We start from the raw sequence: 70737 nt of genomic DNA on the forward strand, positions 1-70737 counted from the left end.
AGAGAATTGAAGGGGAATAGAGAGGGTTGGAAGGGATTAAATCGCTAACCAGTCAAAATCACCCTAGATTCTTTCTATTCTCCTTAGATCCTCTTTGGAGGGTGAACGACTAACCGGATAAAGTCTTAGGCTTGTCTTAGTGGGGAGTATCATCGCACATTTACTAAAATTATAAACTAGGTAACCAAATCGGACGCACTCCTTTCATATCTCATGATACTCCTTATTCTCTCTCTTCTACCATATCAGTAAATTTTAAATACTCATAACACTCTCGTAACACTTTCATTGATTAACCTTATTAGGGTGTGTATGTGCGCGCATTGTTCTTTGAGCTGGGGGGGGGGGGATCTTAAACAGGAAGTACTTTTTTTAACCAAAAGAACAGGTTGGTTGTACTTGGCTAGTGTAATTTTTACTGAAGTGTAGTAAAGTCGACCGACCCAATTCTGAATTTAGTACGGGCCGGGGCTGTTATTCTTGTTCCAAATCCTCAGGGTCGTACTACGTACTGCCGTCTCCTGAGCAAGACGCCAATCAATCGAATGAGTAACGTGACGATGCAGTGCACAGGGGACAGGGCTGCTAGCTATACGTGAATGCGCTCAGATCTAGCAGAAACAAGTTGCACCTGAGTGGCCAATCCGCCATTTCTTCAAATAAAAAAAAGGTGGCCTATCCGCCTATGGACGACGATTCGTACGATGTACGTATACTAGGCAGTCAGTAATATTAGTGTCCTGGTACTTGGCTTCGATCAGTGGAGTGGAGTGACGATGAAAAATCCAAAGGAGCGCGCAGCAGCCGACAGGGATCGAATTCATGATTGAAAGCATGCATTGCATGCATGCGAGCATACGATGTTGCTTGTAACACGGCCGGACGGGGGATCGGAGCAGTGCGTGCGTGGGCCGGGCTCCTGGTCGATCGCCGCCGGCGTCTGCGTGCCTGCCCACTGCCGCCGTGGAAGGACGGTCGCCGGCCGGCAGCCACGCCGGGCAGCAGCAGGGAGATTCGGCGCGCGGCATGCACCAGGATGCAGGGCGGCGACCACCAAGCGTCCCCGCCTACGAGCGAGACAAACATCTCTGGGCCTGGGGTGGGTTTCAGGCAAGCAGAAATGCTCACTGCTTCGGTTCTCAGCCCGGACGACGGCGGCGGCTGGGCTGCTCAAGGCCGAACAAAACGCGAACAGGCTCTCAAGCAGGCCTGCATATGTTGGGCCGGCCGTAAGGTGAGCTGAATAGGTGAGCTCAACCTGGTTGGGCCTTACAACAACAAATTCCCACAATTCCCTAATCACTTTTCAAAGCACAAGCACAAGCTCACGGCAGCAAGGAGATGATGTATTAGCAGCTTCGGTTGACAGTTCGACAACGGCAACTGAGCAGCATGCATCGACGATGACAACGTTCGACAATACAAGAAGCATGCGGCGTGATGTATATGAGGTGAGCAACGGTGCGGACGGGGAGGCATGGCCATGGAGCGGTGGGAAGGCATGCGGCAAGCCAGACGTCGCCTGTCAGAGGCCCTGGGGAAGAACACAATGCATTATGGCAAAAACAGTCATGTTCGCAGTGGTATCATATTTCAAACATACTTTTATAATTATATACTCATACATACCATTATACACTATCTTATACATACTATTTATTTATTTTTATAATTATATACTTTTTTATGTTTCGAATATTTTGTCTATTTTTACCACAATTGAGACCTCGTTGTTTGTTTTAACCATATATAGTTTCTCAAAAATATTTATTGCAACTAAATTTTAATGTGATTATTTTTTTCGCAACATTGTTCTTCAGACTCATGCGATGCCGCACGTGCATCATACTAGTAGTATATATAGAGATATTAAAATAAAGTTTATAGCTAATAACTATAATTATTTAGGGAATATATTAGGTGCAAACCAACTTCTCCGTACAAACCGTGTAAACTTCAATCTAGATCATCGGATCAACATCCAAGAGGCATGAGGGGTTGAATAATTTTACAATTAACCGCCTGCTCTTGGATTGGGTAATCATACTTTTACAAATTTTTTCACCCATTCCCTTGAGCTCATCCTTGAATGCTGATCCTATGGCCCAAATTGTGGCTGTGACAACACCGTACCGTCATGGGTTCGCGAGGCCGGAGGTGAAGGCCCGCTGTCACGTCCGCGTGACCGCGTCCCACCTCGGGTCGTATTCCCTGCCTGGTTGCTGCCGTTCGGACGGCGGCGGCGCCTCCAACTCGTCAGGGGCGGCGCACCGCGCACCCCTGATAATGGCCATCGCAGCAGCGAACCGCCGAAACGCACCATATGGCAGCGGACGGGTTCGCCGCGGTACCTGTGAACCCTGGCTTCTACTGTAGCTGCCAAGCAGCAGCACGAACACAGCCTCTTCTCAGTTGTCACTCATCACGCTGCCTAGCTCATCGCGCGCCTCATCGGAGACAGGAGATGGGCTCCGTACACACAACGGCCAGGCCGCACACCCCCGCACAGTCGTGTCAGGGTACCCAAACACACGGTATTCAAAGCGAACGACTCACGCAAGCCGGTCATATCCAAGTAGAAACATATTGGTGGCAAATGTTACAATTCTGTAATATACTAATCCCTTGCATCACGTACGTACTAATTTATTATATGCTATATAGCTAGACTATACAATAGGCGTAAAGTAAAAACTGCTTTTTTCAGATAATAGGTTCCGGCAGTAAAAATAGCTAGGCATCCAAGTAGCTAGATTGCTTCAATCATCGCCGCAAACACAATCTGGATGATCTTTTGGTCTTGAAACAACCAAGACAAGACTCCCCTTTAGGACTGTCGCCCTGCTCGAAGACAAGGTGGAGCGTGGTTCCGTCGTGGATGTTGCTGTAGCCCCGGATAGATCTGCCGTCCTCAAGCTCAAGGTTGCCGAGGGAGAGCCGCTGCGAGGCCACCGGGATGTGCGTGCTCGTCTTGATCTGTTCCTTGATGTCCCGGACCTTGTCATGGTACTCCATCTGGAGGTTGATCAGCTCCGCGCCGTAGATGATCTGCAAGTTCACCATTGTCCAAACCCGGGGTGTAGTCCCTGCCTCTCGCTAAATCGCTCTGCGAGCAACTCCAACAGATTAAGTAAAATTTCTAACTAAATAATTAGGTAAAAGAATAGATAAACAAATAAAAAACTAAACAAAGAGTCGGAGAACCAACAGCTTAGTTAAATCCCACTCTTCATCTATTCTCCGTACCGTGGGCCTTGGATGTCAGTGTACCATCCTCCACGTCATCTCCTCCGTCCTCCCCTCCCCACCCTCGTCGTCCCTCTCGCACAGCCACCCTCCTCCTGATTCCCGCCGCCGCCGCCGCATAGCCAGGCGCGTGGAACAGGGTGCCGCCGCCGAGGGGGAGCTCGCGCCGGAGGTCCCCGCGCGGGAGGAGCTGTGCGGCCTCGAATCGGCCGCCACCGCCGCCGCCGCCGAATCGGCCGCCCCCGCCATGAGGAGCTACGCGGCCTCGAATCGGCCGCCGCCCCCGCGCAGCATCCACCCGCCGCGTCCTCCACCGGAGTCTGCAATCCGTCGCGGGATCCCGACGCCCGCCGTGTCCTCCTGCTGCTCGCCGCCCGGATCCCGCCGCCCGCTGGAGGGATAGAGGAGGGGTGGGAGGCAGAGGCGGATGGAGCGAGGAGTGTGGGGGTGGGGGAGGCAGCGACGGCGTAGGAGCAGTGTCGGAGCTCGGACTGAAGGGCGAGGAGCGAGGCGCGAGACAGATACCGAACGGAGCGAGTGATGTATTTTTACCTTCCGAGAGACCGGGAATGGATAGTGGAATAGTTAACGGGGATGTTTGCCTAAGAGCATATTCAAGCTCTTGTATCTATGAGTAGCTAAAATCCTAATTTAGCTATTATGTAAAACAAAATAGCTAACAAGAAACCTATGCAATCCAACAGCTTATCTAAAACCAAACACTAGCACTAGCAAGGATGAGCCGCCATCAACGACCGCGCGTGGCTCCGGCCGCAGCTGCCACCCGAGTACTTCGGCAACACCATCTACGCCATCTCCACGGAGGCGGTGCGTGCAGGGGAGCTGCTGGAGCGCGGCCACGGGAGAGCGGCGACGGCCGTGGGGCGCGCGGTGGTGGCGCACACGGACGCGGACATCCGGGCGCGCGTCGCGGTGTGGACGGCTGTAACATCCCAAAAATTCACCTAAAGAAATTACTCAAAATCATTTCAAAAATTTGGTTCGTCGTTGAGCTCCCCAAATCCCCCGGAACCCTTTCCATCAAATCTCTGTCCCGACATCCGAATCCAATCGCTGTCCCGTCTCCCTGTTCTCCCTCGTTCCGCGCGTCACGCCCGACCGACGCGCGTGCGCATTCAGTCGCGATCACCGCGCGCTCGACGCCGGCCGCCCCCTGCCACCCCGCCTCGCTGAACCGCCGTGCCGCTCGCCTGCCTCGACGCCAAGCCCCCTCGCCGCCTCGACGCGCACCCCTGCCCACGCGACCGCGCCGCTCGCCGCGCCACCCGCCGTCTAGTACCGCCACCGCCTTCCTGTGCCCCGCCTCGCCGCCGAGCCGCATTGCTCGCGCACAGCGGCCGGCCCTCTCCCACGTGCGCCTGCCCGAGCCGTCTTGTCGTCCAGAGCCGGCCTCACCACCCGCGCGCCGCCCCCGCGACACTCGCAAGCGGCCTAATGCAATTAAAGGCACCCGCGAAGCTCGGCGGCCGACCACCCCGCGGCCACCGGCCCACCGCTCTCCCCACCACCTTACTCGGCCTATAAAGAGGCCCCCGCGCCGCTCCCCCAGCTCCACAACCACCTCCACCGCCGCGCGCCCTCCTCCTCCGAGCAGCAGCGCCGCCGCCGCGAGCCTGCTCCGCCCGCCGCGCCTGCTTCCCGTTGCCGGCCCGCTCCGCCGCCTCCCTACTCGAGCCAAGGGCCGAGGTAGGTGCCCTGGCCCTCCCTCTCCCTTTTCCCCACGGGCACTCGCCCCTGGCCGCCCCTGCTCGCGCAGCCCATGGCCGCCGCCCGCCCGCCACGGCCATGGCCGTCGCACCCCTCCCTGCGGGCCCCCTCCTCTGAAATTGGGGAGGGGAATCGACTCCTCGCGTCATCCTGCCCCTTTTCCCCTCCTCCCGAGCGCCGCCTCGCCCTAGCTCGCCGGCGACGAGCGCTGCCGTACGCCCCCTCCTCTGTTTTGTTCGGGAGGGAGGTAGGAGAAGGGCAAAATTGCCCAAACCCCCTGCCCTTCTCCCTATTCCTTTAAGAGCCCCACCCCTTTATAACCCTTTTTCCAAAAGAGACCCTTCCCATTTTCCTTTTTGCAAACTAACCCTTCCATTAAATGAAAATAATTCTAAATAGATCCCTGCTCTTTCCAAGAGTGACCCGGACATTTTTGAATATTATAAACAAGCCCCAGTCATCCCAAAACTATTTACAAATAGGCCCATGAACCCCGGTTTAACCCCTAAACCTCCCTGTAATCTATCATTTCATGCGCCAAACAATCTCTGATCGACCTGAAACTTTACCACGCCATTCCTAACATAGTTTTGGCCATGCCATTAGAAAACCACCCAAAAATATTACTCCTATCCTCATATCTTAATTGTTTCCGAATCGAGCTCAGTGATAAAACCTTTATTTCTTTTCCTTGATTGTGTGCTTGCTTGTGTGCGTCGTAGATCACGGTGTGAACGAGGGAGAACCTGTCGACGAGCAGTACTGCGAGCAAGTGAACGAGGACCAGTTCCGCGACCCCGAACCCGAAGGACAGTACCTCGATCATGATTTCCTGGAAGGCTTTGAAGACGGCAAGTTCAATCTCATCCTTTGATGCATGTTTTGTCCCAGTTTTATAACACACAACCTACTGGCCTGTTTTATAAAACTGCATATGTTTTGCCTGTTGAAAACATGGTTGGATAGCCACCCCTTGATTTGTTATAACCATTCCTTGACCACCTAGATTAATGTCTGAATGTGATTTGTTTGGACGTTAATCGCTGTTAGAACGCTTAGGACCTTATACACGATACAACTTGTTTTATAAAGGGAAAATGTGTGAGTGTGTGGGAAGGAAAAAATGTGGAATTTTCAAAAGATAAGTTTAGATGGGATGGATGGCACTTCTGTGTGATTTGCCGAATGATGTGCTCGAACCTGTGTGGTTGAGCAAGGAAGGGAGATATCCATCTTGTCACAATTAAGGACCGAGTTGGTGTGTCATCTTGCCTAACTCCACTATCGTGCAAACCACTCGACCGCTGTATGGGCAACGGCTTAGCATAAACCCCACTAGTTAGTCTGATAGCCATCAGGAGAGCTGAGAGCAACGGGTGACCAAGAAAAAGGGATAAGCTCTGTGTGACTGATGCCCCGGTTAAACCTCGGTGATAGGTCGATGACCCCTTGATGGATCCCGTGGTGGCTAGTCAGGTCTAGCTAAGGTGGGTAATGACTTTGTTTGGATCTGCACCGACACTAAGGTGATCGTGCTGTGGTACCCCGCTTGTGGGTAAAGTTGCACACCTCTGCAGAGTGAAAAAATCTATTCGAATAGCCGTGCCCACGGTACTAGACGAGTTACGGTTTGGTCGCACAACTAGTGTTTCTTCTGGGAAAGGATGTGTTGGCGTGAGTTGTTTTGGAAAAGTGTCCGGCAGCTGTGCCGTGTGCTACGGCGGATGAGGAGTCCGGTAGTAACTTAAAACGGGGATCCTGTGTGGATCAACCCTACGTGTTACTCAGTGCAAGATAATGGCTTTTGAAAACCCCTTTCTTTCAAATAAACTCCTGCATAAAAATTAGCTTTCCGCAAATTAAATCATAGCCTTATCCTTGGTTTATCCTGTGCATTATATTCTGTTTATACCCCCTCCGTGGGTGTGGTTGGACTTGCTGAGTACGTTTGTGCTCACTCCATTCTTAATTTTTACAGAGGAAGATCCAGACTTCGTTCCCGAAGACGTTGAGTAGAGGTTCCGTCCTGCACCCAACCTTGCCTGTGGATAGGGTCACCCGCAGGAAGTTCCGTATGGCGCAAGACTCTGATGACCCCCTCTTCGTAGTTAATATCGTTGTGTGGGTGTTAGTTGTTATCCTCGCGATAGTGGCGCTTCACTGCCCACTTCCGCGTAGAGTTGTAAGGTGATGTACCATCTGATGTAATAAAAAGCTTTATCAGCCTCCTGGGACTGATATTGTATCACTTTTAAGTCTTCTCTCATGAGGGGACGCTTCAACGGCCAAGCCCGTCGTCTACACGCTGCGCTACTTCGACCGTAGCGGCGTGATGCTGGGGAGCTCGCCGCGATTCGACATGTATGGCTGCGACTTCGGGTGGGGGATGGCGCTGGCGGCGCGCAGCGACAGGGCCAACAAGTTCGACGGCAAGGCGTCGCTGTACCCGAGGAGGTTGGGCGGCGGCAGCATCGACGCGGAGCTCGTGCTGACGCCGGAGCACATGGCGCAGCTGGAGCAGGACAAAGAGTTCTGGGCGGCCATGACGCCGGACAAGCTGTGTCCTCCTCCTCTGGCGGTGGCAGCCAATGCAAGGGAAAGAATTGATTGACCGACGCGGGAGGGAGGGAGGGGGGGGGATAGCGGACGGATGGGGGCGAGGCAAATTTGCCCAGCGTGGAGGATGGTTTAAGTGACGGGATACAATAGAGAGTATGATACCTATACTGTTGGATCTAGTTTTTGGGTGAGTTTCTATTTTTTTAGATAACCAAACTAGGATACAAGAACTCTTGGAGATGCTCTAAGCTGTTGGATTCAGTTTTTGTAGGTTTTTCTATGTTTTTACCTAACCAAGTTCATTTACGTTACTCTTGGAGTTGCTCTTATATTGGAAGGTGAATCAAAGCGTGAAAATTAAGGAATAATAAGTTAAACACGCAACTATGCCTTATATATATGTATATGTACACACACGCGGATGGAAATATAGCTGCCGTCTAGCTAGAGCCGGTGCAACCATACTATATATAAACAATAAACATACTATGTTGATAGAATATATATCGATATATATGGATATGGAAATCTAGAACATTTCTATATATATGAAAGCTCCCACCCACTGCGGCCTCCAAGGCCATCGTTGCACTTACCACAACAAATTCCCACAATTCCCTAATCACTTTTCAAAGCACAAGCACAAGCTCACGGCAGCAAGGAGATGACGTATTAGCAGCTTCGGTTGACAGTTGGAGAAGCCGCAGACCAGGAGAAGAGTGCATGGATGGACAGAAGCAAATACCAGATCAGCCAAACGAAATGGCGTGCAGGTGCAGCCGTGAAACACAAACGACGATTATTATTCACTCGAATGTACCGGGCGCGGTAGAAGCGATTGTAAGCCAAAAAAAAATGCACAAACTATGAAAGCCGTGATAAGAAGCTAAACAAAATAGGTGAAACAAGCTAGTATCAACAGTCGCACCTTCATCAGATACACTAGGCAATCAACCTTTGCATGGAAAAGATCAGGTCACAACGAACCATGCGCAGTGGCTATGCAGTATGTACTTGTACAGGACAATCTTTCACAGAGATACATGGACAAGACAAGCAATTGAGGGATTATGTCATATGCGAACCAAGAGCTCATGAGGTATCGAGTGATTACAATTGAACCAAAAACATTATCAGCAAGAACCAGCATTTGATGATGCATAAGCATTATGCATGTACAATGTTACCGCACTAGATATGCAACAAGCATATCAGGTACACATAAGCAGAGCAGTATTAGGCTTTCACATCGTCTACAAGATCTTACACGAATAAGGCTAATCAAAGAGTATGAATTGTTGCAAACAGAGTAGACTACCCTAAACAAAAACATATTTTCAGATAAAAATCTTACTCTTCTACCAAGAGGGAATCACCATTCAACCTAAACAACATTCCCCGATGCAGAACATAACACTACAATCAAAGCGTACTGTTTTCAACAGAAAACGCATAATTCGTGCTAAACCAACATGCTACATGATAAACTACAAGCATGATACTGACAAACAAATGATGATGCAGGTTATCATGGAGTCGCGCAAATCAACCATTTAGAAGATAAGATCAACGAAGTGAAATGATTAACCATGTAACGAGTACTTCATATCTCAAATCTCAGACACATAAAATCCACATAATCATAGATAGCAAAACTAGAGCGAGCGATAAGGAGGGAAAGGCAGCACGACCACCATCAGATCCCCGCCGCGCAGCGCCTAGTCGATCTCCTGGAGGGAGGCACCGGTGGCGCCGGCCCCACCAGCAGCGGCGGCGACGTCGTCGGCGGTGAACTTGCCCTTGGCCTTGTCGGCGGCGCGGCCGCGTACCTTGCGGTCGAGGAGCGCCTTGCGGTCCTTGTCGAGCTTCAGCTTGGTGACGATGACCTTGGAGGGGTGGATGCCCACGTTGACGGTGGAGCCGTTCACCTTCTCGCGGGTGATCCGCTCGACGTGGATGACCCAGCGGCGGCGGTACACCTGCACCACCTTCCCCTCGCGGCCCTTGAAGGTGCCGCGCACAACCTGCACCTCGTCGTCCTTGCGGATCGGGATGGAGCGCACGTTGTACTTGTGGCGGAGCTCCGTCGACAGCGCCGCGGACATGAGCACGCGGCGGACGGAGGACGGGGCCGTGAAGTGCGCCTTGCGGCACTTCCGGCGGGAGCTCGTGACGCGGGGGTTGCGCTTCATGGCGGCGGCGGCGGCGGCGGCGGGGTACGCTCCTGCTTCCTTACCCTACCTGGGATGCCGCTGCGGCGGCGGCTAGGGTTCTAGGGGGCGAAATGGGTTGTTGGGCTGGGCTACTGGGCCAAGGCTCTTTTCGTTTTGTTGGGCTAGTTTGTGACCTCTACTGGTCAGTGCTCTTTATTGTCTAGTATGTTCTGTGGGCCGTAAAGGCTGCACAAATCGGTCCATTTACCAATTCGCCTTGCCGTTCTCTGTGGACTGTCTCGCTTATTTCCCTGTTCCCACCTCGAGATCAGGCTGCAGCCCAATCGCCAGTCAGACCAAATGAGTCTCAGCAGTCAGCACTCACTTTAGAAATCACTGTCAAATTTCAAATACAGTTCATTAAAAAACACTGTAGACATGCCATAATTAGAGATGGGATGCAGTTTTTGAGATATGGGACACAGGAACAGAGTCTAAACAGCATGGGTCTGAGCACATTTACAGTCTCCGGGTTTACCATTAAAGCAGTAACACTGCATTTGCTGGAAGCCAGGAACGGATACTTATTACTATTATTCACATCTCAACTTCTCAAGGGAAGGAATGACCCAAAATGCTGTAGCTGCACAATTCCACTCCAATGCAAATGCGATCCGACCGGTCTCCAAACGGCACCAGCTGAGCTTCAGTTTATGACAGGCCCATGACCTTCCCGGTGGCAGTGTCGACGTCGATCTCATAAAAGCAGGGCCTTGTGGGAAGGCCGGGCATTGTGCTCATGGTGCCCACGAGCGGGTAGATGAACCCAGCTCCGATGCTGGCCCTCACGTCCCTTATCGGTAGAACAAAGCCGGTTGGGGCGCCCTTCATGGAGGGAACATGTGAGAATGAGTACTGGGTTTTTGCCATGCAGATTGGGAGGTTGGAGAAGCCTTGCTTGGTGTACATCTCAATCTGCTTCTCAGCCTGTGTCAAAGTCAGAGAGAAGTCAACAGAGAAGGGTATGAATGAATCAAATCTCAAACACAAAGGAGGTACCTGTTCAGAATATTCGACACCACTAGCACCATAGAACTTAGCTATGGATTCAATCTTCTCCTTTATGCTAGATTCCAAAGGATACAGAAACTTCAGAGGCTCTGATTGGCTTTCACATGCTCGTTGAACTGCGAGTCCAAGTTCAACCTGAAAAGAAGTTAAATGGAACAATCTAATTATACGATTAAATTAATTCCCACGGTTCTGACATCCATACCACTCTAGGCAACAATGGACCCGTGAACTCTTTCATACCAGCGTGGAAAGTTGAAAATAATGAATATTGTTTCGACAATGGAGCAGATTTACAATTCAGAGTTTCCAGCTAAACAGGGCTAGCTATCTATATTTCATAGAATTAAAAATGTATGGAAAGGAAACTAACCGCTCCTTTACCACCATGGGCATGGTGTGTGCAGACGACAGCATCAAAGGCTCCAGCAACCATAGATGCATTCCGCACTGCGTTCATTTCTGCTTCAGTATCTGATGCAAATTTGTTGATTGCGACTACAACATTAACTCCATAACTCCTTGTGTTTGCTATATGTTTAGCAAGGTTGATACATCCAGCTTCAACAAGGGCCACATTTTCACTCACATATGCATGATCCAGAGGCTTCCCGGCCACAACATCTGGCCCCCCACCATGCATTTTAAGAGCTCTAATTGTGGCCACAATAATAGCACACTGTGGTACCAATCCACTGTATCTACACTTTATATCCATGAACTTCTCAGTTCCAATATCAGCACCAAAACCTGCCTCAGTAACAACAAAACCACCCTTCCCAACCAACTTTAAAGCTATCTTATCAGCAACTATCGAGGAGTTTCCATGAGCAATGTTAGCAAATGGTCCAGCATGTACCAAAACTGGTGTGCCTTCAAGAGTTTGCATGAGGGTGGGATGAATTGCATCTTTCATTAGGACAGTTAAGGCACCTCCAACACCAAGATCATCAGCAGTAATTGGCTCTCCTGACTTGCTGTTCCCTATCACCATTCTTCCAAGCCTTTCTCTCATGTCGGCAAGGGAAGTTGTAAGAGCTAACACAGCCATTATCTCACTAGCCACTGATATGTCAAAGCCTGTTTCTCTCACCATTCCTTTTTCTTCAGGGCCCTGTCCAATAGTGATTTTCCTCAGGAAACGATCGTTGACATCCATCACCCGTCGCCATGTAATGGACTCAGGGTCAATGTCAAGCCTTGCAAAACGTCTAACTTCATCTGGTGTAAGCTCATTGGGATCTGTCTTCGAAATGCCAAGCTTTGTCAGACGTTTGAGCATTACGTTAGCAAAGCGCCTCTTGCCTTCTTTGTTTGCTGGACATAATCTGTTGAACAGTGCCTTATCTGACTGAGAATTTTCATGGAAGATCCTTGTATCAATAGCAGCAGCCAAGAGATTGTTTGCAGCTGTAATTGCATGGATATCGCCTGTCAGATGAAGGTTGAACTCATCCATGGGTATAACTTGGCTGTAGCCACCTCCAGCTGCACCTCCCTTGATTCCAAAGGTAGGCCCTTGCGATGGTTGACGAAGGCAAGTGACAACCTATAATAAGGACAATAAATCAATATATAAAATGATTTCCAAATTCTCTGTCAGTATGCAACGTATGCTTGTCTTTGATACTGACAGTAATTTAGCAACACAAACAATGGTGCAGCCACTCATAAGAACCCAAAGCTTTACACAAACCATAAGATCAAAAAACAGAATTGAATGAACAGTAAAAATGAAACTGATTTTAAGGCATTGATAGCTGGAAGTTACACAGAATAAAGATCAACACCAATTAATGGTTCCATATGTTTCAACAAAGTTTACTCAGACCTACATATTTAACTTAACCATAAATCCAGATTGCCTTTGAGAAAAAAGGCTGCAAGTATAACCAATGTATGCACAGCTATTCACTACCAAAGTGGCAGAAACAAGATTCCACCTTAAAGCCGAATTCATCAACTGTCCCATCGACGATCGGACTATAGAATATGTATAAAGCAAAATTAGCAGTAGGAAGCCCACCTTTTTGTCAAGGAACGCGCCCAGAGCCTGACACAGGCCGACGGTGGTGGTAGACTTGCCCTCCCCGAGCGGCGTCGGCGTGATGCCACCCACTACGACGTAGTACCCGTCCTGCTGCGCCTTGAGGTCATCAAGAACCGACAGCAACACCTGCAACCAGCAAACGAGAAGCGGCGGGTCAAGATCCGATCAAACTGCAGGAGACACTGACACCACCTAGGACCAAATCAAGAACGCACCTTGGCCTTGTACTTGCCGTAGAGGTCGTAGTGCTCGGGCCCGAGGCCGAGCTCTGCCGCGATGTCAACGATCGGGAGCGGCTCGACAGAATTGGCGATGTCGATGTCCGCCGGCACCGGCGATGCCACGTCCAGCCTCCGGATCGTCAGGCTCGGCATCTCCAGCAGCAGCGGCGGCGGCGGTTGTGCGAGGACAGCGCTGAATCTCGCGACAACTTGGTCGTGGCCGGGTCAAAATTGAAGCACTGGAAGTGGATCAAATCTGAAAGGAACAAAGCACATAGGGAAAAACATTCAGTGTATTAGGCATCAATTGATACACATGTTACCATATCTGTGCATTTCATAACCTGGTAGTTCATTACAGATTAGTACAGAACGCAACTACAAAGCCCGAGTTGGAGCCAAAAAGAGGTTCAGGTTACAGTATCATGCATATAGTATGGTATAAAGAAAACTCGAGTAAGCAATGATCCAAGGCTGAATCTTTATATTAGCTACTTACAAATTCTTCTGAATTTACAATAGTTACATTTTCCGTTATTGTTGTCCAACCTTTGTGCTATTATTAACACTTTCAGTTCTTTTGCTGATACTGCATGCTATACACACTATTGTTTTCAAAGATTTAAACGCAGCTATGCTATACACACTATTGTTTTCAAAGATTTAAACGCAGCTAACTCTTGTTCTATCATATTTAAGTGCAATTCAAGTTCAGACTGCTCTTAGTTTCTGAGTATGAATTGGTCAAGGGAATAGCATTGCAATCCCTAAACGTGTTCTGCACCTTTAAGTATATGAGTTAGCAAGAGGTCATAGTATTGGAAAATAGTACTAGTAATGTAATTCATTGTGCTGTTTTGGCATATTCTTGTCTTGGCAACATGCAAGATAATTCATATGCTAAGTCATATGCTGTTAGATCATTGTTGATATTTATTCAGTCCTAGGGGTTCATATATGTCCTCTTTTTTTTTGAAAATTGACTGTCAATACAGAAAGCTCAGAACACTTGACTAAAAGTTACAAATCTCATAGCATCTCCACATCCTTTCGCAATAATTGATTATCAATACAAATTAATTGAATCAAGATGCAGCTTGGCTTATTCCCAGGGACTACATAGCTTCATAGGTTTACAGACTGATGCTAGATATGGTCTTGCATCTCCATCTCCATCTCAGAAATCCTAGATGTTTCATATTTTGAAAAGGCTACTTCTGCTTTTCGTTTCTTTCTACCAACATGAAAGGCATATGACATGTTTGAGGTCCCTGTGTTTGATCGCTGCAGGCTGACCCATTAGTAGCTGGTAGTTTCCTGGGGCCATTCACATTCAGATGTCACTTTCCTAGTATTGTTAGGCTTCAGTCACCTCGCAAGGTCACTCATTTAGTAGCATCGTAGTTCTTATTTGGTCACTAATCAATACTTTTTTTTTCAAAAACCATGTTTCTAAGTTCTTACATCATTTTTTTTACAAATTCAACATGTGTATATGCTTTAGCAATCACTCCTATACTTGTATACCATCTCATTTCCTAATAGAAATGAGTTAGTACCTGCAGACGTTCTCTGTCCATTCCCCAGCTGAAACAAATAGAGTGTGCACTAGCTTATCACTAGTATTCCCTATGACCATCATGGTGTTCAAACAGAGGTAGCTGGTTCAACTAATACACTAGCTTTTCTGTATATCTAGTTTTTGTTTGGAGTTGACATGTCACTAAGTTCTAGATGATTTCAGATTTACTGATTCAATGTTCTGTTATCATTTCAGGAAGTGTGCAGTGCTTGAATTTGTATAGTGCGCCTTCTCGTCTTTGGCTCTTGCAATAAAAAAAGGGCGTACCCAGTGCCGTAGGCTTCCCGCACAAGCTCAAAACTAGTCAGCTGGGAAGGCTTCAGAAGCTGTCAGGACACCAGGCACTGAGAATGCTACTTCCGAACTTGTCCAGCTTTACTTTATTGCATGATATTGGGCGCGCTTAGAATACGCTGAACTTGCTGTAACAGAATTTGCTACACTCGGTGCTTTGTTTCATCGAAATAAAGTGGGGAAACCTTGTTTCTAAAAAAAATATTTGCAAGCTCTAAACTAGTGGTGTTCATCAACAGCAATCAGTGCTTATGTGTTGAACCACAATCTAGCTCTTGCAATGCCATCTATTGAGCCTAAGAACACGTGATCATACCCTCATTGACACCGATTTGTTTTGTACATCTTAATTTGTACACATGGATCCAAGCACCAATCACAGCAAGGGGAGAGCTCTCCGCATAGGGACTTACCTGCAGTGGGTTGGGGGGGGGGGGGGGGGGAGACGACGCGGCCGCCGCCGTCGCACCTCGGCTGCCAGGCGGGGGGAGGGGGCGGTGGGTCTTGCCGGCTACGGGTGCAGCGGTGCCTCCGACCGCCGCCAGCACGAGCTGCTGCAGCGGGGGCGGGGGCGGAGGTAGGCCGACGCCGACGGCGGGTAAGACGGCGGGGCTGAGTGGCCGAAGGCGAGGGCGAGCGCGACCGGGAGTGGGCGAGGGCGCCGTGCGGATCGGAGCGGATGGGAGTGCGAGCGTGGTAGGAGGGACACGATCACCAGGTGGTTGACCAGCCGTTCGGCTGGGCTGGTGCTGCCGAACGCCTGGGCTGCGGGTGGGCTGATCATCCCAGCCAATCTTGCGAGTTAGATAAGGTGAGGTCATTGCAAACTAACCTTATTATATACTCCCTCCATACTCAAAAAACCTGACGTTTAGGACAGCGACACGGTCTCCAAAACACAACTTTGACTGTTTATTCCTCTAAAAATATTTATCAAAAAGTGATATATGTATACTTTCATAAAAGTATTTTTCAAAACAAATCTATTCATATAATTTTTACATTTTCAAACTCAACAACTTGAGAGTTATTCATGATTTATATTCTTAAGGTTTGACTCAAATCTTGTCCTAAACGTCAATTTTTTTGAGTATGGAGGGAGTATTCTTTTGCAGTTTGCAATAGATATGTTAAGTAACGATAGTTGCAGCTAAGGTAGGTCATTGCAAACTCAGATACTGTACTTCTATCGTTACTTAACATATCTATTCTTTTGTTCACTCCAACCTTTTATTTTTACTGCAGTGGGAAAGGTAAACCAAAGCCAAAATCAAAGGAATCAGGTTCATGGCTTGATGGTGGCAGAAAAGCCATGATCCAACTAGCTGGGTAACTTTTCCGCAAAAGATTATACAGCTTCTCTTGATGCATTTATTACCCAGTTGCCGATGCAACAGCATGTTGACTTGAAGTTCCTTCTCTTCCCTCTAGACTTCACTTAATATTACAGCCGTCTTTCCTCTAGCAAATGAAAATTTACTCTTAATGTGGAAGGATTAGAAGTTAGATTTAGCTTTAGGATTTTTACACCTTATCCCCACTGATTGACACTTGGGCGATTAATTGGCATGGTCACTCCAAGTGCCCCGCACCTCCTTATGAAGGCAATCTTAATACCTTGTTACCAAGGATTCCCAATGCGAGAATCTGTAATGATTCTGTCGCTGTTCTTCTCCGGGTGCTTATCTGCTAATGCCACGGGGCTGGGGCCATGCGTTCCATACTACTTTAGTGTACAAAGTTGATGTAAGTTTGTTTTGGTCTTGATTGCTCTCTTATGGATGTACTTGGTGTAAATTTCATGTAATTTGTTCCAGTCTTATTCCTTATTTTTTCTTCCTTGAGAAATTAGATTGCTTTGGAGTTTTCTCCTTACCAGTTTCACAGTTTGTATTATTCAATTTTACAGGAGCAACTGTCTCATTTCGCTTGTTGCTATTCTTTCTCCGATTACTGAAACTTTTATATAAGCTGAACTATATCTGGATAGCATGTTATGCCAATACTAATTGTAATGGTAACTCTTGATAAGATAACATCTACAGAAATGCTATTAAAAGAAGGATAAGTGTAGAACAACGGGGTTGTGATTCATAGTGATTTCACTTCCCTTTATAAAATCGGTTTCACCTGTTGAAAGAACCTAACTTTGCTATCAAGATATGAAGTTAACGGAAGATGTCCAAGTCGATGAATTACTGGCAAGATTCACCTGAATCAGCGTGCACCGCCCAGCGCTAGGGATGGCAACGGGTATATACCCGTCGGGTAGTGGCCACCCATACCCGTACCCATAAGGATTAAATTTTACTCGTCGGGTTACCCGTACCCGCATACGGGTAAGAAAATGATTCCATACCCGTACCCGTCAAGTAATTTTTACCCGTCGGGTAACCCACACCCGAAATCATACCCGAGTATTATATATAAATATTAGACATTCACATGAAAAATAAATCATTACAAGCTTCATTTCAACAAGTTAATGGCTCATATGGGTTAACATGAGTTAGAGAGGTTTCAACAATATATATACTAGGTGGGTTTAATTGGATTTGAGCTAAATTCATAGATCATATGGGCTAAAATGAGTTAGATAGTTAGGCTCGTTTGTTTTTCCTGCGGGTATTTCTTACCCACGGGTACGCGGGTATGGGTAGTATAAACACACACCCGTACCCGTCATACCCAATGGGTATAGGATTTTGTCCAATAATGTACCCACGGGTAGAAAAATCATTCCATACCCACCTTGTCGGGTAAAACCCGTCGGGTACTCGGATTTCGGGTACCCATTGTCTTCCCTACCCAGCGCTGGCTGCAAACTCGCCAGCCGAACAGCATGAACTAGTAGCCTGCACTCGGGCGTTCATAGGCCAAGCAAGACATGATCCAGCTATCTACCTGCGAGCTAATTAATGATTCTATTGTTCATTGTCAGGTTTTCTTTATACAAAAACGAATACTCCATCCCCACAACCCAGCCTTTTACATGATTCGCTCAGTGCACAGGCCTAAGCTACACAGGAGGCTCCTCCAGCAAAGAGTTAGCATCCACAAAAACAATTGCTGAGCTACAGAAGCTACAACGACGGCCTCATATTACACATGCATATATGTACGTTTCGAATAGCCCAACTGTGAGTGTAACTGCCAAGGAGGGAGCTGACGAAAGCTGTATGGACGGTGGTGACACATGCAAAATTGATCCAGAACCAAGATCCTTGTGTCACGCCAGCAACAGCCATGAGTGTTTCCTCAATAAATACGGCGATCCGTGAGTGAGACCATTTCCAGCGCATGTCATTCAGTGTGGGCTCCCGTTTGTGTAGAAACCATCCGGACTATGTGCCTCCATCTCAGCAAGCATCACGGACTTTGCCCTCTGGTATCTATTCCATTTTGCTGAGATTGCCGATATGGCTGCAGTCAAAAAATTGTAAGTTTCAGACAGTGGCTTCAGTGAGTGTTTAGTGCCTGAATCTTTGAACCAACCTAGACTAAAATGATTTGAAGATAAACCTAGACTAAAATGATTTGAAGATAAAGATTAGCAACAGCAAATTTTTGGAAGCCTTGAATCTTTGAACACCCTTATTATGGCATATGATGGAATTTAAGCAAGTTTAAGTCACATATGATGTTCATCTGCAGATATGCAGATGGAGAGAAGTTAATTGAAAATGCATACTTACAAGTCAAATCTTGAGGGAACTCAAAGTCATAGTCATATGGGCCCCTTCTGATGCACAGAATGTAGACCACTATAAGTATGACAAGAAGAACGAACCCGAATGATGCTCCAAGTGCAATTTTGCCAGTTTTGTTCAACCCTCCTTTCTCCCAGAATAATGCACAAGCAGGCAAGGTAGGCACGCCACACAGGCCTTTGTTACCAGAGAGACTGCCAGAAGAATGCATGTTTGTAAGAGACAAAAATGAAATGCAAGCAAACATACATGATTCATGAGCAAGTGCGTGTCTATCTTGCATCCACTAGCATGGTACATTATCTATCTGCTCACGTCACTGCTCACCCTTTGCACTCAAACTGATCTACTTTGATGGCAAGAGGTAGAATAAATGGATAAATTCAGATCAAAGTAGCACGCAGTGCAGTTCATTACTAGACCCCAGGTAACTAGTCAATGCCTTCATATTCTTCTCAGGAATAGCTTATTTTCATTAGCCAATCAGTTTTTCCTAGGGGTGTCAATTAGTGACCTGTTATGCACGGGAAGGTCTACGAGAGGCGCAAGAAGAGAACGCAGGCGCCGCCAGCCGTGCCGGACGGGGAACAGTTGGCCGATCAAGGTGGCTAACCTTTAGGAGTTTGTTTCCTTTTTAGTTGGATTTTGTTAAGAGATATTCCTTAGGAGTTTGAGTCGGTTATGTCAAGCAGCGCTTGAGCTAGCTTATATATATGGTATTAGCTTGTATCTAGGGATTTTATCAAATTGAGTTACATCTCATATCCCGTTACTCCTACGTACAAGGGAGCAGCCCTGCCCCCTGGCTGCCGCGCCGCCGCCGACGGCGTCGAGGCGGCGGCCTAAGGGTCCAGGGCCACGCCCGTCCACTTCTCACGAGTACAATCTACGCCATCCTCCTCCCTCCAACATCCCCGTCCATAACAATCTGGTATCAGGAATGCCGGGTGACGATGGAGATGCAGTGGAGTCCCTCAACAAATCCATCCAGAAGCTCTCAGATCAGATGGCCGGCCTCTCCAAGGATTTTAAGGCCTTGAAGCCGCTCATCCCGGCGGTGAACGAACTCGTCAAGCTTCCCGCTGCGATGAAATCCCTCACGGGTTCTGTCAAGGATGCCGAGCAGCAAACCGCAGCCCTCAATTTGGCCGTAGCCAAGCTCGAGGGTTCCGGGTCCAGCAAGATCGCCAAAGCCGTTGGCAAGGCGAAGAAGAAGTATGGCTCGGCAACGGAAGGCGACGCCAAGGGCTAGATCGATGCGGAGGACGGGACGTCCGGGACCGAGGGCGAGGGTGGCGATCCGTCGGACCCGTCGTCCTTCTCTGAGGGATCCCGTTCGCCCTCACCTTGGCGTCGACGTCGCTCGGACCGTGACCGAGACTCTCGCCGCCGTTTCCGTGACGACGACGGGGAAGACCGGCTCCAAACGCGGATCCTAAAGATTGACTTTCCGACATATGACGGTGCCGGTGACCTGTTGATTTGGCTCAATCGCTGCGAGATCTACTTTTGCGGCAACCAAACCCCGTCACGTCGGCACGTCTGGATGGCATCCTTGCACATGACGGAGTCGGCCCAGCTGTGGTACTACAAGTACGAGATGAACAACGGCGAGCCGTCGTGGCGCGACTTCATCCGGCTCGTCCAGAAGCGGTTTGGGCCAACCATGACCGACACACCACTTGGGAGTCTGGCCTTGCTGCGCCACGCCAGGAACATCGCCGACTACTCCAACAAGTTCATGCACCTGGCGTGTCGCGAGGCGGAGCTCTCTGAACTCCAACAGGTCCATCTATTCGTGGCTGGCCTACAAGAACCCTTGAAGACCGACGTGGGTCTCCGAGCGCCCAAGACGCTGGATGATGCCATCATGTACGCCCGGGCATATGAGTAGCGGCAGTCGTCGCGACCGCCGTGGCGCCCGTCGCCGCGGTCCGCACTGCAGTCCAGCACCTCGACCCCGACGCCAGAACACTCGACGACACCGGGCCTTGGGGGTTCACTTCCACCTTGGGGTCCCGTCCGCCGGCGCCTCACGCCGTCTGAGATGGACCAGCGGAAGAAAGACGGCCTCTGTTACTTCTGCGACGACAAGTACGTCCCCGGCCACCGGTGCAAAAAGCACTACAGAATGGAGCTGGTCGCGTACCACGACCAGGACGACGACGACCCGAAGGCGGAGGCGAGCGACGGGGAGCACTCCCTACATGCGCTCCTGGCCCTCCAGACCCTCCTCCCCGCAACTGAAGGTCCGGTGGTCTCCGTCCGCGCGTACACTGGCGTCCGCTCTCGGTACCGCACGCTCAAGCTGCACGTCCACCTGGGCGGCCTCAAGCTAGTGGTGCTCGTCGACACGGGCTCCACCAACAACTTCATCGTTGAGCGCGTGGCGGCGCATCTCGGCTTGACTACCCTACCCAGCACCGGCCGCAACGTCCGGATCGGCGATGGTGAGTTGGTGACCATGTCCGGAGCACGGGGGTCATCCCGGGCCTGCCTGTGGTGGTGGGAAGCCTAGCAGCGGACGAGCACTTCGGCATCGACTTCCACACCCTCCCGCTGGGTGGCTATGACGTGATCCTTGGCGTCAAGTGGCTCCTACAGCCTCTACCAGTCCCGTCAACGGTATGGGCTGACATCGCCATAGATTTCGTCGAGGGTGTACCACGTGTGAACGGCAAGTCCGTCATTCTCACGGTGGTGGATCGCTTCTCGAAGTATGCTCACTTCATGCCGCTCGCCCACCCCTACACGGCGACATCGGTGGCGCGCGTGTTCTTCGACGAGGTGGTGCGCCTCCACGGCATGCCGGCCTCCATCGTCAGCGACCGCGACCCTGCCTTCACCAGATAGCGCGAGCTCTTCCGTCTGTGTGGGGTGCAGTTGCAGTACTCTACGGCGCTCCACCCCCAGTCGGATGGCCAGTTGGAAGCAACGAATAAGATCATCATAATGTACCTACGGTGCTTGACGGGGGATAGACCGCGGCAGTGGCTTCGTTGGCTTCCTTGGGCGGAGTATTGTTATAACTCCTCCTTTCAAGCTTCTCTCAAGACGTCGCCGTTCAGGGTTGTGTACGGCTGTGATCCACCTACCATCGCGGCGTATGGGCCTGGTGAGTCCAAGCTGCCGGCAGTGGAGCAACAGACGATGGAGCGTGATGAGTTCCTCGCTGAGATCAAGGACCGACTGGAGCAGGCGCAGCAACATGCAAAGTTCCAGTATGACAAGACGCACCGGCAAGTGGAGTTCCAGGTGGGTGATTGGGTGCTCTTGAGGCTATTACACCGGCCGATGGCGTCTCTCAGTGATAACCGGGGGCGAGGGAAGCTGGGCCAGCGGTATTTTGGCCCCTATAAGATCCTCGAGAAGATTGGCTCGGTCGCCTACCGTTTGCAGTTGCCGGCGGGAGCTCGCTTACATGATGTGTTTCACGTGGGGCTCTTGAAGCCGTTCATGGGCGATCCCCCGGAGCAAGTCAGGCCGTTGCCCCCTATACATCACGGCCGGGCATGCAGTGAACCGGAGAAGGTGCTACGGGGTCGTTTGGCTCGCGGGACATATGAACTGCTCGTTCAATTGAAGGGTGCTGATGCAATGGCTACTTCGTGGGTACCATTGACTGAGTTTCGTAGTCTCTATCCGGCGTTCCAGCTCGAGGACGAGCTGCTTCTCCAGGGAGGGAGAGATGTTATGCACGGGAAGGTCTACGAGAGGCGCAAGAAGAGAACGCAGGCGCCGCCAGCCGTGCCGGACAGGGAACAGTTGGCCGATCAAGGTGGCTAACATTTAGGAGTTTGTTTCCTTTTTAGTTGGATTTTATTAAGAGATATTCCTTAGGAGTTTGAGTCGGTTATGTCAAGCAGCGCTTGAGCTAGCTTATATATATGGTCTTAGCTTGTATCTAGGGATTTTATCAAATCGAGTTACATCTCATACCCCGTTACTCCTACATACAAGGGAGCAGCCCTGCCCCCTGGCTGCCGCGCCGCCGACGGCGGCGTCGAGGCAGCGGCCTAAGGGTCCAGGGCCACGCCCGTCCACTTCTCACGAGTACAATCTACGCCATCCTCCTCCCTCCAACATCCCCGTCCATAACATGACCCTTAGGTGCACCTCCAACCCTCTTTAGTTCAAAATTTTGTACTACTTCTCCAAAATCAGATCTTATTTTGGAAAATTAGAACAAAATTTTGAACTAAAGAGGGTTGGAGGTGCACCTAAGGATCACCAATTTGCACCCCTAGTTTTCCCCCTTGTTACCAGTATTAGAGAGATCAGATACCTCTATCTTGTCAGAGCAAATAATTTTGAAAAATTGGTTTAGTTACCTGTGAGATTTATATTCAAACATAATACAACCTAAACCCTCAGGACCCTGGAACTAAATTGAGACTATCAGATTAACGGTTCACAGCATGAGCATAGTAACTCTTAAGGAAATAACAACTGGATATATCTGGCATTATGGGTGCAAAGTTGAAGTTTTGCTTCCATGATAGTAAAAGATATCTTACTCTATGACACCACCATGTAAGCCAATCGAGTAAAGTCTTTCTGGAACTTGCCCATCGAGTTGATTGTTGTTTAGTAAACTGCATCAGAAGTACTAACTAGTAAATCGGTATACATACTTAGAGATATGTTGCAAAAGGCTGCAGCAAACAAATTCAAATAGTAGTTTTAGAATATACTTACGCAGTTTGTAACTTGGACGAACCTATGGTGCCAGGAATGCTTCCAGTAAACTCATTCGATGACAGATCCCTAAGAAACCAACAAGACATGCATAATGACAACACTCATATAAACCAAGCTTTTGATTTATAAGAGAACCAGGTTTTGTAGATGCACCAGGGTTACAAGATTGTAGACAACTACTGCTTAGGGATTGCAAACATGAACAGAAATAGTAAACAGAATAAGTAGTCACAAAAAAGGAAAAACACATGCAAAACTTTTAAGGTACTTACTAATCCAATATTTTTTGTGCTACATAGGTCAATTGTACCAAATTATTATCTTATAAATCTTAGGTTGAAGAGTCAATGTTAGGTTGTCTCAGTATCATGTATGCCATTATCTACCATCAACATATTGCAGAAGAATGATAGCTGCAGTGATAGCACAACATAATTTCATTTTTTTGCTGTATTACTATTTTGCATCTCATGCAAAAAGAAGAAAACATGTACTTACAGTGACACAAGTGAAGGTTGGCCTAAACCAGGTGGTAAGCTTCCTGTCAGTGAATTATAGCTCAAGTTCCTGACCAAGCGGAAGATACTACATTAGCTACCAAGGCTGGGTAACATACAGTTCACTATAGAAGTAAGTTGAAAAGCACTTGAAATAAGCTAGAAGAAAGAATTCCCGGCAAAGGTACAAGCATGTATAAAAAATTGGCAATTGTAAACAATATAAACTTCTCAATTTAGACAGAACATACTATTAAGCAGGTATCCATGTGCACCTGGTGCCAATGGTAATCAGAAACAGGATAATTGAACCTTCTGAGGTATTTAATTTTGTACCCAAGCCCTACTGCCAGACATTCACCTGCCTGAAACATGAACAGGCTCTAGATCCCCTAATAATATGATTAAGATCAACTTGAGCTGGTGGATCAAGTTGGGTTTCAGCTCTAGCTTACCCCATATTGCTTGGGACTAAAATGTCGTTGTTGCTGCTGCTGCCCTACTGCCAGAAATTCCTGACCCCTATGAAATAGCCCACTGTTTTTGTTCGGAAACCTCTTTTCATTTTTTTTTTGGCATAGTAGCAGCTGAGCACAGATGCAGGGCAACCTAACCATTAAGCTCATTCAGGGTATGCTATCATGCCTGCCCATGTCAAGGATGTTAACGAATGCTATTCATAGTGCTCTACAGAGTGAAGACTAACATCTCGATATCCTTTCATGCTGTATCCATGTGCACCTGGTCCTATCTAACTTAACATTTCAGAGTTCTTTCATTTCCAGGTGATACTCTGCACTGCTATTCCTGGTCAGCATTTTTCATGACAAGCATTTTTCTTTAGTTCTGATGAACAAAATGCTATACTAATATGACAATATTTATATGAGTTTCTTGCATACCGATAATACTCCAAACAATTTAAGTCTGCATGTTGTTGTTTCTCGTATGCAATCTTGGCAAGCTAAGTTGTCAACAGAAAGACAGGAACATACATATGCAAAAAGTTTAAACTTTAACGATGGATTGCATCAAATTGATTTCAACTGGTGTGTGAAATGATACTTACAAGCTTACCAAGTCTTTGAGATGACTTATTTCATCTGTGATGAAACCTTTTAGTCCTTGACTTGCCAGATCCCTGTAGACGGCAATAGCAACAACATACAAGTTATAACAAAAAAAACTCGACCTGCAAGGGGCAAGCCGCCCCCCGGGCATTAATGTAAGAAGAAGACCTCTCACGCAGGCCGAGAAAACCCCCGAACCCCTGCCCCACCCTTACACAGGGGCACTGTAACCCATACCGTAACCCGTGTGAGAGCGGGCCGGGGTGAGCCGGAACCTATTTCCATGTGCTTTGGCGTGTAGGCAGGCAAAGGGATTTTTTTAACCTCAGCCTGAAATTTGCTCCCACCGGGAGTCGAACCCAGGACCTGAGGAGTGCTACTGAGGCCACCTAACCAATCCGGCTAGGCACAAAAACATGCCAACCTTTCACCACATTTAGTAGAATAGTCCTCTGACACTTCTGGCCAAAATTTCCATTCAACCTCACATGCTGATACTGATGTACATTTTTTCTCGAAAGACGATACTGATGTACATAAATGCTACGTCACAGGACAAGATACTGGCAGCTACTAGCACTCAAATTAACAACTGAAAGCCCGGTAACTTAAGCAACCAAACTACAACTTGAATTGTGCAGTTAAAATTTTTAGGGTAACTTAAATTTTGATGACTATTGGAGTGATTCTCAGCTGAGAAACTAAATTAGACAGATTGTTGGTACGTCTACTTTTCTGATAAATATATTTCCACTACAGCCGAAGGCAAACACCAGAACCTTTTCGATGAAAAATGGTCAGTGTCACAGAAGTACACTTTTGTGATAAGAATTAACATCTAATTAAACACATGATAACATGCAGAAATAACCCAATGAAACACATCCCAGATGAAAACAGCGATATCAGAAGATTTGGTATATACTTACAATTGGGTGATCACAAGTCCTTTATCACCGCGATGGCAAGTGACTCCCTCCCATGCATCCCACGCCCTCGGAGCACATGGGTCACCATTCCAGCCCATCCTTGCAGGAATTTTGAGCGACTCCTTCAGTGCCTTCATTGCAGCCACTGCCGAGACCAACTCAAGAAGCTTAGAGAGAAAGCAAGGGGATCAATTTGCGGGTGTCCTAATATTTCATCAATCCAGCACAAAAAAAAAACGTCAAAGGATCATCACCTTGGCTTGGCACCGTTCTCATCTCAAGTGGCACCATCGCATAATTCTCGAGCCCGCAGAGAATCGGCCGTCCCACCACAGGCACAAGATTGACGCTCAACGTGGAGCTCGTCAGGTTCTCCACAACGTAGGTCCACTTGAAGGCCGTGAACCCTCCGACCTGCTTGAAGATGTCGATCCTGGTGACATTCTCCCCCGCCAGCATTACGTCGAACACCCGCTGGCCAGCCGCCCCGATCCCCGCGTCGATCTCCGCGAAATGCAGCCAGACCATGTAGGACAGCCTCGTGTCGACCGGCATGAGGTACTCGATCTCATTGCTGGCGTCGCCGCCCGTGGTGACCGCCGACTCGTACAGCTTGGTTGGGAAGTAGTTGGGCGGCTGGTTGCTGCCGAAAATCTTCCTCCCGCCGGCAGTAATGGCGTCGTACGTGCGGTCGTTGTTCTTGAAATCGACGTCCGCCTGCCACACCCTCGCGAAGGCGTCGGGGTCCTTGGTGAAGCCCGGGCCGAAGAGGCTGTTCCCGCAGGTGACGCGTCCGTAGTTGACGAGGACGAGGTCGGCGCCGGTGGTGGCGCCGTCGTAGGCGAGCGGGTGGACGGGGGCGACCTCGATGGAGGCGACGACGGGCGCGTCGGTGGAGAGCGAGTAGAAGCAGACGTCGGAGGCGGGCTGGGTGGCGGAGGGGAAGATGAGGTCGGAGTAGGCCCCGTAGCGCGCGGCGGGCTCGGGCCAGGGCGAGCGGAAGGAGAGCACGAGCGTGGCAGCCGCGGAGACGTCGAAGGACGGGGTCCGGGCCTTGGAGTCGTAGTTGTCGTAGACGGAGAAGATGCGGAGGTAGTAGCGGCCGGGCGGGAGGGGCAGCGAGTAGCAGGAGGACTTGCCGACCGACGAGGGCGGGAAGAAGCGGAGCGTGCGCTCCTGCGGCTGCGGGAAGCGGTGCGGCTCGGCGACCATCCCCGCGGCCCCGCCGGAGGAGAAGAACTGGTCGGCGAGCCAGAGGCGGCCGAAGGTCGAGGTGAAGTCCGCCGCGCCGCCGCAGTCGATGTTGTAGCTGTGGTTCGCCGCTGGCACGGAGGAGGCGCCCGCGTCAGCATTTGAGTAGTTTGCGGGGCCAATTTGAGCGGGGTCGAGCTGGGCCGAGCGAGAGCTTACCGCCGGAGAGGAAGGGGTCGTCGGAGGCGCGGGCGGCGGCGCCGGCGAGGAGGAGCAGGAACAGCGGGAGCAGCCGCATTGGGGCCGGGATCCCCTGCTCGTGGTGGCGACGGAGAACACAGCTGGAGGAGGAACGGGACGAGGTGAAGCTCTGAACTCTGAAGCGGAGGGGGAGGTTCTGGATCTGGTGGCGTACGCCGTACGGTGATCCGTGATCGGACGGTCGTGCGCGAGGAAGCGGGGCCGGCCCCACGCGGCAGCGGCGAGCTCGGGCGCGCCGGGAGCGGCGAGAAGCGGACAGAGAGCGATGCGGTGAGGAACGGGGGCGCGAATCTGAGGCGGCTTTGGGCGCTTTCCCTTCCGATCCTCCTCCTGTGTCGGCTTCAGCTTGCTGGATGAAGCGCCTTTTGCATGGCACGGCACGTGAGCGGAGTAAAAAAAAATGGCAAGCCGAGGTGGTGGCAGTGGCGCCGGATGCTACCAACGAGCACGCTGCCGTTGAAGCATCTCGCGCAGTAGAGTTGATGCGGGGGCATGGGGACCTGGCTAGCAGCGAGCGATCGGAGACGACGAAGGTCGTGGCTGCGGGCGGATCCAAGAGCGATTAGCCGAAATAATTGGAGAGATGGATGAAGGCCGAGGGCAGGGGACCCTCCCCTGAAGAGTGAAGACGGCAACTCAAGTGGATCTCGGTCTCTGGCAGAGCCACGGCAACCACCACCAAGCAAGCACAGGCAAGCACCAACCAACCCTGCGCAGTGTCAGGCTGCGAGTGTTATCGCGCCGCGATTGCCAGTGCTCGCCAGCCAAACAGCCGCCCCTACTGCAGACCCCGGCCGTGGGCGCACAGCCCCGTCCGCAACGGCGAAACATCATCAACCCCTGGCCGGTTCGCTCGTAGGCCGCCGCGACGTGCGCGGTGGTGCGCTGCATGTCCGTGCGCCGCCCCCGTCAAACCCACCAACCAACCCCACCAGGCCACCAGGTCACAAGCAGCAGTCCAGAGGCTCCAGTCCTATCCTTTTCTTTTTTTTCCTCCCAGGTTTGACTTGAACCCTGCTTCGGGCTCACGAGCACATGGCACTTTTAACATCCATCGACCAGAGCGTGGATCGGACGATACTGCCCGAGTGCGAGTCCCGCGTCGCGCCGTTTCCGTTTGTACCCGGGGGGCACTGGGGCGATTCTAATTTACGGGCGACCGCAGGGAGGCTTCCTACGGTCGATTTCCAGACCATCACTTCTTTTTTCTTTTCTAGTATTTGTTTTCTCATTTTTTGATAAAAAATATTCAAGGAAATTTTTCAAAAAAAAATTTGCAGAGAGAAGGGGAAAACTTTAATGAGAAAAAAATTTGGAAGAGAATATTTTGAGAAAATTGAAAAAAATTGAACAAAAAACTTTTACATCCGAAACCAAAATAAAAATTTTGGGAAAATATGTTTCGTAAAAACTTTTGCATCCAAAACCGAGATAAAAAGATTGGAAAAAAGATTGGTAAAAAAATTTTGCACCCAAAAATTAAAAAAAAAGAAAAAAATGCTACCCTCTTGCGGCCGTCGGTAGCGACGACGGCGAGCGCTCTTGCCACCGCTTCCCCATGCTTCGCGAGCACCCTCGCCGCCGGCTCCCCACCTCCACGACTGGCCTCGCCGCCGCCGCCACCATCCTCCGCAAGCACCTCACCGTCGCCTCCATCCTCCGCGAGCACCCTAGCAGCTGCCTCCACCATCCTCCGTGAGCATCCTCGCTGCCGCCGCCTCCGTCCCTCGCGTCCGCGAGCGAGCCACCGAGCCGCGCTCCCCATCACCGGCCGGCGCGTCGCTAGATCTAGAGCAAGAAAAAAAAGGAAAGAGAGCGGAAGAGGAAAGAGAGCGGAAGAGGAAAGAGAATGGCAGGAGAGGAGAGATCTCACGGGGGGTGCGTGGGGGGGGACTGGGCATAGTCAGTGTTAATAGAGCATTTTCAGAGACGTTTTTATTTTCAGAGGTGTGTATTTTTTATTTTCAGAGGCGTTTTTTGGAAACGCCTCAGAGCTATAGTCAGTGTTAATAGAGCATTTTCAGAGGCGTTTTTTTGCACGCCTCTATTAATCAAAATAAAAAATAAAAAAACAGGCGAGCCCGCCGAGCCCATCTGAGCGGCCGGCCGGCCGCCTGTTGCGCCGCCGCTCGCCATCAGCCATCACGCCGCCGCGCCGCCGCGAGTGGCCCCGCCGTCCCTCCGCTCATCAACCGCGCGTCCACTGCTCCGCCACCTCGCGACCTCCGCCGCACGGCCCTCCACGCCGCCGCCGCCGCACACCATCCGCGGATCCGAGGCAGCGCCGCCGGGGAAGGCCGCAGCCGGCCCGGGCGGATCCGAGGCGCCGCCGCCGGCCTGAGCGGATCCGGGGCGGGGGCGGCGCGGGGAGGGGAGGGGACGGCGCAGGGAGGGGTGACGTCTAGGCGGGGGCGGCGCAGACTCTGTGCGCGGGTGGCATCGGGAGAGGGAGAAGGGAGAGAGAAGAGAAAGAGAGAGGAAGTTAGGGTTTCTTATATACTTCTTTCAGCAACCGGACTCAAATGGGCTTCGATTGGGCCAGTCCATTGACAGAGGTGGTCGTGTTATGTTTGACCGCCTTTGTTAATCGATTTTCTGAGGCGTTTTTCGGAAACACCTCAGTTAATAAAATATGACCGCCTCTGTTAATACAAGGCATTAACAGTGGCGTTTATTTTTTATGCACGCCTCAGAGGCTTTTTTAAGTGTATCGCAAAATCCAGAATTGTAGTAGTGTGGCCTCGCCGCCGCCGCAGCCTCCATCCTCCGCAAGCACCTCACCGTCGCCTCCATCCTCCGTGAGCACCCTAGCAGCTGCCTCCACCATCCTCTGTGAGCATCCTCGCCGCCGCCGCCTCCGTCCCCGCGTCCGTGAGCGAGCCACCGAGCCGCGCTCCCCATCACCGGCCGGCGCGCCGCTAGATCTAGAGCAAGCAAAAAAAGGAAAGAGAGCGGAAGAGGAAAGAGAATGGCAGGAGAGGAGAGATCTCACAGGAGGGAGACTGGAAGAGGGTGGGAAGGAGTCACGTGGTGGGACCCGCCAAGTTGAGAATGACCGTGAATTTGTGTTGGCAGCCAAAATTGCATTGCCGAAGGCCGACCGGTCTGACCGGTCAGGCCGACCGGTCTGACCGATCTGGTCCTGTGCAGTCCGAATAGTGTTAGGGTTTGAATTAAGGAATCCGTTTGTAACTCAATTTGGAAGGGCTACGTCTTCCCCGGCCTATAAATATAAAGGCCACGGCGATTGAGGTCCTTCTACCCAATCGAATAAATCAATTTACACTTTTCCTATTTTTCTCCAAACCCTAGCTTTTCCAACCTCGTGCTGTTCTTTGCTCGTTTCTACGGCGTTCAAGGGCGTCTTGAGTGGCCTGCCGACCTCAAGACAACCCTAGATCTTCGAGCTCCGATGGGGTCCCTCCCGAGCTTGAGGTTCTAGGTCTTCGCGAAGCTTTTTTGCACCCAACCGGTCTGACCGGTTGGCGTGATTGGTCTGACCGGTCGCCGGCGAGCTTCGTCCGGTTGCGATCATTGCGATCTTAAGCATTCTAGCGCTTGTGTGTTGGCCAATTCTACATCAACATACTTTTTGGCGACTCCACTAGGGACAGATCTGAGTTCATCGGGCGCAATAGCCGGTGATAAGGTTGATCCCAAGATAGATGCGACTCTCATTGACATCAAGTACGAAGACATACCTGAGGAGACGCGCAAGTAATTCGAGGCTATGTTCCAGAAGGAACAAGAGGATGCCAAGAATAGATTGCTTGCGTGTTCAAGAAGGAAGAATTCAAGATGCCTACGTTCACACCGCCGCCGAACCCATTACTACGGCTACAGCTGCTGCTTCATCCGCTTCCACTCCAAGCGAGGTAAGTTTTACCTTCGATTCTATCAAGCAGTTTGACGATGTCTTTCTGAGTCTATTCGAGCAGTCACAAAAGTTTACACAAGATATGCTTATCGACTTGAGTATGCAAAACAAGAGGAAGAAAACTGTTAATGATTATTCCACTTTTTTCCCTAACACTAGTCTTTCGGCCGTACCGTCAGAAAATTATTAGTATGGTATGCCGCCGAATTACTTCGCGGGACAGACACCCCCGCCGGGCTCAGTTCGGCCGTCCAGGGCCGAACCGGTCAGATCGGTGCCCCTGCGGGCGGACCGGTCAGACCAGTCACTCAGACCGGTCAGACCGATGCCATGGAGCTCGGTTCTGCATCACAGCCACAAGTCACGCCTCCTCCTGCTTCGGCTGATTATAGCCTGGAGCGAGAATTAGCGGATTTTGTGCCGCCGTATACGACGAAGTCATACGGTAAACCACCTTTCCCTCCACTGTTGCCCAAGGATGTTTGGGATGATTGGCTTAGGGCCAATCCGCGGTATGCCGCACAAACGATGTCCACTACTGATCCTGTGACACATCGTTTTGGCCAAACGTCCACGGGTAATTATGAGGCCGATCTTGCTAGGATGAAAGAGGATCTGGCCGATATGTTTAAAGAAAAACTGGGCTTTGTTGCGGGTAGGAGTCGGCTATATCTTAGGCCGTATGTTGATGCTTTTGATTTGATTCCCTACCCCACTAGTTGGCATGTTCACAATTTTATTAAGTTTAGCGGTGATGATCACCGATCCACTTGGGAGCATATTAGCCAATATATTGCTCAACTTGGAGAAGTCGGTTCTAGCAAGTCTTTGCGCGTTCGCATGTTTTCTTTATCTTTGACTGGAACGGCTTTTTTTTTGTTTTCTTCGTTAACTCCTAACTCGATTCGTTCTTGGGACGAATTAGAACAGAAGTTTCATGGTCATTTTTATAATGGGGATAACAAAACTATGTTGACGGATTTGACATCGGTTAGACAGGGTAGAGATGAGTCTATCCAAGAGTACTTTAAGAAATTTAAAGATATTAAGAACCGATGTTTTAATTTGTCACTTTCTGAAAAAGATTTGGTTGATTTGGCTCTTGCGGGTTGAAACGTCCCCTCATAAGAGAAGACTTAAATGTGATACAATATCAGTCCCAGGAGGCTGATAACACATTTATTACATCAGATGGTATATCACCGTACAACTCTACGCGGTAATGGGTAGTGAAGCGCCACTATCGCGAGGATAACAACTAAAACCCACACAACGACATTAACTACAAAGAGGTCATCAGAGTTTTGCGTCATACGAAGCTCCTGCGGGTGACCCTATCCACAGACAAGATTGGGTGCAGGACGGAACCCCTACTCAACGTCTTCGGGAACGTAGTCTGAATCTTCCTCTGTAAAAATTAGAAAAAAAAGGGGTGAGTACAAACGTATTCAGCAAGTCCAACCACACCCACGGAGGGGGTATAAACAGAATATAATGCATATGGTAAATCAAGGATAAGGCTAGGGTCTAATTTGCGGAAAGCCAATTTTTATGCAGGGGTTCATTTGCAAGAAAAAGATTTTCAAAGCAACTTTCTCACACCGAGTAACACGTAGGGTTGATCCACACAGAATCCAAGTTTTAGATTGCTACGGACTCCTCATCCGCCGTAGCACACGTCACAGCTGCTGGATACTTTTCCAAAACAACTCACATCAGCCCAACCATTCCCAGAAGAAACACTAGTTGTGTGACCAAACCGTAACTCGCCCAGTACCGTGGGCACGACTATTAGAATAGATTTTAACTCTGTAGAGGTGTGCAACTTTACCCACAAGCGGGGTACCACAGCACGATCACCTTAGTGTCGGTGCAGATCCTAACAAAGCCATTACCCACCTTAGCTAGACCTGACTAGCCACCACGGGACCCACCAAGGGGTCGTCGACCTATCACCGAGGTTTAACCGGGGCATCAGTCACACAGAGCTTATCCATTCTCCTTGGTCACCCGTTGCTCTCAGCTCTCCTGATGGCTATCAGACTAACTAGTTGGGTTTATGCTAAGCCGTTGCCCATACAACGGTCGAGTGGCTTGCACGATAGTGTAGTTAGGCAAGATGACACACCAACTCGGTCCTTAATTGTGACAAGATGGATATCTCCCTTCCTTGCTCAACCACACAGGTACAAGCACACCATTTGGCAAAACGCACAGAAGTGCCATCCGTCCCGTCTAAACTCATCTTTCAAAAATTCCACATTTTCCCTTCCCACACACACTCACACATTTTCTTTTTATAAAACAAGTTGTACCGTGTTTAAGGTTCTAAGCGTTCTAGCAGCAATTAACGTCCAAACAAATCACATTCAGACATTAATCTAGGTGGTCAAGGAATGGTTATAACAAATCAAGGGGGTGGCTATCCAACTATGTTTTCAGCAGTCAAAACATATGCAGTTTTGTAAAACAGGTCAATAGGTTGTGTTTATAAAACTGGGACATAACATGCATCAAAGGGCGGGATTGAACTTGCCGTTCTCAAAGCCTTCCGGGAAGTCCTGATCGAGGTACTGTCCTTCGGGTTCGGGGTCGCGGAACTGGTCCTCGTTCACTTGCTCGTAGTACTGCTCGTCGACGGGTTCTCCCTCATTCACACCGTGATCTGCGATGCACACAAGCAAGCACACAATCAAGAAAAAGAAATAAAAGTTTTATCGCTGAGCTCGAATCGGAAACAATTAAGATATGGGAATAGGAGTAATATTTTTGGGCAGCTTTCTAATAGCATGGCAAAAATCATATTAGAAATGGCATGGTAAAGTTTCAGGTTGATTGGAGGAATTTTGGCGCATGAAATGATAGGCCGAAGAGGGGTTTAGGGTTAAATAAGGATTCAGGGACCTATTTGTAATTATTTTGGAAGAGAAAGGACTTGGTTGCAATTTTTGGAAATACACAGGTTACTCTGAAAAAGGGCAGGGGTTTATTTAGAATTAAGTTTACACAGTGGAGGAGTTTATTCTTTAAAAAGGAAAAGAAGGAGGTCTCTTTTGGAAAAAGATCTAAAGGGAAAAGGGTTCATAAAAGAAAAGAATGAAAGGCAGGGGCCTAAAGGCAAAATCACCTTTCTTCTTCCTCTCCCCCGCGACCAAAACAGAGGAGGGGGAGGGGGCGATGGCGGCGCTGGTTCCCGGTGAGCCAGGACTAGGCGGCGGTCATGGAGGGGGGCAGAGGCACGAGGGGGTCGAGGGCTTTTGATTCCCCCTCCTATCTCGGGCTAGGGCGAAACGAGGCTGCGGCGCCACGAGGGCCGGCGGGCGGCGGACGGCGGCGCTGTGGGTGGCGGCGGCGCTGGGAGCTTGGGGTGGCGGCTAGCGGTGGCGGGGTGAGTGGTGGTGGTGGTGGGCGACTGTAACACCTCCGGTGTTTAGCACTATATAAAACAAGCAATTAACATGCAATGACACAGTTAACCCTAGTCGGTTAATTACTTAAAAGCCGAGTTCCATTTAAATACACCAAAAAGTCAACTCTCGCACCTTTGATCAAATGAACTTTTGGCCAACATGAAAGTTGTAGAGTTTGACAAGGTAAACAACTTTCGTGTTCAAAGTTTTTCAAGTTACAACATGAAATTTTGAGTTAACCCCGAAAAACAAGCGGGATCATTAAACTTGAATTCAAATTTTAAACTTTCAAATCATTGCTCAAATGAAGTTCTGCCTGAAAGGAAAGTTGTAGGAAATTTAATTTTGAACAACTTTCGTGTTCAAAATTTTTCGAGTTTCAATTGAAAATCTTGAGTTTGGACCAAGTCAAACCGCTGACTTTTGTTTTCTCTCTCCACTCCCTTTCTCTCCCTTCTCTCTCCCTCTCTCGCTGACCCTCCCCTCTCTGCTCTGCGCGCGCGCGTAGGCAATCGAGCGCGCCGCGCGTGCCTCGCTGCGCCGCTGCCGCGCTCGCTGCCCTGCTGCCGCCCCGCACTGCCTCGCCGCGCCGCTGACCCCCGCCCCCACTCGAGCGCGCCCGCCGCCCGCCACGGCACCCGCTCGCCATCATCGCAGCGCCTGCCGCCGCGCCATTACTGCCCCGCCGCCCGGCCGTGTCACCGACGCCTCCCTTCCCTCTTCCCACACGCCACTGCCCACCCAGCTACGCACGCACGCACGCCGTTGACCTCGGGGGCGCGAGGAATGCGCCTGCTGCCGCTCCGCGACGCCGCCGTCGCGACAAGCGAGCCCGGCCGGCGCCGTGCCTTCACCCCGCGCCCCCCCTGCCGAGCTTCCCCCTCTCTAATTGCCTTCCCAGGAGCCGTTCTCGCATCACCGCTCCACTCCCCTCCCTCTCCTAGAGCCGTTCCTCCTCGCCCATGCCCAAGAACGCCGCCCGCCGCCAGCTGCCCGCCATGGCCGCCGCCTGAGCTCCACCGCCGAGCTCCCCGCTGCAGCCCTCTCCTCCCCATCTTGCTTCGCCACCCCGCGTTCCCGCCCCTCCCCTCTCCGTTCCACCCCAAACCGAGCTCCCCCTCCGCTCCCCGCGCCCCGGAACGCCGCCGCCCATGCCATTTCCGCCGCCGAGCACCCCCCCCACCGCGGAGCCCCCTTCCCCGCCCTTCCTCGCCTCCAATGGACCCACTAAATAGATCCTACCCGACTCCGTGAAGCTCCCAGGCCCGCTCACCTCCGCCCCAGACCGCCGGAGCGCCGCCACCCGCTACAGCCGCCGCCGCCGCTCCCTGGGCGCCGCCGCCGCCCCTGCTCCGGCCGTCCCCGTCGACCACATCACCCACCCCTATGTAGATCTCGGTGAGCTCTTGCCCCAGGACGCCACCCCCACCGCCGGCGAGCCCCTCCTCGCCGGGAAACGGGCTGCCGCCGCCTCCCCTGTCTCCTACCTCCGGCCAGGGACCCCGGCGCAATTAGTTTTAGTTTTCCAGGGGGTTTTGTGAAAGTTCCAGGGGCCCCTTTGAAATCTGTGTTTTTGTGTTTTCTAATTTTCCAGTGAACTTGTAAATTCGTTTAAAAATCGTAGAAAAATCAGAAAAATGCAAACTCAACTGTTCTGGAATCTTTGAGAATAGATCTACAACTTTTGTTACATGAAATTTTTCATTTGCTCAATATTTTTTACTTCATTTAAAATACAAAGAAAATGTACTTTATACTAGATCTCAAGTTACAAGCATGAGTTGTTAGCCATTTTTGGTCAGTAAGTTACATGTTAGATGTTTAACCTTGTGTAAAAGTTTCGTGGGCATTTTACATACCTAGCTATCATTTTAGTTAACTCTTGTTGTATGCCTAGTATAAATAGTTTTATTTATCCAAGTTGTTATGTTATGTTTCTTGGGTTCAAACTTATACAGTACTGGTATTTTAGTTCCAAGAGTCTACAGAAAAAGTTTGAGAATTTTTAGTTAATTCAATATGGACCAAATGATTTTTGGTGAGGATAGCTACATTAAATCATTAAAAATAGTTCTGTACATGAAACATTCTAATAATTTTTCTAGGGTTTAATTTTGAGTATATAACCGTTCTGGAAAAGATGAGACTCTGTAACTTGCTAGAACAGTCTGTAGGAATTAGTTTTGATCCATGCAGCTTTACTTTGCTCTATTTGTCATGCCCTGTACAATGCTTGTTTAATTGTGAAAATTTTATGGCAAGCTCATCTTTAGGTAGGAAACACTCAGTTAAAATTTCATTACCAATACTTGCATAGTTTGACCTGAAAAATTCATTTTTGTTTCTAGCAGTAGCTGTTTATTTTATTTTTCATGGTTATTAGGCTGCATGAAATGGGCTGAAAATTTCACAGTAGGCAAGTTACTTAGATATGTACCTGGCGTAAAAATTTCAAACCCATAATCTCTGTGTAACTTTAATTATGAGAAGGATATGCTTAACCTAGTAATAAATAAGAAAAATCCTTTCTTTTGCTGCATAGGGAGAAAATGGTAAAATCCACCCTAGTTGCTTTGCGAAGTCAGATATAACGATTATTACTCTATAAAGGATTGTCCAAAATGATGTAACATAATCCTTTGCAAATCATCTTGAGTTGTGTTGGATTACAACTCTTTAGTAAAGAATTGTTTAAATCGTATCACTAAAATAACTCACGCATATGCATTTCATATAGATTCGACTACTCTCCCTGACGGTACGTACGAGTTGGTGCCGGAGTCCGAGAGTGAGCAGCGTGAAGCTCAAGTGAATCTAACTGAAGCCACTGAAGACCTGAACCCGAGTTCAGAAGAGCCCAAGGCTAGCTCCGCTCAGGAAGGCAAGCCCCGGAGCATGTCCTACCTATTTTAATTTATGCAACTATTTGTATTCCTGTTTAATTGTGCATTTAAGTTGCAGGAATTGTTTGGAACCTTAGTTGCATGATCCTAGGTACCTATGCTTGAACACTAGTATGTGTAGGTCGCTAGTTGGCTATGCTAATGGTTCGGTAGAAGTCGAGTGATTTCCTGTCACTCGCGAGCTCATAGGAGTTGAATACTTACTACACACTGTCATATAAGGTTTACGGGCGGGGTTGTTGTACTTGTGATACCCCGTCTGTTTAGTAAAAATGGATAAGGCCGCGGTGTGTGGTAGTGGTGGTTAAGCATTTGAACGTACTAACCACATGCCGAGAATATGGTAATCGGTAAGCTTAAGTACCTGATGGAACCGGCCGTGGAACATACTCCCCACTGTCTGGTCTATGGTCACGCACGGGTGCAGGGCACCCTAGGGCGGTGGGCCTGTTTCATGCCCGGGGAAAAAGGGGAAAAGTCGCGTGGGTGATGGCATTCCCCATGCGTGTGTTTAGGTCTGCCTGGCCAGGTTAACAAATTCGATTCAAATCGTCCGTCTCTCACGGATATTGAGACTGCTTAATCCTTTTGCCTCATAGAGTAAGAACTGGAATAATGATGATGAGAAATATGGTTGGATGATGAAAAATAATTGCTTTCCACCATGTATGCTCTTGGATAGATGCTAATGTAGAATGGTTAATCATAATAGAACTTGAAAGCTAAAATCGGAAAATAAGGACTTACTGCTTTTCGGCAAAGACGAACCCCTCAAGCCAAAAGCCTTGCATGTCTAGTTAGAGGGTTAGTTATATCCTAGTCGGGTAAGCCTTGCTGAGTATTAGTATACTCAGCCTTGCTTGTGGCTCTACTTTGTTTTCAGGTGATACTTTTGAAGATCAGATAGCTAGTTTGACTTGGCCGTGTGTTTTACCTCCTGGTTGGTCGGTGGAATGGGATACGACTCCGGCCAACGATGGCAATGTCGAGTGATGTCATGTACGGGCTTCATCATGACATCATGTATCGTCGTTTAGAACTCGTTTTATTTCCACTGCAATGAACTCTGAACTACTTTCAATTTGAACTTCAAGTACCTTTTGGAGATTTCGAACTTGGTTTGTAATAATTAAGTTAAGACCCTGTAATGTAATGTATCTGTGAAATGTTGTACTCTCTGGACTCACCTTCGTGTGGGTTGCATGTAAGCTTTGTGTTCGATCGACGCTAAGGTGGATTCTTCGGGACTTTACCCGACAGCACTGCCGAATTACTCCGTTTGAAGTGCGTGTTAGCTAGGATTCTCTTTAAGATGATGGTTAGCGCACTTGAGCCGGATTAATTAGGGCGGTACTGCCACAGCTGGTATCAGAGCCGAACAAAGCGCACACCTGAGAGTGCGACTAGATTTTAAAAGTTTTACTTAAAACTTATCCACATAATCGCATTTGGTAAATATGTTGGTTCGTTAAGGATTGTGTATAGTACGTAAAGCCCTAGGGATATTATGGGAGTTTCTAGGTGGCTATCTAACTTATGGTTTATTTATAACTTACTTCCAGCACGTTTCTTTCTGTACTTTAAATTCAGTATTTACATTATGTAACGACGCACCTACACTAAGGTAAGACGGTAAGGATCCTCAGTCAGCTGAGGGAGTCTGACCTTCCCGTCGGTGATGCGAGCCGAACACTGCCCTCAAGCAGTGGCTTACTTGAGGTGCTGCCAATATACCAACTATTAGTTGACTATATTGGGAGTAAAGTATACTCAGTCAACTGAGAGAGATTGACCTTCCCGTCGGTGATGCGAACCGAATGCTGTGCTCAAGCAGTGGCCTACTTGAGCTGCTGCCAATATACCGACCATCAGTCGATTATATTGGGCGTAAAAGAAACCGTGAATACGTCACCTCGGTAGCGTATGAGCGCTGTCCATGCAGTGTTGGACGCATGGATGCCGCTTCTATAGTGAGCGGTAATGTATGGGGACGCTTTCATGTGTGCTGGCATGAAAGGTTCAATGAAATTTATATCTATCAATTTTCTGCAGGTACACTAACCGCGATTACGTAAGTCAAGCACGGTTAGAACTCGGCTAGAAATCTATATAGGGAGAGACGTAAATTGTGCCATGCCACCGGTGCTAACCCCGTAAGCCCAAAACTGTTTGGCAATTGTTTTTCTTGGGAGGACGATTAGGTCGTGCATGCATCATACTCATATAATTGAAAGCCACGGAAAGTAGATGTGGATTAGTCGGCAAGGTTAAGGTTTGCACGTGAGCACGGTTCATCTTCTCTCAATTAAGGTCTATCTAGAAATCTGTCATTTCTGCTATACCCTGGAAGATGAAATTATTTGACATGGTAGATGGCCCTAGCTGTAGAAGTGCCAGTGGAAAATTTTGCTCCAAACCTTGTCTAATTTCTGCTGTTTAAATTTGAAAAAATTTCGACTAGTATACAGTGGTGAAACACTAGAAACATTGACACCCTGTTTTTCTGTCAGCTTTGAACACCTGTGTTGCACGAATTTTTAGGCCTTCCTAGAAATGTTTTATGCAGATGTGTTCAACACAAAACTTGTGCCAAATTTACTCACCAAGATTCTGTAAAAATTTGGTGATTTTAGTCTTAGTAGTTTGTCCTCAGCACTCAGTTTACTAGCTCTCTGGTCACTGAAAATTCTGGGCTGACAGCAAAGCAAAACCATAAGGATAAGACCTTCTTAGGCTCTGATCTAGCTCTTGAGTTGACTAGAAAAGTTGTGCCTAAGAACCTTAGGAATGTTCCTGTAAATTTTGAGAATTTTTAGAGCTCTGTGCTTTCAGTTGTACTCGTTTTCGTGCACTACCCAAAATCTGTTTTAGCCATCACTCACTTGTGCATATCTATTTGTACAGATGGCTGCCCCTGCTCTCCTGGTGTTTGATGAGGATGGGCGTGCACACTCCGAGTGCACACACTGGCAGGGTTTTCCCTCCATTCTTTGGGAAGTGATGCGTGATGCCGAATATCCCAGTCCCCCGCGCTATGTGGGCGAGGAGTTCCATGAGATGGGAGTTGCGCGCTGTCGCATGCGCATGACTCATGCTCCCCACCCTTTTCCAGATCACTGGGCTTCCTTGGAGCTGGAGGTAGTTGGACACCGTCTGGTTCACACTTGGGAAGTTGCAGCCATGACAGCACTCAACAAGTTTTGTGAAAAGAATTATGCAGCTGTCACACTAGCTCCTATTGGCCTCTTCCCAGCAGAGCAGCCCAATGACCCTAACTGGCTTAGTCGGGTCGGACACACTGGGTACCTTCAGCAGAACAGAGCTGCAGAGACTATCTCTATGTCAGTGAAGTGCATGAATGCACTCTACCGCTTGCAGACTTTACAGGCCAAGGCCATGACCCAGATCATTGCTTCTGCACGGACCAGCCATGAGATAGTGATTGCTAAGAATGAGCAGATCAGGAATCTTGATGCCCATGTTGGCCAACTGGAGGGTCTAATTGAGGAGCGTGATGTTCTCTTGGACAACAGAGATGCTGACTTTGCACTTCTGGAGCAGCAGTTCACTGCCCAGCAGGTTCAGCTAAATGCTGCCTTTGATCACATTGAGATGTTGGAGGCTCAGCAGGCCCAGCCCGAGGCCATGGAGGAGGAACCCCAGGAGGTTCAGGGTATCTCAGGACTTGACACTACGTCTGGAGTGCCCCTGCCACCACTTCCGGGAGCTCACTCTCCAGTGAGGAGCGAGTCTTCAGTCAACAACCTGGACGACTTTTAGATGATGTCTTAAGTAGTCTTTCGCGCAGACTCCTCTGTAGGGTAGCCTAACTTTGGATGGTGATGTAATAGGCTAACTAAGAGTTGAGTACCTTGCTTTTGTCAAATAGTACCACTCATATGTAGAAGTACCTTAATTGCTTAGGCTTTTACTAAGAACTTGATGGATGGTTGTAATGGTTTAATTGCAGTGGAGTTTATCACTGCAGAAACTTATCTGAATTTTTATCCATGCTTCCTTACATTTCTGGGCTGTGTGTTGAATACCAAAGTTTATGTGAACTTCATGATCTATGTGCTCACCAAATTTCAGCATTTTTAGACCTATGTGCCAAAAGTTATGGCCCGAACATTGCCCCTCGGCCTGCTGAAAAGCAGACTGGACAGAGCGGCAGAAATTGCATTTTTCGCCCACCTTAACTGTCGATTTAGCTTTGGAGTTGAATACCAAAGTTGTAGTATGATAAATTGTCTATCTGCTGTAAAAATTTGGGCGCATTTCGATGAACAGAGTGTAAGTTATAAATTTTCTTGTAACAAACAGCGTTGCTGTCCCTATTGTTATCGTGCTCCTTTCAGTTCTACTTTTCCGCGCTTACCCTTCTGTGCTTGGGGAAGTCATATGTCACCCTACTAATGCGAGATTTTGCCATTCCAGATGGTGGGAGTGACACGTGGCAACCCTGAGGGTTTCGGGGACGCGAATGGTAGCAGTTCGCAGCGACCGCCACCACCGCCACCCAACTTTGCGGAATATCTAGCCGCCCAAACCGAGTTACTCCGTCAACTCGTCCAGGGACAGCAACAACAGCAACAGCAACGGGGTGGACCCAATGTTCATCAACCTCAAGCTGCTGGTTACCCGGAATTCTTGGCAACTCAGCCCCCTCTGTTCAACAAGACCGAAGAGCCACTGGATGCGGATGCTTGGATTCGCACAATTGAGTCCAAGTTTTCACTACTTCTGGCACCATGCTCAGAGCAAAACAAGGCTTGATTTGCCGCGCAACAGCTTCGCGGTTCAGCAGGTCTATGGTGGGATAACTACCTTGGCATGCTCCCAACTGATCACGTTGCCACTTGGGATGAATTCAAGGCTGCATTCAAGGGTCACCATATTCCAGAAGGACTCATGGATAGGAAGTTGAATGAGTTCCTGGCTCTTACTCAAGGGACACGTACAGTTCTCCAATATGCCCAAGCTTTCAACAATCTCTGTCAGTACGCGGGCTATCATGCTGACACAGATGTTAAGAAGCGTGATCGTTTTCGTAGAGGCTTAAACACCAAACTCAAGGAATGACTAAACCCCATTAGGGTCGACACAAACAATGAGCTGGTTAATCTCGCACTCACTCAGGAAGACTGTATCATGGCTCACCATGCTGAGAAAAAGAGGAAAGCGCCAGCTGGACCCTCTAGTGCGCAGCCACAGAGGTATCGCGTAGTGCAGAATGTTGCACCCCAGATTCCTCAGAAAGCCCCTCAGCCAGGGCGTTGGGTTATCAGGCCCCCACTGCAGCAGAGCGTTGCACGTTTCCCTGTTCCTCAGTTAACTGCCCCTAGGCCAACTGCTCCACCGCCAGCCCGTCCAAGTGAGGGAAATCGTTGTTTCAATTGTGGGAGCTCAACCCATTTCGCCCGTGAGTGCCCGCAACCCAAGCGACAAAATCAGGGCCAAGGCTTTAATCAAAACAACAAGAACAAGGGCAGAAGGCAAACTGTTCAGGTCAAGCAAGGGCGTATCAATTTCACCACTCTTGCAGAACTTCCTGAGGGCGCACCAGTGATGACGGGTACATTTTCTATCCACAACAAGCCTGCAGTTATATTATTTGATTCTGGTGCATCGCATAGTTTCATTGGTGCAAAATTTGGTGCAAAAGTGGGTTTGGATTTTATTCACACGAAAGGGTCATACATGATATCAACCCCAGGGGGTAAAATCGCTTCAAACCAAATAATACGACTTGTGCCAATCAAGTTGGGTAGCCTAATCATCAACACCGACCTTATACTCCTACCACTTGATGTAATAGATATCATCTTGGGGATGAATTGGATGACTCAGCATGGGGTTATAATAGATATTCCCGCCAGAGCGGTTGAAGTAAATTCGCCAAAGTTTGGAGCCACTACTCTCTATTTACCCTTCGGAGAGTGTGTCAATTCTTGTGCCTTTGCCATGAGCACATCCAAACTAGAAGAAATTCCTGTGGTATGCGAGTACGCCGATGTATTCCCGGATGACTTGCCAGGAATGCCACTAGATAGAGAGATTGAGTTTATTATTGAACTACAACCAGGCACTGCCCCAATCTCAAAGAGGCCATATAGAATGCCACCTAAAGAGTTGGCCGAGTTAAAAATCCAACTTCAAGAGCTTCTGGACAAAGGCTTCATTCGCCCCAGTGCATCACCTTGGGGTTGTCCAGCCCTCTTTGTAAAGAAAAAGGATGATAGTTTGAGGTTGTGTGTGGACTACCGACCTCTCAATGCGGTGACAATCAAAAACAAATATCCCCTTCCCCGCATTGATGTTCTCTTCGATCAACTGGCTGGAGCTAGAATTTTCTCAAAGATTGATCTTCGCTCCGGCTATCATCAGATCAAAATTCGTCCATGTGATATTCCTAAAACCGCCTTCTCCACACGGTATGGACTCTATGAGTATTTAGTCATGTCTTTTGGTCTCACAAATGCACCTGCCTACTTCATGTATCTCATGAACTCGGTATTCATGCCTGAGCTCGACAAGTTCGTCGTGGTTTTCATTGATGATATCCTTATTTATTCCAAGAATGAGGAAGACCATGCCAAGCACCTGCGCATTGTTCTCCAACGTCTTCGGGACCATCAGCTCTATGCTAAATTTTCCAAGTGTGAATTCTGGCTAGATAGTGTGAAATTCTTGGGCCACACTATTTCCAGCAAAGGCATAGCCGTGGATCCTAGCAAAGTACAGGAGGTGATGGACTGGAAACCTCCTAGCTCCGTCCATCAGATTCGCAGTTTTCTTGGTTTAGCCGGATATTATCGCCGATTCATTCCAGATTTCTCCAGAATTGCTAAGCCAATGACTGAACTATTGAAGAAAGGAGTAAAGTTTGTGTGGGATGAAAAATGTGAAAAGGCTTTCCACACCCTAAGGGAGCAGTTGACTACCGCACCTGTCTTAGCTCAACCTGATAACACCAAGTCCTTTGACGTGTATTGTGACGCGTCGGGTACGGGTCTTGGTTGTGTGCTCATGCAAGACAATAGAGTTATTGCTTATGCGTCACGAGCTCTTCGACCCCATGAGCAGAATTATCCTACTCACGACCTTGAATTAGCAGCGGTCATTCATGCTCTAAAGATATGGAGGCATTATCTTATGGGTACTCATTGCAATATCTACACCGATCATAAAAGTCTCAAATATATCTTCACTCAAGCTGACCTAAATATGAGACAAAGACGGTGGCTAGAATTAATTAAGGATTATGATCTTGAGGTGCACTATCACCCAGGCAAGGCTAATGTTGTAGCAGATGCACTAAGTCGCAAAGCTCATTGCCATTGCCTATCTATGGAATCCTATTCTGAAACCCTCTGTCATGAGATGAGGAAGCTCCAGTTGGAAATGATTCCCCAAGGTACATTAAATCACATCTCAGTTGAACCAACTCTTCACGATCAAATCATTATGGCCCAATTACATGATAAAGGTGTTGGAATCATTAAACAAAAACTCTCTCAAGGAGAAAGGAAGTATAAGTGCTTTCGTCAGGACCATCACGGAGTCCTATGGTTTGAAAGTCGTTTAGTTGTTCCGAAAAATCATGATCTTCGGAAACAAATTCTCGATGAGGCACATCTTTCCAAATTTTCTATTCACCCGGGCAGTACCAAGATGTACCAAGATCTTAGGCAAAATTTCTGGTGGACTAGAATGAAAAGGGAAATTGCTAAATATGTCTCGGAATATGACACCTGCCAGAGAGTCAAAGCCAGCCACTTGAGAGTAGCCGGTTTGCTTCAACCTCTACCTATCCCGTCGTGGAAATGGGAAGATATAAGTATGGACTTCATTGTTGGATTACCCAACGTATCCCAGAAACATGATTCCATTTGGGTTATCGTGGATAGACTCACCAAGACAGCACATTTTATTCTGGTACATACTACTTACACTGCCAAGAAGTATGCTGAGATCTACCTCGATCGCATTGTTTGCTTGCATGGGGTACCCAAGACAATTATTTCTGATCGTGGGACACAGTTCGTTGCACGCTTTTGGGAACAGTTGCAAGCATCTCTTGGGACAAAATTAATTCGAAGCTCAGCTTATCACCCACAAACCGATGGGCAAACTGAGAGGGTGAACCAAATCCTGGAAGACATGTTGAGAGCTTGCGTCATTCATTATGACAAGAGTTGGGACAAATGTCTAGCTCTAGCGGAGTTCTCATATAACAATAGTTATCAAGAGAGTTTGAAAATGGCACCATTTGAGGCCTTATATGGTCGACGGTGTCGTACCCCTTTGAGCTGGTCGCAAGTCGGAGAACGAATGGTATTCGGACCCGATCTCGTAACAGAGGCAGAAGAGAAAGTAAGGGTAATACAAGAGAATCTCAAGGCCGCCCAGTCTAGGCAGAAGAGTTATTATGATAAAAGGAGGGACCCTTTGCAATTTGAAGTGGGTAATCATGTCTATCTTCGAGTCTCGCCAACCAAGGGTGTACAAAGATTCGGAGTAAAGGGCAAATTAGCTCCACGATATGTTGGCCCTTATGAAATCACTGAGATTTGTGGACCCGTGGCCTATAGACTACGACTTCCTCCTCGACTGGCAGCAGTACATGATGTTTTCCATGTTTCTCAACTCAAGAAATGTGTTCGGGTTCCCACCGAGATCATTGAACAAACAGAAATATTGGTAGAACCAGATCTCTCTTATGTCGAGTATCCTATCAAGGTTCTTGATCAAAAGGAAAGGGTCACTCGAAGAAAAGCAGTTAGAATGTACAAGATTCAATGGAGTCACCATACCGAAGAGGAAGCTACCTGGGAAACTGAAAGCTACCTAAATCAGAATTTCCCCGGTTTTCTGAATTCAACTGGAGGTACATCTTTTTCCTCGCTTAGTTTGCTTATCTGAATCTCGGGACGAGATTCTTTTAAGGGGGGTAGGTTGTAACACCTCCAGTGTTTAGCACTATATAAAACAAGCAATTAACATGCAATGACACAGTTAACCCTAGTCGGTTAATTACTTAAAAGCCGAGTTCCATTTAAATACACCAAAAAGTCAACTCTCGCACCTTTGATCAAACGAACTTTTGCCCAACACGAAAGTTGTAGAGTTTGACAAGGTAAACAACTTTCGTGTTAAAAGTTTTTCAAGTTACAACATGAAATTTTGAGTTAACCCCGAAAAACAAGCGGGACCATTAAACTTGAATTCAAATTTTAAACTTTCAAATCATCGCTCAAATGAAGTTCTGCCTGAAAGGAAAGTTGTAGGAAATTTAAGTGTTCAAAATTTTTCGAGTTTCAATTGAAAATCTTGAGTTTGGACCAAGTCAAACCGCTGACTTTTGTTTTCTCTCTCCACTCCCTTTCTCTCTCTTCTCTCTCCCTCTCTCGCTGACCCTCCCCTCTCTGCTCTGCGTGCGCGCGTAGGCAATCGAGCGCGCCGCGCGTGCCTCGCTGCGCCACTGCCGCGCTCGCTGCCCTGCTGCCGCCCCGCACTGCCTCGCCGCGCCGCTGACCCCCGCCCCACTCGAGCGCGCCCGCCGCCCGCCACGGCACCCGCTCGCCATCATCGCAGCGCCTGCCGCCGCGCCATTACTGCCCCGCCGCCCGGCCGTGTCACCGACGCCTCCCTTCCCTCTTCCCACACGCCACTGCCCACCCAGCTACGCACGCACGCACGCCGTTGACCTCGGGGGCGCGAGGAATGCACCTGCTGCCGCTCCGCGACGCCGCCGTCACGACAAGCGAGCCCGGCCGGCGCCGTGCCTTCACCCCGCGCCCCTCCCCTGCCGAGCTTCCCCCTCTCTAATTGCCTTCCCAGGAGCCGTTCTCGCATCACCGCTCCACTCCCCTCCCTCTCCTAGAGCCGTTCCTCCTCGCCCTTGCCCAAGAACGCCACCCGCCGCCAGCTGCCCGCCATGGCCGCCGCCTGAGCTCCACCGCCGAGCTCCCCGCTGCAGCCCTCTCCTCCCCATCTTGCTTCGCCACCCCGCGTTCCCGCCCCCCCCCCCCTCTCCGTTCCACCCCAAACCGAGCTCCCCCTCCGCTCCCCGCGCCCCGGAACGCCGCCGCCCATGCCATTTCCGCCGCCGAGCACCCCCCCCCCACCGAGGAGCCCCCTTCCCCGCCCTTCCTCGCCTCCAATGGACCCACTAAATAGCTCCTACCCGACTCTGTGAAGCTCCCAGGCCCGCTCACCTCCACCCCAGACCGCTGGAGTGCCGCCGCCCCTGCTCCGGCCGTCCCCGTCGACCACATCACCCACCCCTAGGTAGATCTCGGTGAGCTCTTGCCCCAGGACGCCACCCCCACCGCCGGCGAGCCCCTCCTCGCCGGGAAACGGGCCGCCGCCGCCTCCCCTGTCTCCTACCTCCGGCCAGGGACCCCGGCGCAATTAGTTTTAGTTTTCCAGGGGGTTTTGTGAAAGTTCCAGGGGCCCCTTTGCAATCTGTGTTTTTGTGTTTTCTAATTTTCCAGTGAACTTGTAAATTCGTTTAAAAATCATAGAAAAATCAGAAAAATGCAAACTCAACTGTTCTGGAATCTTTGAGAATAGATCTACAACTTTTGTTACATGCAATTTTTCATTTTCTCAATAGTTTTTACTTCATTTAAAATACAATGAAAATGTACTTTATACTAGATCTCAAGTTACAAGCATGAGTTGTTAGCCATTTTTGGTCAGTAGGTTACATGTTAGATGTTTAACCTTGTGTAAAAGTTTCGTGGGCAGTTTACATACCTAGCTATCATTTTAGTTAACTTTTGTTGTATGCCTAGTATAAATAGTTTTATTTATCCAAGTTGTTATGATATGTTTCTTGGGTTCAAACTTTTACAGTACAGGTATTTTAGTTCCAAGAGTCTACAGAAAAAGTTTGAGAAGTTTTAGTTAATTCAATCTGGACCAAATGATTTTTGGTGAGGATAGCTACATTAAATCATTAAAAATAGTTATGTACATAAAAAATTCTAATAATTTTTATAGGGGTTAACTTTGAGTATATAACCGTTCTGGTAAAAGATGAGACTCTGTAACTTGCTAGAACAGTCTGTAGGAATTAGTTTTGATCCATGCAGCTTTACTTTGCTCTATTTGTCATGCCCTGTACAATGCTTCTTTAATTGTGAAAATTTTATGGCAAGCTCATATTTGGGTAGGAAACACTCAATTAAAATTTCATTACCAGTACTTGCATAGTTTGACCTGAAAAATTCATTTTTGTTTCTAGCAGTAGCTGTTTATTTTATTTTTCATGGTTATTAGGCTGCATGAAATGGGCTGAAAATTTCACAGTAGGCAAGTTACTCAGATATGTACCTGGAATAAAAATTTCAAACCAAGAATCTCTGTGTAACTTTAATTATGAGAAGGATATGCTTAACCTAGTAATAAATAAGAAAAATCCTTTCTTTTGCTGCATAGGGAGAAAAGGGTAAAATCCACCCTAGTTGCTTTGCGAAGTCAGATATAACGATTATTACTCTATAAAGGATTGTCCAAAATGATGTAACATAATCCTTTGCAAATCATCTTGAGTTGTGTTGGATTACAACTCTTTAGTAAAGAATTGTTTAAATCGTATCACTAAAATAACTCACGCATACGCATTTCATATAGATTCGACTACTCTCCCTAACGGTACGTACGAGTTGGTGCCGGAGTCCGAGAGTGAGCAGCGTGAAGCTCAAGTGAATCTAACTGAAGCCACTGAAGACCTGAACCCGAGTTCAGAAGAGCCCAAGGCTAGCTCCGCTTAGGAAGGCAAGCCCCGGAGCATGTCCTACCTATTTTAATTTATGCAACTATTTGTATTCCTGTTTAATTGTGCATTTAAGTTGCAGGAATTGTTTGGAACCTTAGTTGCATGATCCTAGATACCTATGCTTGAACACTAGTATGTGTAGGTCGCTAGTTGGCTATGCTAATGGTTCGGTAGAAGTCGAGTGATTTCCTGTCACTCGCGAGCTCATAGGAGTTGAATACTTACTACACACTGCAATATAAGGTTTACGGGCGGGGTTGTTGTACTTGTGATACCCCGTCTGTTTAGTAAAAATGGATAAGGCCGCGGTGTGTGGTAGTGGTGGTTAAGCGTTTGAACGTACTAACCACATGCCGAGAATATGGTAATCGGTAAGCTTAAGTACCTGATGGAACCGGCCGTGGAACATACTCCCCACTGTCTGGTCTATGGTCACGCACGGGTGCAGGGCACCCTAGGGCGGTGGGCCTGTTTCATGCCCGGGGAAAAAGGGGAAAAGTCACGTGATTGATGGCATTCCCCATGCGTGTGTTTAGGTCTGCCTGGCCAGGTTAACAAATTCGATTCGAATCGTCCGTCTCTCACGGATATTGAGACTGCTTAACCCATTTGCCACATAGAGTAAGAAATGGAACAATGATGATGAGAAATATGGTTGGATGATGAAAAATAATTGCTTTCCACCATGTATGCTCTAGGATAGATGCTAATGTAGAATGGTTAATCATAATAGAACTTGAAAGCTAAAATCGGAAAATAAGGACTTACTGCTTTTCGGCAAAGACGAACCCCTCAAGCCAAAAGCCTTGCATGTCTAGTTAGAGGGTTAGTTATATCCTAGTCGGGTAAGCCTTGCTGAGTATTAGTATACTCAGCCTTGCTTGTGGCTCTACTTTGTTTTCAGGTGATACTTTTGAAGATCAGATAGCTAGTTTGACTTGGCCGTGTGTTTTACCTCCTGGTTGGTCGGTGGAATGGGATACGACTCCGGCCAACGATGGCAATGCCGAGTGATGTCATGTACGGGCTTCATCATGACATCATGTATCGTCGTTTAGAACTCGTTTTATTTCCGCTGCAATTAACTCTGAACTACTTTCAATTTGAACTTCAAGTACCTTTCGGAGATTTCGAACTTGGTTTGTAATAATTAAGTTAAGACCCTGTAATGTAATGTATCTGTGAAATGTTGTACTCTCTGGACTCACCTTCGTGTGGGTTGCATGTAAGCTTTGGGTTCGATCGACGCTAAGGTGGATTCTTCGGGGCTTTACCCGACAGCACTGCCAAATTACTCCGTGTGAAGTGCGTGTTAGCCGGGATTCTCAAGATGATGGTTAGCGCACTTGAGCCGGATTAATTAGGGCGGTACTGCCACAGCGACGTCGAGGCCTATTTATAGGCGTTGGAAGGCGGTGGGGAGGAGGGGCGCCGGTGGTGGCCGGTGAGCTCGTTGGGTCGGCCTTAATGGCGGCGGGGCCGGCGGTGGCGCTGTGCTGCGCGGGTGTAGAGGCGAGCACAGGTGATGGGATGGCTCGGACAGAGGACGAGCGGCGCGCCGGGTAACGCAGGCGTGTGGGGCGCGTGGGTGCAGTCACGTGTGTGCATGGGCAGGGCACAGGAACGGCCGGCAGCGAAGGCGCGCACAGGAAGGCGGTGGCGGGGCTGATCAGCGGGCGGCGCGGTGAGCATCGGGGTCGCGTGGAATGCGTGCAGCGCGTGAGCAAGCGGCCGTGGCATGGCACAGATGCGCGCGGGCGAGCGGGTGTCGCGGCGTGCGCGGCTCAGTGCACCGAGCGCGGCGAGCGCGTGCGTGCGCAGCAGCGGCTCACGTGGCGTGAGCAGAGGGAGGCTACAGCGGTGCGCGCGCGCACGTGCGCACGGCCCGGGGGGGTGCTTGGCGCGGCTGGGTGCACGGGCCAGGGGGCATGCGCGCGTGGGCAGGGAGCAGAGGAGAAGGAAGGAGAGAGGAGAAGGAAAGAAAAAGAGATAGGAAAAAGAGAGGGGCACGGCGGATTTCTCGGCGGCGACCGCGGGGCCGGTCGGGCACGCGCAGCGGTCGGGCGACACGCAGCGCGTCACGCGGAATGAGGAAAAGAAAAGATGGAACGACGATTGAAATCGGGTGTCGAGACGGCGAAAATTTTTGGGAAGGAATTAGGGTTTAGGGATAATTGAGCTCGACGATGAAAAAGTTTTGAAAATTATTTTTAGCGCGTGTTTTATTTTGGTAGATTTTTCGGTATGTCACACGGGTTTATGTTCTAGCTATAGAGAAAAGCTTGATGGTTCGAGTTTTTATTCTATAAATCAGCTTCAGGCTAAGGCATTGAGTCAAGAAACTAAATTTAAAAAGGAAAAGGATACCTACAAGTCCCATCGTTCAAACACTCACATTGTTGAATATGATTCCGATTCATCGGACGATGAGGACAAAAAGGTATATGCTGCTGAGTTTGTTTGGCCCGCCTCGGCCAAACCATCCATTTGTACATCTCTTAAGCCGACTCAAAAGAATCGGCAAGAAGAGATGAAATTTACTTTTGATGTGTCCAAGTGCGATCGTATTTTTGATGAATTGTTACGACTTGGGCATTTGAAAATTACTCATGTTATACCGCCGCTTGAGGAGCTAAAGCGGCACGCTTATTGCAAAGTTCATAATTCTTCATCTCATGCAACTAATGATTGTAATGTGTTTCGTCGACAGGTACAATCGGCCATAAATGATGGACGATTGGCCTTTCCGAAGATGAAGATAGATAAAGCTTCGTTTCCCATTCATACTATTGATCTCAACAATGCAAAGGTGCTGATTCGGCCGGATCAAGCCGAAGGAGCAAAGGGCAAGAATGTGATCATTGGAGATGATAGACCGTTGATTGTTGATAACAAGATTCTGGTAAGGGAGGTGATTCAGGAAAAGACTCCTGATGGAAAGAAGATTTTGAGGATCATACTTAAGCCTCGCACGATCGGGGGCCAAGAGTGTTCATCTTCAGGCGACCGGTCTGCTGCTCAGCCGAGACCGGTCGGACCGGTTTCTCCGACCGGTCAGACCGGTCCTGACGGCCGGTCAGACCGCCCTGGTGGTCAGTCCCGGATATTCAAGCCGAAGCGTCCGGAAGTGGGTACATGGAAGACTAACCAGCCAAAGGTGCAGAGCAAGATTACAAATCAGAAGCCTACCTTTGGCCAACTGTTGAACAAGTACTCAAATGTCGCTCGAAATGATCGGCCCTTAAAAAAGAGACCGAGGCCACCTCCGCGTCAAGGCGCACCTTCATCTCCTAGGGGAGAATCAAGCAAGCGCAGGAGTGATGTGGTTACCTTGTTCCCTCCTCAGCAAACACAGCCGATGTGCGCTACAATGCCATGGGCTCCACCGGCGTCGGATTCTCAGTTCCCCGCATGGGAGAACGGAGGATTTTAGATGCAATGCTATCCGATGTCATATCCACCACACTTCCAGGGGGAGGGATGCTCCAGATGACCTGTATTTGACAGGTTGAGGCAGCCGGTTCGCGACTGATTGGGTCAGCACCAATCTGGTCAGGGGAAGAACCCCGGACCGGTCAGACCGGTCTACTCTGACCGGTCAGACCGGTCTCAGCAGAGGCCGGCCCAGTTTCATCCTATGCGCCAAGAATACCGCGTCAAAGAAAAGAAGGATGAATCAGTGCCGATGCAAGTTGATTCTGAGAAGGCTCCAGCTGTTAAGGTCGTGCAAGTTGAAGACGGGTAAGGAAAAGCTCAAGATACACAAGAGGGACTGGTGATCATTGAGAAATCGGTCAATGTTTCTCAGAAGCTTGTGTTGGCCAATGATCATGAGGCCAGTAGCAGCAACCTCAAGGACCAAGACAAGGAGAAGTACTTCCATCCTAGGTGGTGCCCACCAGGGTTGACTCACACTCAAAAGAGGAGGTTTAAGTGTCTTCACCGCGAAGAACAGAAGGAAAGGAGGCGAAGAAGCTGAGCGATGAAATATTTGACGAGTGCAGACCAAGATTCCCTCAAGGCAAGATGTGGCGGATCAAGGCAGTTGATTAGCCCACTGGACCGGTCGGACCGCTCCATCCGACCGGTCAGACCGGTGTCCTAGACCGGTCTGACCGCTCAGAGCAACCGGTCAGACCGGTCGACCCTAAGCCTGAGCAGAAGGCCGAAGAAGTTGTTTCCACTTCGGCTCCTGGTACATCAGAGGCTTCAACAGCTCCTTCAGCAGCAGAGGACGAGGAGTTGGTGGATTACGAGGCTTCTCTGGAACGCACAAGCATGGAGATCAATGTTGTGCGCTTTTCTGACGACTATTGGGCGATTCCAGAGGAGGAGACGTCACATCTGGATTTTGGGCCCCACGAAGCTATATTTCAGAAGCCCAAAGATTTGGATAACCACTTGAAGGCTCTCTACGTGAGGGGCACATCAACAGGAAGCCAGTTTCTCGTATGCTCGTGGACAGTGGGGCAATTGTAAACTTGATGCCCTATTCACTCTACAAGAAGCTTGGCGGGACGGACGAAGAACTCATCAAGACAAACATGATGGTCAGCGGTGTCGGAGGAGGTGATCCCGTTAGTGCCAAGGGGGTTGCTTCGATGGAGTTGACCGTTGGGAGCAAGACGGTTGCTATGGCGTTCTTCGTCTCCGAGGTGCAAGGTAACTTCAACCTCATACTTGGACTTGATTGGATTCATGCCAATCAATGTGTACCATCTTTCTTGCACCAGTTTCTTATTTAGTGGATCGGTGATGAAGTTGAGGTTGTGCATGGTGATGCCTCTTCCTTCATTAGTACCGCCGATTCCGAATTCGTTGGTGTACATGATAGCATCAAGTGTTTATCAGGCCTAGACTTGACCAATTATGACTTGATCAGTTGCACCAAGGAGGGTTTTGTCTCTGCAGTCCTGAAGCCGATGGAGAATCGGCTACACTTACTTCTATGATGCAGCAGGACAACGACACAGAGCCGACCGGTCAGACCGCTACCTCTGACCGGCCAGACCGCTACCTCTGACCGGTCAGACCGGCCAAGACTGATCGGTCAGACCGGTCCAACGTAGAGTGGCTGCAGCAGCACATTGAGCACTATCGGGACAGGGCGAACGATATGTGCGAGGCTATTGAAGACCTGGGCGACTTAGATAAGTTAGGTCAGGGTTTGACGTCGGCTGATCCTTTGGAAAAGATAGACATTGGAGATGGTTTTATTCCTATGCCGACTTTTATAAATACAAATTTATCGGATGATTGTAAAGCCAATTTAATAAAGTTATTTAACTTATCTGCTACTACTCAGATTCGTAGTAGCAGATCAAGACACGTGACAAAAAAAATAATACGATTCCGATCAGGAGCAAAATAGAGGAGGGACCCACGGAGTAGCGAGCATGATTTGGGCACGCGCGCCGGCCGTACGGTCACGGGCGTGCAGCGGTATCCCCGTAATCAAGCGGCGGAGGCGGAGGCGGAGGCGCCAAAAGTGGTTGCCGCCTGCCTCGCCATTACCTACAGGGTACTCCTGTACTACAGTAACTCCGCTATTTGCGTGCGCTAGCTGGACAGGTTGCCGGACGCGGAGGAGAAGACATGGATAGCGCGCGCTGTCCTTGGGCAATCAGCAGGGGGGCGGCGGATGCCATGTGTGTGTCGTTGTACTCTGCTCGGCTAGTTCAGGCTAGGTCGCCAGCTTGCCACGAGCAGAGGACGACCTCCTGAACACGTGTGCGGTTGTGTAACTTCGAAATTCATTTGGCGCAAGCAGATGTATCTACTTCTTAAGGAGTAGGAGTAAGAGATGTACTAAGGAAATTGCAACCGAGCAAATTCAGCTCGAAACACCCGCCCGAGTCATTGGCCGGCCCACTGCGATGGACCGGGAAACTGGGCCTGCCCTTGCCTCCGCCGTAGTCACAACAAAAAGATAGACGCCCAGAACACCTGGCCCGCCCAGTACTACATGGTCCAGGAACAAGCCATCCGGGTAGTTTGGGCCTGTAGGGGGTTTGGTGTCTGTCCGGGCCTGCCGAACGAAGGCCCTCATGCAACGAGAAGCATCATCATCCGACTCGACTCACGGCTAAGTAAATAATTTCAGCCCAAAATCTCTTTCGCCACGCACAAAATATATTTCACTACTTACGCTATCCTCACGTTCGCTATCCCCACGATGCTTATGAATGATTGAATATGCATTGTCATGCAGCATGCAACTCTTGCCTAGTAATGATGGTAAGTTTTTTTATTTTTACTTATTCTTTAGTTTCTATTCAATTTCCTTCATCGATTTTTTCGTTCCTTTACTTTTTTCCCTAATATTGTGTATGTTATATGTTTTATTTTATCTCCTTTTATTTTTTTTCTTTATTTCTTTTATATTTTCAGATGGCTTCTCATTCTTTTTTCATAATTTGTCCCATTCGTCTTAAATCTCTACAGTTAGATCTCAACAAATAGATCCTTGATGCATTATTCATCTTAAGTAGGTCGTAATGAGAAAAATAGAAAGCAACTAGATTTGATCTTGTCTTAAATTAGATCACTATTTTCTGGTATTGATCTCAACAATTAAATTTCATCTTATAGTCAACAGATACATCGCTCTTGTGGTTTTAAATTTTTTATCACCTAAACAAGGTCGCTTAGAATGTTCAGCTGCAGTTCAGTCCAACATACTGTTTCGTCCCAAAAAAAAATCTTCTCTGCGCAAATTACGGCTCACTCCCGCATTGATTTCGTAGATAGGTGCTAGCATATTAAGCATGCACGCATGCAGCATGAAGTCATATAGCCTATGCTTAGGTCATGGGGCAGTTTTCTCTTCTCTTTTCTTTATTATTTTTTTATTTTCCTTCATTCTTTTCTTATTTATTATTCTAAACGTGCATATACACAATATTTTTCCTTTCTTCTTTTAATTATACTTTGTATTCCTATCTTGATATTTTAGTTATCTTTTTTTTTAACTAGTTTCTACTTTTTTCATATTAAATACAATTTGTATTCATTTTTATGAATGTATGTTATTAAATATATATTCGGATTATCTATTATACGAACCATTTATTTGAAATGAGGAATGATAAATTATAGTATAAAAATATTTCTTCACATTCAAAAGCGATCATACTCAATGTATACTAATTTATTTATATTATAGATTTATAAATTGGTGCGTAAAATAATTTATTTTGTTTATATGCGACCTTATTTCGAACGCCCATATATATATATGCTAATGAAAATATTTTCTTATGATGTATTTTTACAATGTATCTGCATCATGTAAAATTATTTGTTTGTGTGTAACTAATTTATTCGCAACACTAAATTATTTGTTTGGTTTGTAGGTTAAATTATTTCGTGATGCTGACTCATTTATTTATGATATTCATTTTCTATTATTTACCCTATACAATCAAATGCTCATAGTTGGTAATATTTTATTCATTGTATATTGTTATTCATTCGTCATGTTTAACATTTTTTGTTCATATAATATAATATTTATTCGTATTGTTATGACATTTGTTCCTATAGCCAAAATTCACTATTAAGTATTTTTGAACACAATTCACTGTTAAGTATTCTAAAAAGCATTTGTTCCTATATCTGAAATTCATTATTAAGTATTAAAAATACTTTTTCAAAATATTGTGGAAACATAGACAAGTGTGATCTTATTTTTTATACTCAGTATAATACTTATGGTTTTTTAGTTCCGTATTAAATGAACGTCGGTGCTGTCATCATCTGTATCTTTTTTGGTGCAGAATCTCTTGTATTTAGATGGAAGCATAGTGCACAAAAAATCAACTATTGACGGATCTCATTGTTGACAAAAACGTCGCACACATAGACGCTCCTGTAGAAAATACTACTATATTTCGGCGCGCTTGAACCGCGCTCTCGACTCATCACTTCATCATCATCGTCGAAGAATCCCGGCACATCAGAGCTCGTGGAAAGGTAGTTTTCGAGAAAAAATAAAGAAAGAAAGAGAAAGGGGAAAAAGAGGGCGAGAGTCGGGCCTTGTTTGTTTGGTTCCTACCAAGATTTCTAGCACACGCAAGTCGAAAAAAAAATCTCGCATGTATGTATGAAGTACTAAATGAGATCTATTTGCAAAACCTCTTCAAAAATAGGTGTAATTTTTCGCAACGAATCTAATGACGATAATTAATCGATGATTGACTATAGTGATGCTACAGTAATTATCATCTAATCATACGATCAAAAGTCTCAAAAGACCTGAGCAGAAGACAGCCAGGAAAGCAGCCGGGATGACGGGATGAGCGGGGTGCCGAAGGAGAAAGGCAGCGCCGCCCCGGCCCCGGCGGACGGCGGGGTGCCGGGACACGTGGTGGGGCCGGACGGACCTTCCACCCGGATCGGGAGGAGACGTCCGATCGATCGTCAAATTCTGCAGCGGGCCGACTCAGCTTGCCCTGGTCCTCAAGGACCACGTCCACACGGGGACACTGACATGGATAACCATAATCAACCCGCCCCCGGTGACTCGATTGAAAATCCCCACTAGCCTCGCCATTGCGCCCTGTCACGGTGCAGAGACGAGCACACTGCACACCGTCCGTCCTTCGGCATTAAAACAGCACCATCTTGTGATCCAACAAAACCGTAGCCCATACGGAAATCCCGGTTATACTGAACAAAGGGGGCGCTACGTAATTGGCGTGTTAACTGCTACGGGTTACATTTAACATTACTGTGAAACATTTGTTTCTTTACCGTCAGAGTAACTGCACGCGCGATCGCGTGCCTCAACTAGCGAGCCCGACCTACCACCGTGCTCCCTCCGCCGTCCAAACAAAACTCCGCTTCTCACGCCTCAGCAAGAGCACGAATAGCTGGAAACTAGCGGCACCTGGTTGGTTACTAACCACCGGCTACAGGAACTTATCTTGTGGCACTGTCATCTGATCTTATCTTACTACACTGGACGTCAAGACTCGAGATGTATGCACGCATGAACTGGACGTTTTCCGCGCATGGGCACTTGGTTGGGACGCGACATGGATCGCTAGAAATCTAGCATGGCCACTAATTATTGTGCACAACAAGATTGTTAGCGACGCGTCACCTACTAGCCTTGGCAGGTGGCCCTGCGATTTGTCGCGCGGCAGCAACACCGGCGTTCTTTCTCCCGCGAATACGTTTTTTGTTGGAGAACTAGACACGTTGCACGATTAGCCTTTCTGTTGAAGTAGGGTTCTAGTTCTACTCCGATCTCGACCGATTTATTATTTTTTTGAAATAATTCGACCGATTTATTATGCGCGCGGCAAGCTCTGTGCACGCACGGTGCCAAAAGGCGCGCGATCCTGCGATCGCTGGGAGGACATGTGGCGACGAGCCTTGAAGCCGTGGAGGGCATGGCGCATTCACATCCACGGGATGGCGCGGTGGGGACGGCCGGTCTCGGAGGCATCTGGGGCTCACATGCAGCAGGTACAATACATTGAAGAAGGCTGTGTTTAGTCTAAATTTCTCTCTCCAAACTTTATTATTTATTTATCTTATTAAATCTTTTAACTTATGTATAGAGCATTAGATGTAGGTAAATAAAAAAACTAATTGTATATTTTTTATGTACACGACGAGACGAATTTTTTGAGCCTAGTTAGATCATGGTATGACAATAATTACCACAAACAAATGAAAAATGCTATAATGAGCTACAGTATCCGATGTGACCCTTTTTACTACTATTTTATGGATTTAAACACTGACCAACAGTAACGGGCACTTACCGCCATCAATGGGAGGGAACAGAGGGCCTCTGCTCAGGGCGGGGTACCGGACGCTGCGCCCCAGCAGGCCTCCTCTCCTCTTCCCTCTCCTCACCGCTTTTATCTCATCCACTCCCTCGCTCCTGACCTCACCTGCACCCTCTATTCTCCATTTCCTTTCTCTCCCCGTCCGTAGTCCCCACCCATCGGCAGTCATGATAACCGGTCCCCACAAGCAACTAACCAATGCGATTTGTTATACAAAGGCTGCGTTTAGTTTAAAAAAATTTGCACAGTATCCATAACATCGAATTTTTAGACACATGCATACAGCATTAAATACAATTAAAAAATAATTAATTACATAGTCTAATTGATTCCTACGAAATGAATCTAATGATGCTAGTTAATTAATGATTGAACATTAATTGTCAAATAACAACAAAATGTGCTACGGTAGCCAAATGCGTTTAGTTAGCGAAAAAGTTTGAGTTTTGCTACTGTAGCACATTTCGTTGTTACTTGACAAATAATATCTAATTATTGACTTTTAAGACTTAAAAGATTCAGCTCGTGATAATCAGTTAGACTGTGTAATTTATTATTTTTTCAACTAAATTTAATACTTCATGCATATGTTCAAAGATTCGATGTGATAGATATTCTGCAAAATTTTTTGTAAACTAAACAGTGCGTGAAAGAGGAGCCGGTCTCGAGTACTATGCGGGGTTAATTCGGGGGTAAGTTCCCAGAAATTGCTCCGCATAAAGCCGCGCCGACGAGCACCTCGCATGATCTTTACGTCCTCCAGTCCAGGGAGCCATGCACTCCGACGGGAGGCGACGCATGTGACCCGGTCACCACCAAAGTTGATCAGGGCGGCCCCATGTCACCAAAGCAAAGCTCATCGACAATCCACACAAAATACACTTGAGTCACTTGTAAGACTGACTCTAACAAAGAGACCTATTCTTGCGAGACAAATCCATCTTTGACTCGTGTGAACAGTACTTTGAGTTTCCTACTCCAAGCCGTGCCTCCAACAGCCGTTGCATTCCCGTTTGCAGCCCGCTCTGCCCCCGACACCGCGCCACCGCACCGACACCGCCGCGCTGCCCCCGACGCCGGGCCCCTCCGCCGGCGGTTCCGATCCGGCGGCGATTTCCCATACGGCCGTGCGATTCCATCGCCGCAGCAGCTCCGTCGGAGAGGAGGAAGACCCGGCCTCCCCGCTCGCCGTCGCTCGGAGGGGCCGTCCAAATCCTGCGTCGGCTCCCCTGCTCCATCCGCGTTTGCCGGTCCGCCGCCACCCCGTGGAGCTCCGGTCCGCCGCCACCCCTGAGCTCGCTGGGCTGCTGTGGCCGCGGAGGAGGAGGAGCTGCCGTGGGGCGCGCGGCCGGGCGGAGCCCGCGGCACGGCGCGCGGCCGGCCGGGCCGAGCCCGCGGCACGGCGCGCGGCCGGCCGGGCCGAGCCCGCGGCACAGCGTGCGGATGAGCGGGGGCCGTGGCGGGCCCGGCCAGGCGGAGGCCCTGACGCGCGGCCGGGCAGGCGAAGGCCTCAAGTGCGGGTCCATGGCGCGTTCTCGAGCTCTGTCTCCTCAAGCACGGCGGCTGCCTCCATCCCTTCCTCCTCCCTCATCTCCGGCAGCGAGCCTCCCTCCTCGAGCGGATCTAGGGCGGCGGGGGCGAGGCTGCGCGCGCGGCGGCAGCGTGCGTCAACGACGGAGCAAGGGCGCGCGCGCGGAGTGGAGCAGGGACACGGCGCCGCGGCGGCGAAGCAGGAGCAGGGGCGGCCAAGCTCTGCGGCGGAGGAGGAAGGACGAAGGGGGCCCGAGCCTGCCGTCGCATCTCTTCCACCCCGCGCCGGAGCCGCCACCGCCGCCGCCGCGACCTTGCACCGGCCTCTGCTCCCCAGCCCGGTGCGCCCCCTCCCGCCGTCCTCGTGGATGCGTTTGAGGAGAGAGGCGATGTAATTTTGCATCGCCTCTCTTCTCAAAGACAATCTGCCTTCCATCGTTGCCTCATCCGTTGAAGATGTTGCTTCGCATGAACAGTGACTCCCGGAGAGGCAAAAATGCTACTACCTTCTCTTTTGAAGTCAGTCTATGGGAGTGTTTAGTTGGTGAAAAAGTTTGAATTTGGCTACTATAACCCATTTCGTTATTATTTGACAATTAATGTCTAATTATGAATTAATTAATTTATCTCATAAAAAATTAATTAGACTATGTAATTAATTATATCTTTTAACAGTATTTAATGCTCCGTACATTGTCTAAAAATTTAATGTAAGGGATACTTTTTGTTGGGAACTAAACGCAGCTGTGTGTTTCCGAGGGATGGAAACTTCCATTTTCTGGACATGAGATGAAATTTTAAATAAACCGGAGCACCCCATGGCAAGAGGCAGTTGGTCATGCCACGGCTCCCCGCACGCACATCCATGCACACCCATGCCCACCCAACCCCAAAGGAAGCCCGACGACACGCAAGCACGCACCCCATCCATACTCAAAGACCGAGAAAAACACGGGACCCCACCGCCCAGGCTGTCCTCGCCTTGGCCTTTCGCGTCTCCCCAGACCGGCAGCGGCAGCGCAGAGACCCCTGGTGGGTCCTCCTCGTCACCTCCCGGCCCCACAACCGGCCCGCCAAATAACATTACATTAATTACCTCCGCTACTAATCACTCCACTAATACTACTCTCTGCCAGGGAGGGCGCTCGCCCTGCCCTGCCACTCTGCCAGGCTAGCACTTGTTGGGCGTGAAGCCGACGGCGCCCTTGGCGGTGTCGAAGCTGACGCGGGTGCCCTGCTGCTGCACGTTCCCGATGATGGACACGGCGGCGTTCGTGGGCGCGAACGCCAGGCAGTAGGTCCCGGCGCCGTCCACGGGGATCAGGTAGTTCTTCGCCGGCAGCCGCAGCGCGCCGCCGCCCTCGAACCGCAGCGCCACCGCGGGCACCTCCACGCTCGTCCGGCCCGACAGGTCGTAGCACGTGTCGAACAGCGACACCCCGGGCGCGCGCGGCAGCGACGGCGTGCCCCGGGCGAAGGCGTCGCGGAGCGCCGCGTAGGCCGCGGCCTGGAGCCGCGTGACGGCGGTGCCCGAGTCGACGATGACGCCGCCCGACCCCGAGGCGGCGTCCATGGCGAAGGCGGAGGGCGGGATGGACAGCGGCTGCCCGCCCACGGAGATGCCGGTCATGGCGACGTAGTAGAAGGTGCTCGTGCGCGGGCTGCGGAGGAGCGGGGCCGTCACGGTGCCGGCCTCGGCGGCGCCGTCCCCGAACTGGAGCGTGGACGCGGCGGGGGAGTCGCGGTCCACGAGGCAGTAGGAGAAAGTGGTGGCGGAGATCTGGGACGGGAAGGAGAGCGGGCCCCCGCCGAGCGCGAGCAGCCCCGCGGCGCCGACGAAGAGCCCCTCGTTGTCGTGGCCGCACCCGATGGCGACGTTGCCGACGGGCTGCGAGTCCCCCAGCGTGAGCGTCTCGGTGGCGAAGTCGCCGACGGTGTAGGAGCCGTCGCCGTAGGCCACCTCGTAGAGGCAGGCGCCCGTGGCGTTGCGGCAGGCGGCGGTGTCGAGGTCCCGGCAGCGCGGGGAGTCGCAGGAGACGGCGGCGTAGGAGGCGGAGAGGGAGGGGTCGAAGACGGGGTCCGTCTGCTGGTAGCAGTCGGCGCAGGGCTGGCACTGCACCCAGGTGACGTCGCTGCCGGTGTCCAGCACCATGTACAGCTGCCGCGCGGGGCTGCCGATCCCGACGCGGGAGAAGTACTCGCCGCTGCCCTGCCCCACGCCGGACACCACGGGGCCCTGGATCGCCGCCGCGGAGGCCGCGAACACCGTCGACGCGTTGGCGGGGCGCAGGTCCATGCGCGTCACCCCGTCCGCCGCCAGCGCCGCGCGCGCCGCCACCGCCGCGGCGCGGGACTCGTCGCGGCGGAGGCGGGACAGCACCAGGGACCGGTAGCTCTCGTGCCGGCCCTGCTCCCCGGGCAGGAAGTCCCGCGCGTGGAGCCGCAGCGTGAGCGAGGAGGCGCCCTCCCGCGGCCGCGGGGACCGGCGCTTCGGCTTCCCGGCGGCGGCGGACTGGTGCAGCGAGGCGGCATCGGTGGAGAGCGCGGCGCGGGCGCGGGAGAGGGAGGCGGCGACGTCGAGCGTCTCGGTGTCCGCCGCCTGCGCGGGGCGGTGGTGGCGGGAGGCGGCGGGCGTCGGGGCGGCGGCGAGGACGAGGAGGGCGGCGGCGGCGAGCGGGAGGAGGGTAGGCGGCCGCATTGTGGCGCCGCTACCGGTCGGTGGCAGTGGAGTGGGGCTTGGGAGTGTCGGGCGGAGGAATGAGTGATGCGGAGCGAGGATGGTGGTCGGATTTTTCAAGGCCGCCGTCTGCTTGCAGCCTGCAGTGATGAGGGCACTGGATGGAATCGAACGGGGGGAGATCACGTCATTCCGGTGCTGGATTAACCCGCTTCCACCCCCGCGGCGGCGAGCGTAGCGGAGGAGCTTTTAATAAGCTGGAAGACGGTGGTGGTGGTGGGGGACAGTAGAGAGGGCGGGAGCGGCGGGCGGGGCGAGCAATGATTTCGGTCGAAGGATTAGGCCCTGTTTAGATGCATCTAAAATTTTAAAATTTTATAAGATTTTTCATCATATCGAATATTTAAACGTATATATGAAATATTAAATATAGTTAAACAAAATAACTAATTACACAGTTTGACTATAATTTGCGAGACGAATCTTTCGAACCTAGTTAATCCATGGCGGGACAATAATTATCAAATACAAACGAAAATGCTGCAGTACTTTACACCTGAAACTTTTCGCATTTAAACAAGCCTTAGGTGAGGGCGCTGTTAAATCACCAGGATCACACAGTGAATAGATCGGATAGAATTTCATACAACTTTACTTTTCACATGATACATCAAGTCTTAGGTCTACAAGAACTAGAGAGAGAAGCAGAGGTAGCAGACCAGACGCCCGTGAGCCGGAAGCCTTGGAGTTGTTGACCACGGCGAGGACGGAGTCGAGGCATCGACGGCGAGGTTGGCGAGGGCCGTTGACGCAGCGGGTCGCTGGAGGTTTAGAGGATGACAGCGGTGGCGCGATGCAGGGGCGGCGGACTTCCCGTCGTTTTCGGCACTCCCTCGATCGGTAGGGTCGCTGAGGTGGGTGAGTGGGCACGATTCTATCTCAGGGTCTTTTCCTCTATAGCCCCCACCTCCTTTATATAGTGCCGGCGCGATAGGGGCCCACAACCCAGTTGGGTTGGGCTCCCCCGACCAGGCAGCCGAGTCAAGGGTCCGACTCGGTCGTTGGACTGAGTCGGCGGAGATCAACACTAACATTCTCCTCCTTGATCTCACCTTTATACTTTAGACTATTCAACTCGAACTTAACTGTTTATTTTCTCTTTATTTACTTTGCTCTTGGTCCTCATCTCATTGCAGATCAGTACGTAGGGCGTGCCTTATCACGACGGTTACCAATTACCGTCAGATTAACAACCACAATGCACCTTTCTGTATTGAAACAAAACCTCAATCTTTTTCTGGGCCCTTTAGTAATCCAGAAATCATAGCCCTCCCATAAAACTCATGTCGACTTGGGTGGTAGACTTTTGGTAAGCGGATCCGCATGCACTTAATTGATACTTTGATGCTCAATGCTATTATATGATTCTGGATTTTGCAACATAAAACTCACTATCAATGTGTTTGGCAGCACACTTGACATATCGTCATTGGAGAGAAAATACTTGAATGATATATTGCTGTCGTCTACCATTATCAACTCCGAGTAAAGATTTCTTTAATCATTTAGTCTGTCCTGTAGCCTCATATCATGCTAAACTTTGGGTATACATGACGCACGATATCACAACTATTTTGCTTTGGAGCTTTTCCACAATAAAACTCCAAGCGCGAGTGTTAGCTACTACTGTGGGCTTCACTAAATATCTCACCAAAACTCAGTTCTTTTTGCTCTCAACCTTTTGAGAGCATGTTTTTCTTTCTACTTAGCATGAGACTTACAATGCTTTACAAGAATGCAAAATCATTCTCTAACTCCATTTCAGTGATTTATTGCTGGATTGGACTCTGCCAAAATATCCCGGATATATGAGCTATGTCAGGGTAGATTCTTTCTTGAGCATTGCTTTTGCTTCCAACAGCTGAAGCACATGAAACCATTTTCTTTCGATCGATCTCACATTGGTTCCTGGAATACTGAAAATTCCAAAACGATTACCCTTGACAGTAGGACATGCGTAGGCTTACTCGCATGCATACTATATTTTTTTAGAATTCTTTTCTAAGTACACTCTTTGCAATAGTCCTAATACCCCATTTTCTTTTATCCCAGTAAATTTCCATTCCTATAGCGAATGGGTATTCGCCGAGATTTTTCTTATCAAAATTGGATGTCATAATAACCTTCTTCTTTGAACTTTGCGGGAAAGGTATTTCCCATCTTTACACTTTGCATATTTGCAATTTGTCATCTTGTATTTACCTTAACTTTAAAACCCAAAACTTTTCTTTGTTCTCACAAAACTTTAGATACCACTATTCTGTGATCTGATGTCATCAGGTAGTATCCTAATGTTCTTTTCTTTCCACAACAAAAATCATTTGGTTATGTCATGAATATACTTTCTTGTACAAATCTCCGTTGGGAGATATTGCTCCAACATCCATCTGATACAATTCTAAAAGTGGTATACTACCATTGTCATTATGATTCTAAAAGAATCTTTTCATGAGACTACAAGAATATCTCATCATAACTAATTCTTTTTCTTTGCATAAAGCCTTTTGCTACAAATCGCGCTTAGCAACTTTCCAATTCCATCTGGAGTCACATTCTAATCTTGTAGACCCATTATAGCCTACTGTATTGGCTCCGTTAGGAACTTATTCTATGTTCCAAAATAATTTTGGAACTTGCCTCATAACATCTTCCATGGCTTCTTGCCACTTCGATGAATGAGCGCCTCTCACGACTTCTCCAAATGACGTGGAATCACCTTCATCTGTACTTCTTCACTTACATACATTTCTTATCCTTTAACAATAGATGGCTAGACATATTGCTTTCTGTCTGGGGCTATTGCCGCTCTTTAATGACAAAAGACAATTGTCACCTCAACTTCTATCATATTGTAGTGCTTGAAACATTGGAGTGAACGTACGGTTCCACTTCTCTTCAAGCCTTAGTCCTCGACATACTTTACTCCATCAGATTATCACATCTATTGTAAAGATGAAATATCTTCTAGCTTTTGTTTGGGTTTAGTCTTTCCAAGCCTCATAGGGTGTTTTAAGCACCATCTTTTTTTTCGGTTGCTTTGAGGCTTTCTGTTGAACCTAAAAACCTTCAGGAATCTCTTCTTATTTCTATGGAAGGGGTATTAATGTTATGAACGTTGTACTCAAAGTTTTCTTTAATAGATCACTCTTGCTTTAAAATGTATCGCATTTAACTTCAAGGGGAAATTTCTTTTAAATTTTAATCTTTCTTGTCTTTCTAATCTTTCTCCCCCTCGAAATATGGCACAAACTTTGCTGCCATAATTTCGAAACTATTTCTAACACTTGCGAACGAGGATTCTTTAACTACTTGGTTTATTCACATGATCAAGTCATGCATAACAACAGGGGTACCTTTTTCCTCGTTCCATTTCTCTCATCAGAGTTCTTCTTACTGTTACGCTTTCAAAGAACTCATTAGAGTTCTTCATATTGCTATACTTTTGCAAGTCATGCTTGCAATCTTAACTTTTGGTTCATATACCACTTTCTTCTGTCCTTCGACTATTTCCAAGTCACTATCCAACATGACACTATTGAAGTGCGTGAGTATTGCTGGGGTAGCTTAAAGGGCTCCCCTAGACTTTTTCTCTTTTCTGTGATACTCAAGTAGTACATGAGTTATCACAAATTTTCCCTGCCATGCAGGACATGAACAACTTTGCCAATTCACATGTTTAATTCAATGTTGGTCGAATTGAACATGCATCTTATTCATTTCAACCGTTGTCTTTACTATTGAAGGACAAAAAAAACATTTTATAGTGACAAAACTTTAGTCACAATGACTAAAATATGCATATATACTTTTTTTCTGATTAAATCTTCTCGTTTGTTCCAATTTAATCAGAAAATTTAACAAATGACAATACCATGAAAAACTTTCGAAGCAGTTGTGTCTCTTTTCCTTATCAACCAAAAGGTCAGAATGACGCAAACTCTTTTCTTTCTTAACCTCAACAATGCAGCTAAGTAAACTCAAAACTTTATCTGTAGCGTTGAACGAAATCAACTTTTCTTTGCTTACTTCTCTCTACTGGGAAGAATTGTATGTCTTAATTTAACGTTGGTCAAAATTAAAAACATACATTTTTCCGGTACTTTCAATTCTATATCACCATTGGGCAGAAATAGAATTAATCACTAGCATTATAATTATAATATTGACATCATCAACTTTGGTCAGAAAATGACAACATTAGAATTAACTTTAATCTTTCTTGTCTTGCTCTTTTATTCTTCTAAACAGTATACACATTGGTGTAACATTGAATAGAAATCACAATCATCAAAACTTTACTCAAAAATCGGCTTCTGAAATAGAAAAACTTTTAACTGTGTTGACTATTCAAGTGGCCCAGTAGCCAATAGTGGCTAGCGCCTGAGCCTAGCCTTTGGCCCGGCCTGCTCGCGCGCGGCCCGGACGGTCCAGCAAAGAAATCGGCCCATGGACCATGCACTCGCGCGGCGCATCTGCCCAGCTCGCAAAGCGCCTTCACGCTCGCGGGCCAACGTGCACTCGCGCGGCCCATTCGGCGCGGCCTGGGCAGCAGCGGCCCAGCCGGCCCAACAGTGCGCTCCCCACCCCCGCCTAAATCTCGGCAATCCACTCCATCCTACGGTGGACCGTGCCGAGAGGATAAAATGGGCACCGGTTAAACCCTAACCCTAGGGATTACTCCCTTCCTTTCTCGGCCCGAGTGGCGGCCGCCGGCGGCGCTCCCGCCGCCGCGTCGCTCGGCCCCATGGCCGGCGAGTCCATGCACTACCGCGCACGAGCCCATTCCCTTCTTTGTGTCTCCTTTTCCTCTTTTCTCTCAGCGCCGCACAGGGGTGAAGCACGGAGCCAGGGGCCGCCCATGGCAGCCGGAAGAAGGTGCGGCACCACCGCGGGTCCCCTCGCCGGCGAGCGCTCCCACCGGGGGGTGGGGGCGCCGCCGTTGAGTAGCTCTGCGTCGGTGCCCTTGAGCCATCAGCCGGTAGCGGCGGTCCTTTCATAGCAACGGTGCCGCGGTCTTGCGCCGGCGCCTCGGGTGGATCTCCTGCTTAGCGCCGAGGTGGCTGCCGGTGGTGGAAACGACGGTGAGACCTGCAGGTGTATCCTGCCGGTCTACTTTCTTTTCTGGGGTTAGGGATTTGGCTTTCGCTTCTTCAATTCGAGATCGAAATCTTCTTTCTTTTATCTCTATTTCTTTCAATTCGAGATCGAGTCTTCGCACTTTCTGAGCACACCGAGCGGTAGTGGGCCAAGGCGGTCCGCGACCGGCGAGGAATAAGTAATTCCCCCCGTAGGGTTAGGGTTCTTGAACTTTGACTTTTTCGATCCGAGACCGATCTCGATTCTTTCTGTTCTCTGATTCTTTTGCCCCAATACCAATCTACTCACTCGAGTAGGCGACTGATACCATTGTTAAATCACCAGGATCACACAGTGAATAGATCGGATAGGATTTCATTCAAGTTTACTTTTCACATGATACATCAAGTCCTAGGTCTACCAGAACTAGAGAGAGAAGCAGAGGTAGCAGACCAGACGCCCGTGAGCCGGAAGCCTTGGAGTTGTTGACCACGGCGAGGACGGAGTCGAGGCATCGACGGCGAGGTTGGTGAGGGCCGTTGACGCAGCGGGTCGCTGGAGGTTTAGAGGATGACGGCGGTGGTGCGATGCAGGGGCGGCGGACTTCCCGTCGCTTCTGGCACTCCCTCGATCGGTAGGGTCGCTGAGGTGGGTGAGTGGGCACAATTCTATCTCAGGGTCTTTTTCTCTATAGCCTCCACCTACTTTATATAGTGCCGGCGCGATAGGGGTCCACAACCCAGTTAGGTTGGGCTAAACCGACCAGGGAGCCGAGTCAAGGGGCCGACTCGGTCGTTGGACTAAGTCGGCGGAGATCAACACTAACACACTAACAGGCGCCAGGCGCAGGATCAACATCCCCAAATCTCCGTGCAGCAATGGCGATGCTGCCCGTGTCGTGCGTTTTACGGCCACCACCGGCACGTGATGTTCCGCGGGACGGTCGTTTAGTGCTGGCGCCGTAACGTAGCGAGCCATTCTCAGGTTTGTTCGTTTGGGCTGAGGTCGCAGCTTTGCTTCGGTGCCCCTGAGTTGAATATCTGTTGGCGCCATGCGTGCTCTCAAACTAACGAAACGGGTCGATCACTGTCACTTCTCCTGCAGCTGCCGGAGTGCACTGCAGTTATGCAAAGACAAACACCACCTAATTGGCTACTTACAAGTTACAACACAGGAGTACAGTATTTGATGAGCACCGGCGCTGCCGAAGGATACTCAAGTCAAGGATGGGCGCCGTTTACCTACCCGTCTTTGCATCCTGCGGAATCAAGCCCGACACACATCCAGCCGTTCCGTTCCGCGAAACTTGACGAGCTCCCCCGTTCCGTTGAGACGGTTCCTTCCTTCGCTTGCTCCAGCCGTTCCAAGCAAGCATTGTGCCACATCCATGCATCTCGTGCCGCTATATCCACAAGGAAAAGAAAAGGAAGAGTGGTTCATAAAGGTCGCGGCCAAATCTGAGCCTGCGTCACTGCTGCATGTGCCTATCTTACTATTACTAATTGAATTACTATTACTAATTGGAGGCTTCTTTAGAGCATGAAGCCACCTAGGATCCTGGGTGGATACTCTGAAAAAATAGAGAAATCTTATAAATTCTCACAAAAATTAGAAACATCCAACCATCGATCCAACAACTATAATTATAATAACCATCAGATCTGTTATTTTTTCTAATAAATTATCCACTTCTGTCATTATAAAAATAGACTAAAATAACCTCCTAAACATATATCTAAATTACCCACCTCTGCCATTATAAACAAATCTAAAATAACCCTCTAATCTTTGTGTAAATTACCCACACATGCCATTATAAGAATAATACAAATATCCCCCTAAATTTGCATATAAATTATCCAATTATATCAAATTTATTACAAAAGAAATTACTCCTAAATTACCATTAAAAATACTCCTAAATCTGAATCTAAATTATACAATTATAAGATATTAAAGGCACCAGTATAAATTATTATTTAAATTATTATTTATATAAATTATTATTTAAATCTGAGTTTAAATTATTATTTATATAAAAATACTACCCACGATATATGTCGTCATATATTCATACATGATGGAAGAGATAAGAATACCAATTCACAAACAAATAGTTCAACTAAGGCCTTATTTAGATCACTTTGCATTTTTGCATTTTTGAAAGGGACTCTTCAACATTTGAAGTTTTAAATGTAGACTAATCACAAAATTAATTGTAATTATTAACTCTATTTTTATATTAATTCTAATTAGTCTGTGTGGGAGCACGAATTGATAGACTAGTATATCACATAGGCGAAAAAGATAGTATATTGAGAGACAGCGAGGTACTGCTCCGGTCAAGCTC

At 48.8% G+C, this 70737-nt stretch overlaps 5 protein-coding genes across 6 annotated transcripts; 1 reads left to right on the top strand and 4 right to left on the bottom strand.

Annotated features, from left to right (window-relative positions):
• The first annotated feature begins 5460 nt into the window (after positions 1-5460).
• On the top strand, positions 5461-7585 carry LOC120674510 (BAHD acyltransferase DCR-like). Its single transcript, XM_039955680.1, has 2 exons — positions 5461-5470; positions 7245-7585. Exons 1-2 carry the CDS (start codon positions 5461-5463, stop codon positions 7583-7585), a joined length of 351 nt encoding a protein of 116 aa, XP_039811614.1.
• Positions 7586-9085: 1500 nt separating this feature from the next.
• Positions 9086-9822, bottom strand: LOC120671956 (60S ribosomal protein L26-1-like). The gene has a single exon (XM_039952234.1). It carries the CDS (start codon positions 9723-9725, stop codon positions 9252-9254), a length of 474 nt encoding a protein of 157 aa, XP_039808168.1. The 5' UTR covers positions 9726-9822; the 3' UTR covers positions 9086-9251.
• Positions 9823-10053: 231 nt separating this feature from the next.
• LOC120671955 (formate--tetrahydrofolate ligase) lies at positions 10054-13299 on the bottom strand. Its single transcript, XM_039952232.1, has 5 exons — positions 13023-13299; positions 12784-12933; positions 11131-12306; positions 10746-10892; positions 10054-10673 (listed from the first exon to the last, which is right to left on the bottom strand). The coding sequence occupies exons 1-5, from the start codon at positions 13179-13181 to the stop codon at positions 10398-10400; spliced, it is 1908 nt and encodes a 635-aa protein (XP_039808166.1). The 5' UTR covers positions 13182-13299; the 3' UTR covers positions 10054-10397.
• A 4506-nt stretch (positions 13300-17805) lies between these two features.
• On the bottom strand, positions 17806-27877 carry LOC120674225 (receptor-like protein 4). 2 transcript variants are annotated; one of them, XM_039955369.1, is made up of 9 exons: positions 27222-27877; positions 26066-27133; positions 25812-25956; positions 24882-24953; positions 23814-23882; positions 23313-23381; positions 23132-23209; positions 18695-18808; positions 17806-18327 (listed from the first exon to the last, which is right to left on the bottom strand). In XM_039955369.1, exons 1-9 carry the CDS (start codon positions 27298-27300, stop codon positions 18297-18299), a joined length of 1725 nt encoding a protein of 574 aa, XP_039811303.1. In that variant the 5' UTR covers positions 27301-27877; the 3' UTR covers positions 17806-18296. The 2 variants fall into 2 exon arrangements, with proteins under 2 accessions (XP_039811303.1, XP_039811302.1); XM_039955368.1 differs by having other exon boundaries at positions 18600-18808; positions 27222-27852.
• A 33446-nt stretch (positions 27878-61323) lies between these two features.
• On the bottom strand, positions 61324-63524 carry LOC120674306 (protein ASPARTIC PROTEASE IN GUARD CELL 1-like). Its single transcript, XM_039955478.1, has one exon. The coding sequence runs from the start codon at positions 63270-63272 to the stop codon at positions 61746-61748; it is 1527 nt and encodes a 508-aa protein (XP_039811412.1). The 5' UTR covers positions 63273-63524; the 3' UTR covers positions 61324-61745.
• Between the last annotated feature and the right edge of the window lie 7213 nt (positions 63525-70737).

This window comes from Panicum virgatum, chromosome 5N, assembly GCF_016808335.1.
Source record: "Panicum virgatum strain AP13 chromosome 5N, P.virgatum_v5, whole genome shotgun sequence".
NCBI lineage: Eukaryota > Viridiplantae > Streptophyta > Magnoliopsida > Poales > Poaceae > Panicum > Panicum virgatum.

Excerpts from the sequence above, each read along its gene's own strand:
- LOC120671956 (XM_039952234.1), bottom strand. The coding sequence starts at position 9,725 with ATGAAGCGCAACCCCCGCGTCACGAGCTCCCGCCGGAAGTGCCGCAAG.
- LOC120671955 (XM_039952232.1), bottom strand. The coding sequence starts at position 13,181 with ATGCCGAGCCTGACGATCCGGAGGCTGGACGTGGCATCGCCGGTGCCG. Across the intron at positions 12,934-13,022 it reads ACGGCAAGTACAAGGCCAAG|GTGTTGCTGTCGGTTCTTGA; the intron begins GTGCGTTCTTGA and ends TGCTGGTTGCAG. Across the intron at positions 10,674-10,745 it reads GTGTCGAATATTCTGAACAG|GCTGAGAAGCAGATTGAGAT; the intron begins GTACCTCCTTTG and ends ACTTTGACACAG.
- LOC120674225 (XM_039955368.1), bottom strand. The coding sequence starts at position 27,300 with ATGCGGCTGCTCCCGCTGTTCCTGCTCCTCCTCGCCGGCGCCGCCGCC. Across the intron at positions 24,954-25,811 it reads GGACTTGTGATCACCCAATT|GGATCTGGCAAGTCAAGGAC; the intron begins GTAAGTATATAC and ends TGCCGTCTACAG. Across the intron at positions 18,328-18,599 it reads GTTCCCTCAAGATTTGACTT|CCATATCGGCAATCTCAGCA; the intron begins GTAAGTATGCAT and ends TTTTGACTGCAG.
- LOC120674306 (XM_039955478.1), bottom strand. The coding sequence starts at position 63,272 with ATGCGGCCGCCTACCCTCCTCCCGCTCGCCGCCGCCGCCCTCCTCGTC.